The sequence below is a fragment of the Nicotiana tabacum genome, chromosome 13 (genome assembly GCF_000715075.1).
Source record: "Nicotiana tabacum cultivar K326 chromosome 13, ASM71507v2, whole genome shotgun sequence".
NCBI lineage: Eukaryota > Viridiplantae > Streptophyta > Magnoliopsida > Solanales > Solanaceae > Nicotiana > Nicotiana tabacum.
Genome location: NC_134092.1, coordinates 19,139,838 through 19,211,926, shown reverse-complemented (window position 1 = coordinate 19,211,926; position 72,089 = coordinate 19,139,838). Strand labels below are relative to the sequence as shown.

Here is a 72,089-nt window from a genome sequence, read left to right as displayed (position 1 = left end):
AAGGTTAACACATGAGAGGATCCCAAATATTTCAACATTTTTTTAAAGAAAATTCAATATAAAGTCTTAAAAATATATATAAAAATTATATATTTATATGTCGGTTTGGTTTGGGTTTTTTTTACTCAATACTAAAACAAGTCAAACCAAACCTAGTCGAATTTTTTAATCGATTTGGTTTGATTTTTCGATTTGATACGATTTTCCGGTTCGATTTGAACCCCCTATTTCTGATGGTCTACTTCTTTGAATAGCCTGTAATATGAAATAGATAGTCTACTTATCTTTTAGACTATATATACCTCTTTGTCTTCATGTTGGAAAAGGGTGAACAGTGTTAGAAACTTTTCTTCCCTTTTGTTTTGTGCTTTGTTTTCTTCTCATTAATCTTTGTTGTTTCTTTTCCTAGTTATATTATAAGAGCTTGTTGAATTCTGGGGGATACGCCTAATAATATTTATCACGGTGTGGGCGAAATATCTTTAAGGACAGTGTTCTTAACACGCCTCAAGCTAAATCCTATTCTCCATAATCCAATATTTTTCCAACAATGCTTAAATTTCTGAAGAAAATTGGAATTTCATGAGTGAAGAGCATAGTAGAATGACTTCCTTTTAGCTACAAATTGAAGCTTTGTGTTGGTTATCATGAGTTTATTATTCAAATGTCCAATCTTGCTTAAGAACAAAAAAACCTGCACAAAAGCAGCTAGGGCTATGGGTCCTAATATGACCTATCTGCACGAATACTTAAGTTATTTCATCCTCATTAAATTTTAGATATCTTAATAAGTGATATATCTTTCAATTGTTAAAAGTCTAAGCGTTAATAATTTTAACCAACACAAAACTAACTCCTGGAATTTGTTTGTTACATAAATACAAATTAGAGCTCTATATCAAAATTCTGACCGAATTTGTCACTACTATTTCCAATTATAAAGAAACAAATAAGACTCTAATTTTGTTAAAAAATACATCAGTTCTTTCAAAATAATTTTGAATATGTTTATGATTTACAATGATATAATCACAGTGTCAATCTAAAAAATGTCGACGACAAATTATTTAATCATGACAAAGCAGTCAAAGAGATAGAAGGGAACAAACACCAAAAATATTATTTATAAAGAGATGTTAAGTGAGATACAACACAACATACTTATATTTCATATAATAAAATATTAACATTTACACTATATGTAACATATTTGACGCGGTACACACTTGAAACGCAGGTACAGTAAAACTAGTTCCTTAAAATTTAGCTCTTCCTAACATTGGTTTTTCCATTTGAGCTCTCGAACTCGATATTTCTAGTTAAGAGCGGAAATATCTCATTCATCCCACTATAAAACTTAATGCTTATCTCTCCATTTTATAAAGTTAGAACTTTGAGTTTTCAATGATGCAATATAAAATAAATGTACCACCAACCATGATAGATCAGGTTTAAATTCCCTTAGTCATAAGATAAGGTTAGGCGATTTTTTTCAATTTATCAAAAAGAGTTATTTGGTATTTGGTACTTAAGCAAATAGGAGATAGTAAATATTTACTAAGATCATTAATATATGCGCAAATTGATCCAAACATCAGTCATTCGCAGTAACAAATACTACTTCAGAAGGTATACGTTCAAATGGCAGTAGCAATAATATTGAGATCCGTTGGGCGGAATAATATTTCTCAGTTGGTTACATTAATATTATTCGGACACAGTAGTTGGGAGTACGTATAACATTATAGCACCATAATATTAAAGTTTTAGTGACCGTTCGTGCATGTGGGGTCGACTCAAGCTCCAAATTTTGAATTATTATTAGGAAAGTGAAGGAGAAGTCGTTTTCTAGATTGGAAAACCATGCCAGTTAGGCACGGGTTCAATCCAAACCAAACTTTTTATACAAAATATAAATATATAAGTAAAAGATTATCAAAATTTTAAAAATATTATTTTCTTTGTCCCAATTTATTTGATATTTCTTGCTTTTCGAGAGTCAAAATAGAAAATCTTGACCACAATGTGTTCGTATGTCCTTTAAATATTTTAAATTGTTAATTATTATCACTTATAATACTTTTTATATAGTTTCTAAAGATGTAAATTATTGAAATTGTCTAAGCAATTACAAAGAAATGCAACAGACCTTGCAAAGATAGAAGAGAAAAGAAGAGATAGAGGAGGAAGGAGATGATAATCTGTTATTCATCTTGTTAAAGAAGTGTGAGAGTACAAGCCCATATATATGGACTAATACCACAATTAACAATATTTTTAATATCCTAACATTTATGTCTTTATTGGTCTTGAGTTCAATGATCATTGGTGGTTCTTCTGCTGCTAACAGAACTTCATCACTGGATCCAACTGGTTGAAGATTTCCACTTAGAACGTATAATCCACTGTTTTCATTGCCAATCGCTCTCACCTGCCTATTGAAGAGATCCTGAAAAATATAAAAATCATGAAAAAAAGCTACTGAGCACTTTAGTTCTTTGGTGACCTTAGAAATAGATAGTAAATTGTACTTGAACTGTGGAATACAGAACACATTTGTTACTGTGATTCTATAAGTGATATTACTAGAACTGGTGTGAGCTACATGTGTTATATCTCCATTAGGTAAGAACACTCTCTTTGGATATTCGGGTTGAACAATGGAAGTTTGGTTCAATAGACTTAAATCAACTACCATATGATTGGTAGCACCAGTGTCGATTATCCACTCTTGTAGACTAGTTGAGGCTAAACAAGCAATGTTAATACCTGTTGCATTAGCTGTACAAGTCTTAGAACCATTAACACCTAAAGATTTATTCAATATTTGCAGGATTTGCTCATACTGTTCCCTTGAAAAAGTACAGTTTGTTATTGGAGGCAACCCTTGTAAATTTAGTTGAGTAGTAGGCCATTGTCCCATATTGTAATTGAACTTTCCTGTGTCTATATTTATATACATCGGCACTTGATTAACTGAATTTTCTGATGCTTGGAATTGATTTGCCTGGGAGTTAACCTCAGTTGACCCATTGTAACTTGTATTCCTGACATGTGCATTGTTCTCAGTCATCACATTGTAGGCTGCATTTTCAACTCCCCTTTTCTTCATATTCTTGAATTTAGGAGGATACCCCACAATTTTATAGTAATTTTCTTTATTATGTCCTTTCATTTTGCATAAACCACATTGGATATTGTAGTTTTTCTTGAATTTCTGATTTCCTCCATGTCCAGTTCTGATATACATAGACACATCATAATAATTTGTAGACATGGCTGGATTTGCACCCAATAGTCCTGAGGTAGCATCAACAAATTTTTGGCCTTCATCACTGATGATTAAACCATAAGCTTAGTTAACAGTTGGTGTGGGACTCATCATCAAGATTTGACTCCTAACTTGACTGTATGAATCATTCAACCCCATTAAAAATTGAAACAACTTTAGTTTCTATAAATGCACTACAAATTTCTTAGACTTTGCACAGTCATACCCAGGAGTTGGAACTAAAGCTTTAAATTCTTCCCACAAATCTTTGAGTTTTGAGAAGTACACAGAGACAGAAGTTGTTCCTGACTTAGTGTAGCAATTTCTTTATGCAAATTGAATGATCTAGACCCATCTACCTTGTTAAACCGTTCATGTAAATCATTCCACACAGCTTGTGCACTAAACGCATACATAATACCACCAATAAGACCATTGGCAATAGAATTCATAATCCAAGATAGCACAATAGCATTCACCCTTTCCCAGTGATTCCAAGTACAATCTGGGAATTTATCTTTAGAACACAACCCATTAATCAACCCCAATTTGTTCCTACCCAGCAGTGCTTGATCACATCCCTAACACACCTCAGTAAGAGATATGATACAATCGTATACAATAATAATTACCCAACTATGAGTCGGGGTCGAATCTACTGGAAGTTATGATGGGAGTTAGGAGTATATATTTGAAGCAAGCAAATGAGTTATCTAGATTGCACTTTCACAACAAGGTTTTGGTTTCCTATTTCTACCGTTAATCTAATGATCGCAAGATAAAGAAAATAGACTAGAGATAAATATTTTTAAGGTTTTTCCAATTGGGTAAAAGGCCTAGGGTTGTGACCATAACCTAGGTATTTGCCTAATGGGACAAAGACGTTAATGCTTGTTTTATTGATTTGGATGTATTATAGCTCATAACGCTACACTACCCACTCAATACCTCTCGGTCAGAGAGTGACTTTGTCCAATTTGGCTTTCTCAAGACCAAAAGGGCATCAACCAAAACAGTTGATAAGAGCTCAAGTCGGGTTATTACTATCTCTAAGTTGAACCCTTTAGTTGGGTTAATCAATCTCTCAATTGACCCAATTCTTTGTTAGCTAAGTTATCCTAGACTAGGTCCCTCTTTCTCAAGTATAGACTAAGTCAAATAGGCATGAATCAATATTTGTAACCATTAATTCTAAAATTGAAGCATAAACTAAGCTAAATAATCAACCCCAATCATAAACAAGCACTAAATTAGATACCCATAAGGTTTATATACTAGGGTTGGGTCACAACTCTAGTAAGAGTTTAACTACTCATAATGGGTTTTGAAGAAAATAAAGAAGATAAGCTAATTAAACACATATCGGAACATTAAAATGATGAAATCTAATGTAAATACATCAAAATAATGTAAAACTTCCTAAAGTAGTAAAGAAAAATGGCTACAGCAACTTCAGATGTTCAAACTTGACCAAATTTTGTAAAACTCATGTATTCATACAGGGTTGAAAATCTCGGACAAAAGTACCCATCAGGAGGTTCTACGGCTGCACAAATCCATGTGCGGTCCGCATATTTTTTCAGTTGGCAGGAAGTTGAGTTCTGCGGACGCACATTTCTGAGTTGCGGCCGCGAGGCAATCTTTTGCGGCTGCACATTTCTGGACTGCAGTCGCAAGGCAATCTTCTGCGGTCGCACAATTCTTGTGTGGTCCGCAATTCACAAAGGCTCCTGAACATGGTCTTTTTGCATACTCTCTGATTTTTGACTCTTAGCCCAGATCTGCGGTTGCACAATTAACGTGCATTGCTCAAAGTTCTGCTAAATTCTTCTTCTTGGTCTGGGGCCGCAGATGGAATTCTGCGGTCTGCAATTTCTTCTGCGGACCACACATTTGTGTTTCTACGCCCTTTATTGCCTTGTGCTTCGGAACACTTCTTTCTTAGTCGGATTTTATATCGGGAGACCAAAATTCTAGCATTCTTGTAATATGCACAATTTTATTAGTTTTGGGAACATAATTCAATACTTTCGGACTAAAACAAAAGCTAAAAGGTGCTAATAAGCAGTCAAAATTTCTACTTATCGGTGCTACTCTCATAGAACGATACCAGATAGAGTAGTTTTCGATACCTGTCAATTGAAATAAGATAATCCGAATTCCACTCACATCTGCTGGTGACAAGAACAATGGATAATTGTAGTCGATTTCTGGGGCTTTATTCATATTGAAATCTTGGGTTGTACCCGCTGCATGTGAATTTTGACTCGCATCTGGGGGTGTCAAATCTTCAATCGTCATTGATGACAAAGAATTTAAAGAATACACTTGCATAAGACAACAATGAAGAATTAATTATGCGGAAGAACAGAGATCGAACACCGAGCTAAGAATTCTTGCTCGACTGCTTTGATACCATGAATTTGTTTAAGCAATTACAGAGAAATGCAATAGACTTTGCAGAGATAGAAGAGAGAAGAAGAGATAGAGGAGGAAGGAGATGATAATATGTTATTCAAAGATGAGAGTACAAGCCCATATATATAGAATCTATATGGACTAATACCAGAATTAACAATATTTTTAATATCCTAACTAACTTCTAACTAATTCATTAATACTAACAGATACATAGTTAATGACCAAACTACCCTTTCTTCCTTGTTATGTAATACCCTTTTCTATAATTATTTTTCAAAAAACTTAAAGATTATATGTCTGAATTCACAATCAAAATAATAAATTTGACTCTCGAAATCCAAAGTGTCATATTATAAAATGGGATAAAGAGAATACTTATTACTTTTGAATCCATCATTTTAAGAAGGTAATAAAAAAATTCAATACTAAATCTATCAAATTAAAATTCTCAATTTCCAATTAAATTAGGTCAGACACAATATGGCCAAGTCTACTACTGTTATTTTCAAGCTCACCACTCTTGAAGGAATCTCATTATAACGTGGTCTGCTTCAGCCAATTTGGAATGGAGAAACGCAACATCACTTTCTCAAAAGATTAGTTTTTTGTCCTCTAGAAATAGTAGACAACACTCTCAGCATACAATTAAAAATCTATCATTAAACTATCTAAAGTAAATGTTGAAACTCGAAATGTGTCAATGTCAATAATTTCATCTACTGGTATTTGCTAAAATAATGCACTCAAATCTCGAGAATCAACTTTATCTTAATTCATGATTGATGTGCGGACAAAATGCTATATTTTCAGTATATTACTCGCCTTGCATATTGTTAGTTTAGTGGTTAATTGTGATATGTTTGAGCTAAATTATGTTATTTTAAGTCTAGGAGCATCGGAAGACAAAGATGAGTGAAAGTTGCACAAAAAGAAGACAAAAATGCAAGAAAAGAGCACAAAAGCATCAAGTGCCTTACCATGCTACAGACAAAGTAACACCAGCTCTATAGTTAGCTTGATCGCGCTACAGGGCAGGCATAGCCAGGTCTTAGCCAGGCTGACCGCGCTATAAGTCTGGCCTCGCAAGGTCTATAGCCCGGTAATTAAAAGTCGTGAATTAAAAGACTCAAACCTGAATTTGAACTCTCAAGGACTTCAACCCTACCCTATAAATACTCCATGAACATGTCTAAGAAGAGGAGGACGTTTTCTTAGAGCAAATTCGACCTAAAGGAGAGATGTTTTTTAAGAGGGGATTCGACCCAAGGAGGCAAAAACGCACTAGGAGCAAGGCGGAAAATTCTTCAACGATTTTTTCACTTCCTTCTTCCTATTTTCATTATTGGTTATGAATTCTAGTATTGGAGTTTTGCATACTATTATGAATAGCTAATTTGTTATCTAGGGTTTTGATAGAACCTTTTGTAGGATAAATTCTTGTGACGGTTTTATATAATTGAGCCGTTGGATTTCTCTACTTGTTCAACTACGTGTTTATTACTGTTGATTGAATGGTCATCAATTGCCAGTGCCTATTTAGTGTGTATATTACTCGAGAGAGAGAGTACGCATCTAGGTAGTTGTTGAACAACATCACTCCTAATATATATGAGAGATCAATATGGAGGGTTTAAAAGCGGGATTAGAGATAACGAAACCTTGGTGCGATCGTAAAGAGCGGTGAATTTGTGCCAGCTAGCGTAGTTCGAGAGAATACGTCTAGTAAATTGTGGTAGTTTCTCGAGAGAGAGCTACGACAGCCAAAGTACTCACGATCGGTAGAGAATACTTAGGCGAAATTATAGAAGACGTAGCGGGAAGGATTCCGATAATTGGGAAATCATCTCTAGACTTCTTAATCTTTTCTCCAATCCCTAGTATCTCTAGTTGTTAATTCACTACCTTAATTTGTTAGTTAATTAGTTTAACATAAGAATCTTTATATTTATAACTTAGGAATTGTTCGAACTTGTCTTCTTAGTGATACTTAACAATTATAGCGAAGCCTTGGTTCTCTGTGGGATTCGACTCCGGACTTTTAGACCGAATTATATTTGCAACGACCGCTTATCTTTCTTAGGATTAGAGTTGGGCGTGATCAAATTTTGGTGTCGTTGCCGGAGAACTAATGGTGTAGTTGTAGGTGTACATATTGCTAAGTTTCAAGTTTGAACTTTTATTTTATTTTATTTTTTTGGTATTTGATTTTTTTTATTTTTGTTTTACTTGTTGATTTTAGAAACATGGCATCTTGGAATTATGAAAGTTTAAGTATTGGTAATTCTACCATTGATCCTCATACATATTGTGAAGGAAACTACCTGTGGCAAAATTATCCAAATACTTCCGAGAGCGAGTTATGTGCACCAACTCAATCTTATGTGCGGAATGTGTGTGATATGTGTGGTAGTCAAGATGGTCACTTTCATGGTTGTACTGATATTTCTTATCCTCCCCTAACTCCTTACTATGATGGTTCTACTTTTTCTTGTAATGTTAATAGGAACAAAGAACCCAGGGATAATGACCTGAAAGAGATCAAGGATATGCTACGATGCCTTGTATAACAAAATAATGAGAAATAATTGCTCATACAAAGGCAAGATGTTATGATTCACAACCTGGAGGTACAAGTGAGTCAATTGGTTGAAACATTTAATGCTCAACAAGTCAATGTTCGGGATAGTAGCCAAGAAGAGCATGAATTAGATACTGAAATTCAGGTGACAATGGAGGAGGTCAGAGTAGAACACCAACAATCTATCCAACTAGAATTTGAGGATGCCGATATTGAAGAAGTAATACTAGAGTCGACCAACTTTCATGATACAAATTTAGTTGACTCTAGTGTCATTGGTGTTGAGGATGTGAAAAGACCTGAAGTTTATGTATTTGAGTGCATTGGTCCTCATTCTAAGTATTTTTTCGCATTGTGTTTGGATGATGATATGGAAATAGAGTCAGTCGAGCTAATTGATAAGTCAAGGAATGAGGAACAAGGTGTCTACATTCTGGAATTTTTCTTGCCAAATAGTCAAGATTACACACCTCACATAAAGTCCAAGAAGTGCAGAGTATTATATTATTTTCTTGGGTTGGTTAGATTTGTTCTACCACCCCAAGAGCACAATCATAAGTTTGAATCAAAACTTGGGATCCAATTCACAAGTTCAAAGTGGAGGCAAAAAGTGATTCACGTTGTGCCGCGATGTTAAATTAGGCGCTTGTTGGGAGGCAACCCAACTTTATTGCTTTTTTTATTTTTTTATTTTTTTATTGTATTATTTTTGTAGTATCATTTTTTATATATATATTGTAGGAGCATGGAAATCAAAGTTATTGGAAGGATGCAACAGTCAGCCAGATGGTTAGAACTAAGTATGGGGTGCCCATACGAAGGACCAGGCCTGGAGAAGTCTGAGTATCCCATGAGCTGCTAAAGCTTCGGCCTTTGGCCTACCAGGGAGTTTCTTTTATCCTCTTGTTAGTTATAGTGTGCACTGAGGACAATGCACAATTTTAAGTGTGGGGTGAGAAGATTGTTTGGGTGACTTTCTATGCTATTTTAGTTGTGTCAGTTTAATTGAATAATATATTTTCTTAGAAAAATAGAAAAGATTGGACTTTTCCCAACGATGGATCTATTAGACAGTTTTCTTGAGGGTTTAAAGTCTAACCAAAAACACACAAAAAAATCCAAAAATATTTTTTTTATTTTTGTAGGTAATAATAATCCCTCGTGATTTTTCTTTGTGCCTCGATTCTTTTTTATGAGATGTAATTTGAACCGGGTCATAACTTTTTATTTTTAGAGTAGAATAGTATTTAGGGAATAAAAGAAGGAAGATGAACTTTCTAGGCGCCCTTTTGACATGTTTGATAGTAGCATATTTAGGCTCTAGCATGTTTAGTACCTTCCCTATGGTTTGAAAATGCTTATGATGCCGTGTTGAGTAAATAACATGTTATTGACGCCTATATCTCGTTTTCTTGGCTTGTGTCACATTGTGCTTGATGCTTAATATTTTATGACTCCATGAATACTTGCAATTGTTTAAGAATCGGAATGGAACCGTCCTTAGTGAGTCATGTACCATGTGTGGTGAGAAATTATATAGTCTGTGTCATTGCATTAGAGTCTAGAACTTGCTCGGCATGTGAGTTGAAGTGAAAAGGTTTTGCTCGGTTTGAAAAATGATATTATGTTTTCTTTGATTTGTTTGAGCTTAATGCTTACCACAAATAAAACTTATCCCTAGTCAACCCTTTTGAGCCTATAAACTTTTATTTGGAAACCACATTACAAGCCTATACTCTTTTGTTCTTAATTATCATTGTTTTGATCTTTTTCCCTCTTAAAGTACTTTAATTGCAAAATGAGTGCTAAAAGAAGTAAGGAGGAAACTTGGGTGGCTTTTGAGTAGAACCAATGGAAAAAAAAAGGTGTACTTATATTATAAGAAATACACCACTAGCAGGAATGGTAGAAAAGAAAAAAAAATATGTAGCAAAAGAAAATAAAAATATCTTGTTCTTGCTAGTGGGTATGAGTTAAAGTAGTGCTTAAAGAAAGAAGAAATATTTTTGGGTGTGATATTGCTTGTGAAAGTGAAGTTTTGTTGAAGAAAAATGCGCTTAAAGTTAAGTTTGTGATGTGTTAAAGTGCTTAGGAGGATTAGTCACTATTCTTAAATTTATCCTACTCGTTCTTTAGCCCACATTACAATCATGAAAAAGTCCTAATTGATTTTAGATTTAGCAAGCCTATATTAGTGGAGGTTTACATAATGGGCAAGCCTATGGTACTTTGTGCATGCATGTAACTTCTTTGTGAGAGTGAGAAATTTCTTTGATTTATCTGAGTCCTTAAAATATATTTGAGAATTTGATTCGAATGTGTGGATTCAACTTACTCTCTTGTTCTTGTTGTGAGGGTACATGATTTCGCAAGGGATATGTGACGTTATTACATTTCTATATGATGTTAATTGTTTAAGCCACGAATGCATATGATATAAAGTCAGTTTGTGAGGCTAGGATTGTTATCATCATGTTGTCTTGGTGTTGAATAAATTTTTGAAGTATGACATAAAGTAAAGGGAAGTATGTGTTGAAGGCATATGCTAAGGTTTAATTATTGCTATCAACCATAGTCATAGGTATGGTGTGCTTCGAATGTGCTAAAAGAAAATAAAGTGCTCAAGGTTAGTGTGAATTGGTGGTTGACTCGAGGACGAGCAACGTTTAAGTGTGGGGTAGTGATGTGCAGCCAAAATGCTATATTTTTAGTATATTACTCGCCTTACATATTGTTAGTTTAGTAGTTAATTATGCGACGTTTGAGCTAAATTATGTTGTTTTATGTGTAGGAGTATTGGAAGACAAAAATGAGTGAAAGTTGCACAAAAAGAGGACAAAAATACAATAAAAGAGCACAAAAGCATCAAGTACCCAAACCATACTACAGACTAAGTAAGCTCTATAGTCCGCCTTACCGTGCTACAGACCAAGTAACACCAGCTCTATAGTCAGCTTGACCGCGCTACAGGCTAGGCGTAGCCAACTCTGTAGCTAGGCTGATCGCGATATAAGCCTGGCCTCACGAGATCTATAGTCCGGTAATTAAAAGTCGTGAATTAAAAGACTCCGACCCAAATTTGGACTCAAGGACTTCAATCCTAGCCTATAAATACTCCATGAACATGTCTAAGAAGGGGAGGACCTTTTTTTAGAGCAGATTCGACCTAAAGGAGAGACGATTTTGGAGAGGGGATTCGACCCAAGGAGGCAAGAACACGCTAGGAGCAAGGTGGAGAATTCTTCTACGAGTTTTTCACTTCCTTCTTTCTATTTTCATTATTGGTTATGAATTCTAATATTGTAGTTTTGTATACTATTATGAATAGCTAATTTGTTATCTAGGGTTTTTTGATAGAACCTTTTGTAGAATAAATTCTTGTGATGTTTTTATATAATTGCGCCATTGAATTTCTCTACTTGTTCAACTACGTGTTTATTGTTGTTGATTGAATGACCATCAATTGATTGTGCCTATTTAGTGTGTGTTGCTTGAGAGAGAGAGAGAGAGAGAGAGAGAGAGAGAGAAAAAGAGAGAGAGAGAGAGAGAGAGAGAGAGAGAGAGAGAGAGAGAGAGAGAGTACGCATTTAGGTAGTTGTTGAGCAACATTACTCCTAATATATGTGAGAGATCAATATGGAGGGCTTAAAGGCGGGATTAGAGATAACGAAACCTTGGTGCGATCGTAGTGAGCAGTGAATTAGTTCCAGCTAGCATAGTTCGAGAGAATACGTCTAGTAAATTGTGGTAGTTGCTCGAGAGAGAGCTACGACAGTCAAAGTACTCACGATCAGTAGAGAATACTTAGGCGAAATTATAGAAGATGTAGCGGGAAGGATTCCGACAATTGAGAAAATCATAACTCTAGACCTGCTTAATCCTTTCTTCAACCCCTAGTATCTCTAGTTGTTAATTCACTACCTTAATTTGTTAGTCAATTAGTTTTACATAAGAATCTTTATATTTATAACTTAGGAAGTGTTCGAACTTGTCTTCTTAGTGATACTAAACAATTATAGCGAAATCTTAGTTCTTTGTGGGATTCGACTCCGAACTTTTAGACCGGATTATATTTGCAACGACCGCTTATCCTTTTTATGACTAGAGTTGGGCATGATCAATGATCACGTGTGACATTACCTCCACGTGAAATATAAGGAGTAAAAGCGAGATCTTCCACTAATAAATGCAAATGAAACTAAAGGTGTAGCGGTGGCTCTTACAAGCCTATCATTTGGTTTAAAGTTTTAAACCAGGTTATCCCACAATATAAATTTCAGAAATGATAATTAGGATAGAAATTTCACCTTCTATATGGAATAAACTATCTCATTATTTTGGTATAAAATTTATGAACGTCATTAATTTATCTCATATTGCGACTTCCCTCTAATGGGTTTCAAGCTTGATTCTGACATTTCTCACAGTAGAGCCACATAGACAAAAAAAGAATTAAGTTTACCTCTAAGCTATCAAATTATTTTGTATATGTCCTTTGCAACAATTTGAAGCATTCTCCTAAACAATTACAAAGGTGTAAATATATGTATCTTGGATAATTAAAATTGTCCAAGTATATGTTTACAAGTAGCTCATACATGCACCTATAAGTAGCTCCAGAAAAGCTTTTCAGTAGCTTCCGAAAAACGTTGCAACAACTTCTTTTCTTCTATAAATAGTTGGGTGTCAAAATAATTTATTTGTACGTTAGTTTGAAACTGAATAATATATCACTATTTCTATAAATTTCTCTGCCATTATTTACTTTATAGTTTTTATTTTATAACAAATAAATATTTTTATGAACGGCAAGATAGAGAAAAAATATAAAATAGAAAGGCTGAGGTAATATTGGAAGCTTTCTCCTTTTCAAAAACTTTGGAATATTATTGTTGCTCTATCTCGTACACCAAAGACCACGTGCCAAATTATAGGACAGGTTTGGCCATTTGTTTTGTATTGTATCAATAATGGAGTAATAATAGTAGTGACATTGACAATGACTTCAATAACAGCCATAGGAATCATAGCCAAACCTTTTCTACAGTTACTTGGATTAGCCGGCATTTGCCCATACTAAGTCAAAATAAATACCCAAATTTGTCACTCAGACGGACTCAGAAACACAGAAGAAAAAACAAAAAATGGAGAAGATAGAGCACAAGATGGTAGATGTAAATGGCCTACAAATGCATGTAGCAGAATTAGGCCAAGGTCCAATAATCCTCTTTATCCATGGTTTCCCTGAGCTCTGGTATTCATGGCGCCACCAAATTCTCTACTTAGCTGAACGTGGCTATCGTGCTGTGGCACCTGACCTAAGGGGTTATGGAGATACTACAGGTGCTGTTAAATTTTTAGCATTCGATCTTATTTAACGTGACATATTTTCCCTTTTAGTCTGTTTAAAAAAAAAAATAAGAATGATATACACTCAACTTCTAAGTAACAATATCTTCGTAACAACACTTCACTATAAAAGCTAAGTTTTTTCGAAATCAAATTTCATGTTCTGTTATAATATATGTTTTCTATAACATCAATTCGTTATAACATCCAAAAATATCTAGAACAAACGAAACTGTTGTAAAAAGGTTTGACGGTAGTTCTCTTGTAGAAACTTAATTAATCTTAGTATTTCTATTTTATCATAGTGGCCTGACTTGTTGGGATCCGCTTGATATAAATTGTCATTCTTTTATAAGAAAAGTGAAATAAGAAAGAACATATAGAACTTTTCCCACCATTTATTTTTAAAAAATATAAAAAATTGATACTTTGTCTAAATTTGGGTTATATATAAAAGATTTTCTTTTTAAATTTTTTAAATTTCGTGTCTAATAATAAAACAGGACAAAAGGCGTAATATATATGAAGTGGAATTGTTTCACATAGCAAGGCAAAGCTAAGTTTTAAGACTTTATATATAAAAAGACTTTCGTAGTTTCGATTCTATTTAGTAAGCGTTTGGACATAAAAATTATAATTTTTGAAAAAAAGTAGTATTTAGAGTTAAGTTGAAAAATAATATTCGGAATTTGAAATTATGTTTGGACATGCATTTCGCTTGAAAATGTGTTGTGAGTGAGTAAAAAAGTTTTTCTGAAATTTTGTAAAAAAATGGTTTTGAAGTTTTTAAAAAATTCCCAAAAACTTATAAAATTTCATGAACAAACACATATTTAAAAAAAAAAAAAAAAAAGGAAAAACTTTTTATGGACAAACGGGCCTTAATATTTGAATTTAACTTTTCATGAAATAAAATGATTTGTTTGTAGTTCTCTTTCAACTCTACAAAATTTAGACCTTTTATGAGAAATGACTAAGTTAATTTGAAATACAGTGACTTTGCTGTATCATAAAGGAAATTATGAGCATTTTGTCGAACAGTATACAGGCAATATCATTTCTAAGAAAGGTTGTTCTCACTCTTACAATCTTTCTTCTTCGTTTTTCTTTTTTGTAACAGGTGCACCCATTAATGATCATACAAAATTCAGTATCTTTCACCTTGTGGGTGATCTTATAGCACTTATTGAAGCCATAGCTCCAAATGAAGATAAGGTGTTTGTTGTGGGTCATGACTGGGGTGCTATAATTGCTTGGCATTTGTGCCTTTTTAGGCCAGATAAAGTTAAGGCTTTGGTTAATTTGAGTGTCCATTATTTTCCAACGAACCCACAGATGAATACTGTTGATGGACTTAGGGCTATATATGGTGATGATCATTATGTCTGGAGATTTCAGGTTCTCTCTGTTTTAGTTTGTGTATCTGTATAATTTGTGTTTGAAGGGATTTTACAAGTTTTCTGGGGACTATCGAATAATTGCATCGGAAATTTGACATTTTTAGTATGAAGTATGGACTACTAATTAGGGAAAAAAGAAAAAGACTTCATATACAAAATAAATGAGTCGTGATAAAAGGCAGCACGGTGCATTAAACTCTCCTTATGTATGTGGTTCGGGGATGGGCCGAACCACTGTAAACTATGTTGTTTGGATTCTCTGAAAATATTGTTGGGTGTGTGTCGGATTCTGCAAAAGTAGTGCATTTTTGGAGGATCCGGCACGGGTGCGACAGCATTTGGAAGAGTCCGTACAACATAGACCCTGAATCTATTGTAGATATTTTTACCTTACATTTTTGCAAAAGATTGTTTTTACAGCTTGAACTCGTAACCATGATCACACAACAATAACTCTTACTGATGCAACAATGCTCTCCTTCTCCTTTGTGAAGGAAGTATTTTTTAATTTGATAAAAAAGAGGTTGTTCTATATGCCCAAAGAAACTATCCCAGTAATTTATTTGGAACAACTCACATACCATTCAAGAGTTTTTTGAGTGGTTAATAAGGGCATAGGTTAGCAGTGGGAGTTATGTTGAGATTAAATTAGAAAGTTCATCAATAATCTTACCTGCAGGTACCAGGAGAAATTGAAGCTGAATTTGCTCCAATTGGTGTTAAGTCTGTTCTTAAGAAATTTCTCAGATTCCGCGACTCTGCACCATTTTATTTTCCTAAAGGCAAAGGCGTTGAGGCTATCCCTGATGCTCCAATTGAGCTTTCATCTTGGCTGACTGAGGAAGATTTGGATTACTATAGCAGCAAGTTTGAGCAGACTGGCTTCACTGGTGGAGTTAACTATTACCGAGCTTTTCCCATGTAAGTCTTCCTCACCTTTATGATATCGTAAATTCAGTTGCATTTGTTTTCCTCGCGTTACTTGTATACTTCACATTTGTTTCTACCTAAGTTGCACGGGCTCTTCGTTTTGGGTGCCGCACCCATTCCGTGTCCGGGATACGTCCCCGATAAGGTCAACTAACTTCATGTACTTTGACATGAGTCCATCGACAAATTTGGAGAGAAAATTGAGATTTTGATTTCTCAAAATTAAAAATAAAACAGATTTTTAAGACATGGGAAATGGCATTCCTTCAATATTGTAGTACTTTTGTCTCATATTTGCTGCTTTGTGTTTCAGAAAAACCAAGAATTCAAGGAGTCGTGTTCTGAGTTCGGACTTTTGGTAGACATTAGCCGCGATATAGATGGAGGATTTTTCACATAATATCTCTCAAAATTTATAATTTCTTTATAGCTCTATTTTTTGTAATTTTGAATTTTCTTAGCCGAATCCCCGCACCCGTATCCATACCTAGATCCGCACCCCCGGATACTAAAATTTAGATTTTGCCGAATCCGACACTCGAATCCGTGTCCGTATCGAATACCCGCACTCGAGTCCGAGCAACTTAGGTTTAACTAGTTGGGATTAAGGTTTTATTTGTTGTTTCTACAATTGCATTAGGTTTTGATCTTTGTCAAGAGACTTTTTGTTCTGATTAGCGACTTGTATACTATGTGCGTATAGAGATAAGTATGAGATTTAGAGAACTTTTACCTTTAGAAATCCCCAATTTGCCTAAATAGACAAATTACTTATTATTGAGTGAAACAGTATGTATGTTCTGTGTAGATATATGTATGAGATTTAGAGAACTTTTACCTTTAAAAAGTCTCTAATTTGCCTGAAAAGACATTACTTATTATTAGAATGAGGCAGACCTGAATAAGGCGGAATCAATACCATGGATTTGTATGGCCGACTCCAACTAGTTTGAAATCGAGGTGTAATCAATTGATTGATATAAGTTGTCATGTTTTCTAGGAAGTCAAGAAAATTGTGAAAATTCATGAGACTATCCAATTAGTTGCTTACAGATTGTTTTGATCAATTTTTTCATACATGGAAGCTATTAAGTCTCAGTTCTTTATCAATTACTTGACTCTAATTCCTCCTCTTTAGTCAAGAAAATGTCATTTGTGGTATATAAAAGGGTAGCCCAGTGCACAACGCATCCGCATTCACTCAGGGTCCCGGGATGGGCAGCACCCCAAAGGAGTGTGACGTAGACAGTCTATACTAATGCAAGCATTAGTGGCTGCTTCCACGCATCGAACCACACAAAGACAACTTTACTGTCTGTGTTATATATTTGGAATTTGAAATTGAATGGACACAATTTACATCCTAAAGTTCTCTGTCCTATGATGAAATGCAGAAACTGGGAACTCACAGCACCCTGGACAGGAGCTCAAGTTAAAGTTCCGGCCAAGTTTATGGTCGGAGAATTAGACTTGGTTTATCACATACCAGGTGCTAAAGATTACATACACAATGGTGAGTTTAAGAAAGATGTTCCATTGTTGGAGGAAGTGGTGGTTTTAGAAGGTGCAGCTCACTTTGTTAACCAAGAAAGGCCAGATGAGATTAACAAGCATATATTTGACTTCATTCAAAAGTTTTAAACTTACTCCTTCCCTTTGTATTTTCTGTTGTAATAAAATCTCTTTAATGTTGCTCTTATTGCTTGTAAAATGTGAAACCTTATTTCAGAGAAGTGACATTTGGACTCCTTTTAAATGGAAAATAAAGGAGGAATAATTTAGACTTGAGAGGGAAAAGCCAAAGTAATTTGAAATTCAGTGTCTTTTTTATTTTTTTTCTGTTAGCAGATAAAACATGAAAGAAAGACTATTAAAGATACAAGATAGGCATAATTTTGACTGACTTCTGGATGTGAAAATTCAAATAAGGATGAAAGATACTAGTAAATGGTAACAAAATGAAAAAGAAGGGTTTTTAATATATTTGGCCAGCCGGACAAAAATAATTATAGTTACTGGGCAAATATACATAAAGTATATACTGTTTATGTATAAAATATGTATAGCATAATATATACTACAAATTAATATACAATATTTATTTATTTATTTTGCTATTATTTTTGGAACGGTTATAATGCGTAGATTTTTTATACCCTAGGAAATTTCACATTGCATAGACAAGAATGACATTTTGACCTGGTCTTTTACCTAAGAAATCAAAAGAAAAGATACCACTAAAAAACTAAAATCAAGAATCATGCTTCTGAAATTTAACATTACATGCTTCTTAGGAATCATTTATTTACGGGATACTTATCCCATTGGAGTTGTACTGTCAGTTGCACCCTTGTATTTTGGAGAGTCCTATGACCCACTATATGTATTCAAAGCATGAAAAGAGTGGAAAGACAAAAAACACAGGTTAAAAATTTAATTTCGCCACCTTTTTTTAAAATGTATTCCCCTACTTTTCTTATTATATTTTTTCTTCAAGTTTTCCTTTTCTTTTTCCTTCTTCTCTCTTCTTCTTCACTTACTCCTCACCTGAAACAATGGAGATTAATATAACCCCATTTCCTGTCATCCTCCTTAAATGTGACCAGATTTCTTAGAGTTTACAAACCTTTTCTTAAAATCCATAAAGCTTGCATAAAGTTTTACAATTTTTTTTCCCCATAGATTGTTGACAGAAGGAGAAGGAGTGCGGGGAAGTAGGGGTGGGTGGATGGGTCTCTGATGGGCTTGTTTTGGGAAGAAGAGAAGACATGGGGAAGTGGGGTGGGTTTAATATAGAAAATAATCTTTTTTTTTAATTCTTTTTAGCATGTTGACACGTGGCAGCGCGTGTCTATCACCCATTTATCTTGAGGAGAGGTAAAGAATATATCCAAGACAAGGATAGGGGTGTACGACCCACCCAATATAAGGGTGTAACTGGCAATTAGCTACCACCCCACCACGACTTGTAAGATTAAAATATTACATGCCTTTTGCATTAGGGATGGTAAACGGGCGCGCCGAGTTGGAAATAGATCGGTCGAAACTGATAAAATATCCTACCAACTCATATTTAATACGGATAAAAAATGGGTTAATTGGTGGATAATATGAATACTTATATTATCCGTGGCTTTTTGATACGATCACTTTGAAAGAATTTTTAGTCTCCCCAGTTTGAGAACTCCAAATTTGAGTCTTTGCAAATATAGAAGTTAAAAATTAAAATCATTTGGTTGTCCATAAAATATCAATTTTTAAGTAGATAATATAAATCTTATACATAGTTGGTTCATTATTTAAAAAATTATTATTTAATTTATTTTTTAATAGATAATATAGATGAATAATTATTTTTTAATCAATTTGTCTCCGCTACTTGCCGCATTGGTAAGCCAAACTACATTGTCGAAATATTCCCGAGAACAATGACTTAACACCCTCAAGCTTCGCGAGTTATTTGTGAAGCTTGAGACGTGTTAATTAAGGACACTATTGGTAAGTATATTTTGCCAGAAAAATTATGCCAACAATAATAACATCTCACTACTAAATAAGCTGGAGTCGAGCGTATGAATCATCAGGGACCACTTTACTAAATTATTTAAAACAAGGACAAAAGTTAAAGATCAGGCTTTAAGAGGATATCGATAAAAATATTTCTTAGTAGTTGTTTTAAAAGGAATGATACTTTTTTTATGTTTGAAAAAATTTTAACTTTAAACTTTTTATTTTATATATATTTTTATAACCATAAAAATCTCATGTCATATCAAAATTACAAGTTTCAAAAGTTTTTATATTTTATTTATTCGATCAAACTCCGTCACATAAATTAAACCGAAAAAATTAGTTCTTATTCCTACTAACTTGAAAAAATGACTAGCTTTAACGTAGTATTAGTACACGCGCGATGCGTGGACAAATCATGTCAAATTGCGATGTAGGTTGTTTGATCATGTGCAAATAACCTTAAAATATAAACCTCTCAGATAAAAATTATATAACATGAGAATTTAATTATGAAGCATGATATGAAATTATTTTTCAAATCTCGTAGTAGACAACCAATTTTTTTATTTCTTTATTTTTATATTTGTAGCAACCTAACCCCTTGATTTTAGTACTTGCATTTCGTTTTGCTGTCAATATTAAAGAATACTAAACATGTCATATTGTGATTCGTCTTGTTCGAGCACATTAGTCATATTATTTTAACAAAATTCTTACTATCACTTTATTTTTATCTGAAAGTCAAATATGTCTCATTCATCACATCATTTTAACGTAAATTCTGTTTTCTTTTTGTTCTTTTCTTATAGTTATTGAATTATTTACTATTTAATATTATTACTATCATAGAATTTTTTATTAGCTTATAATTAAATTAACATCTTGCTTATTATCCTTTTTATAGTATATAATAAATATAAATGTTTTATTCTTGAAATTTGGTATATTTTTATGCTTGTATCCTCTTATTCAGAATATTTTAATCATTTAAATTTATTAATAATATTTTTAAATATAATTTAATTATTTTATTTTATTTATTTTTAAGTTAATTTAAAGTATAAGTATCCTCACACTACCTCAATTATTTTTTATACATTCTCTTCCCTACTATAAATTTTAATTAGTTTTTATATTAATGTTTTACCTATAACCAAAATAATGTCATATTTTATTTTAAATTGTAACTTTTAATTAGTCTAAAATATTAATACATAAGTTATTTGATTATCATGTTCCAAATATATTGAGTTCTCTTATAATTAATTTTGTATTAGATGCAGTTAAATTTTTGTTCTTTTTTAGCTACAAGATACAGTTTAATTTTTACTTTTCATTAGTAAACTTACCAATAGTAGAAATTTATTTTGTATTTTTAAAATTTTATTTAATCATAGAAAAATATTTACTTAATTGTTTGAACACGTTATTTCTTAATATTTATCACGGCCCCAGTTTCCCCTCTGTGGGAGCCGTGATGGCACCTAATCTCTAAGACTAGGTAAGCCTAACAATTTGCAGAATAACTGAATATAAAACTGAACTCAAATCTCAACATATGAAATATAAACAAGAACTGCGATTTTTAATAATTATAACTTCCAAAACCCGGTAGAAATAAGTCACAAGTTTATAAGAGAAAATACTAAGTATCTCTATACATCAGAGTCTAAAGAGAATAGGGAAAACAATATAACAAGGATAGAGGGGGACTCTGAGGTCTGCGGACACTGGCAGATATACCTCGAAGTCTCCACGTAGGGTCCAGCTCACTGGTATCTGGTCTGGTAGGAAGAATCTGGATCTGCATAAAATAATATGCAGAAGTATAGTATAAGTACACCACAACGGTACCTAGTAAGTGCCAAGCCTAACCTTGGTAGAGTAGTGACGAGGTCATGTCAAGGCCTACTGGAAAAAAAGAAAATGAAGCAGAAAATATAATAACACAATGAAATGACTGAGAAATGAACAACAAGAAATTTTAGAAGAGTAACAGCACGACAAATAGAGGTAAATAACAAGGGCACTCCCGAGGTACCGCCTCGTAGTCCTAAATATAAATACACAAAAAGGGGATCTCCTAAAGTACCGTCTCGTAGTCCCAAAACTAAATATGCACGACAGGGGGATCTCCTGAGGTACCGCCTCGTAGTCCCAAAAGTAAATATGCAACAGGGGGATCTCTCGAGGTACCGCCTCGTAGTTCCAAAAGTAAATATGCAGCTCATAAATTATGGAACAACGAATTTACAGCAAGGAATCCTACAGTCAAAGGCCGAATACAATAACCAAGGAAACAGGTAATTCAACTAAGCATGTTGCATGAATTTCAAGTAAAGATTAAGACACGTAGACATGTGATATTAGGCTAAACATGACAACTACACATGCTAAGGTAACTCGGTTAAAGAATTTAAAAGAAGTCTACTCAGCAAAACTAAAATTTTTCATAATTAGCCCGTGTACGCACTCGTCACCTCACGTACATGACTCACACATATCACAAATTGTTATAACAGTACCAAATCCTAAGAGAATTTCCCCCACACAAGGTTAGACAAGTCACTTACCTCAAATCTCGCTCAATCAATCGATAAGGATGCCTTTCCTTCGAATTTCTGACTCTGATGGCCCAAATATAGACAAAATCAATTACATACCAAGAATACAACTACATGAAACTAATTTAAATCATAAATCTACGACTTTAGCAAAGAATCAAAAAATTACCCCAAAAAGTCGACCCGAACCCACGTCTCAGAATCGGGCAAAGGTCACAAAATACGAATACCCATTCGACCATGAGTCCAACCATAACAATTTTACCAAAATTCAACACCAAGTCGCCACTTAAATCCCCAAATTAAACTCTCCAAATCCCTAGCCTCAAACTCTCAAATTTCACCTTAAATACACACAAACTAGGTAGAAAAATCAACGGAGAAATAAGGTTATTGATCAAAAATGAATACAAGAGACTTACCTCAAAAAATTCTTCAAAAATGCTCTCACAAATCGCCAAGACCCGAGCTCAAAATGTTTAAAATGAAGCAAAATCGTGAACCCTTGTATTTAAGTATTCTGCTAAAACTTTCGCTTCTGCGGAAACTTAACCGCATCTGCGGTCTCGCATATGCGAGGTCCTTCCCGCTTCTGTGACTTCTAACGCTTCTGCGGACAAGAGGTCCGCTTCTGCGGCCTCTCTTTTGTGGTAATCAATACATATTCGCATAGAACCATCCTTCTTCTTTACAAACAAGACAAGAGCACCCCAAGGCGATACACTAGGCCGAATGAAGCCCTTATCGAGCAACTCTTGCAATTGTTCCTTTAATTCTTTCAACTCTGTTGGGGCCATACGATAAGGTGAAATAGAAATAGGTTGAGTACCCGGAAACAAATCAATGCCAAAGTCAATATGCCTGTCGGACGGCATGCCCGGAAGATCCACGGGGAATACATCTGAATAGCCCCTCACTACTGGAACAGACTCGACGATATGAGTATCAATACTAACATCTCTCACATAGGCCAAATACGCATCACACCACTTCTCAACCATTCGTTGAGTCTTAAAAATTAAGACAACTCTACTAGGAACATAATCTAAGATACCTCTCCACTCTAGCCGCGGTAGGCCTGGCATAGCCAACGTCACCATCTTGGAATGACAAAGGATAGCGTGATAGGGTGACAACCAGTCCATGCCCAAAATAACATCAAAATCCACCATATTGAGCAATAATAAATTGGCTCTTGTCTCAAAACCACTAAGAACAATCAAACACGACCGATACACACGGTCAACAATAATAGAATCACCTACGGGTGTAGATACATAGACAGGTGAACTCAGAGAATCACGGGGTACACCTAAATACAAAGCAAAATAAGATGACACATAGGAATAAGTGGAGCCTGGATCAAATAAGACTGATGCATCTCTGTGACAGACCGGAACAACCTGTGATAACAGAATCTGATGCAACTGCCTCCGTCCTATAAGGAAGGGCATAATATCTGGCATAGCCTCCTCCTCTAGGGCAACCTCTACCTGTCCGACCTCTACCTCTAGCTGGCTGTGCAGGTGGAGTGGTAGTTGGTGCTGTAACCATAGCCTGAGGACTTGGTGGAGCACGCGGTGCCTGAGAAATCTGTGGAGTTGTACCCCTCCTAAATCAAGGGTAATCCCTCACTATATGGCGAGTGTCACCACACTCAAAACAAGCTCTCGGATGATGTGGTTGTTGCGACTAGCTCGGGCCTAATCGACTAGACTAACAACTGAAAGCACCCCGCACATGAGGTACGCTAGACACTGGCTGTGCATAATAGAGATCCTGGGGCCTAGGAGTGGCCGGAGCGTCGCTGGCGGTTGGAAGTGCTGAATGAACAGGGTGTCCCATATAACCCCTGCCCTGGCGAGCTGCCGTTGGGGCACCAGTACCACTATAAGTGCCAGACTCTCGAGACCTCTTGGCCTATCTCTCCTCTCTATCTCGAGTTAGCATACCCTCCAATCTCCTAGCAATCCCCACTACTTGCTGGTATGCAATATCCATCTCCAACTCTCAGGCCATGCTCAATCTGATACTAGGGTTGAGCCCCTCACTAAACCGACGAACCCGCTCTCGTACAGTAGCAACCAAGGTAGGTGCATGCCTAGCCAAATCACTAAATCAGACCGCATACTATTACACGGTCATAAAACCTTGGTACAACTGCTCAAACTCTGCGCGCCATGCATCTCTGAGACTCTGGGGAACATACTCCAGTAAGAACATATCTAAGCACTGAGTCCAAGTGAGTGAAGCTGCCTCTGCCGAGCTACCCAACTCATATGCTCGCCATCACTGGTAAGCCACTCCTCTAAGTTGGAACGTAATGAAAGAAACCCCACTAGTCTCCGCAACACCCATAGTATAGAGGATACGGTGGCACTCCTCAAGAAAACCTTGGGCATCCTCTGATGCCAAGCCACTGAAGGTAGGAGGGTGGTACTTATTGTACCTCTCGAGCCTGAGCTACTCTGCCTCAGAAACTGCTGCCCTAACCTCGGGCTGAACTAGAGCTACCGGCTGCATTGGAATGATCTGTGGAACCTAATCAACCTGAACCCGCTGCTTTGGGGTACCGGCGACGGGAGTTTTTGCTCCTCCCCCGGCCTGAGATGTGGCAGGAGCAAGTAGTATCAATCTTGCCTGAGCCAAGGTGCTGAAGATGCTCAGAAACTGGGCTAGAGTCTCCTAGAGGGCTGGTGCAGTAACATGCGTTCAGGTGTCTGCCCTCCAACTGGAGCTACTGGTGGCTCCTCTGTAGCAACTCGTGTGGGTGTTATGGTTGCACTACGTGGACGTCCTCGGCCTCTACCCCTGCCCCGACCTCGGCCTCTCGCGGCTCTAGCAGGGGGTGTGGGTGTCTGGTCATCCGATCTAGCTGTACATGTCCTCACCATCTGTGAGAGAATAGAAAAACAGAAGTTTGGAGTCCGAAGTCAAAATCTCGCACGATAAGGAATCAAAGAAGTGAAGCTTTTCCTAACAGTTCCACAACCTCTCAAAGATAAGTACATACGTCTCTGTATCGATCCGCGAGACTCTACTAAACCTGCTTGTGATTCATAACACCTATGAACCTAGAGCTCTGATACCAACTTGTCACGACCCTAGTTTCCCCTCCGTGGGATGTCGTGATGGAACCTAGTCCCTAAGACTAGGTAAGCCTAACAATTTACGGAATAACTGAATATAAAACTGAACTCAAATCTCAACATATGAAATATAAACACGAACTGCGATTTTTAATAATTACAACTTCCAAAACCCGATAGAAATAAGTCACAATCTCTTAAGAGAAAATACTAAGTATCTCTATACATCATAGTCTAAAGAGAATGGGGAAAACAATATAACAAGGATAGAGGGGGACTCCGAGGTCTGCGGGCGCTGGCTGATATACCTTGAAGTCTCCACGTACGGTCCAGCTCACTGGTATCTGGTCTGGTAGGAAGAACCTAGATCTGCACAAAAAGATGTGCAGAAGTATAGTATAAGTATACCACAGCGATACCCAGTAAGTGTCAAGCCTAACCTTGGTAGAGTAGTGGCGAGGTCAGGTCAGGGCCCTACTAGAACAAAAGGAAATGAGGCAGAAAATATAATAACACAATGAAATGACTGAGAAATGAACAACAAAAAATTTCAAAAGGGTAACAGCACAACAAATAGAGGTAAACAACAGGGGCGCTCCTGAGGTACCGCCTCATAGTTCCAAATGTAAATACACAACATGGGGATCTCCCGAAGTACCACCCCATAGTCCCAAAAGTAAATATGTACGATACGGAGATCTCCCTAGGTACCGCCTCGTAGTCCCAAAAGTAAATATGCAACAGGGGGATCTCCCGAGGTACCGCCTCGTAGTCCCAAAAGTAAATATGCACGACGGGGGGATCTCCCGAGGTAATGCCTCGTAATCCCAAAAGTAAATATGCATCTCATAAATTATGGAACAACGAATTTACAGCAAGGAATCCTAAAGTTAAAGACCGAATACAATAATCAAGGAAACAGGTAATTCAACTAAGCATGTTGCATGAATTTCAAGTAAAGGTTAAGACACGTAGACATGTGATACTAGGCTAAACATGACAGCTATATATGCTAAGGCAACTCGGTTAAGGAATTTAAAAGAAGTCTACTCAGCAAGAACCAAAATTTTCTACAATTAGCCCGTGTACGCACTCGTCACCTCGCCTACACGGCTCACACATATCACAAATTGTTACAACAGTACTGAATCCTAAGAAGATTCCCCCCACACAAGGTTAGACAAGTTACTTACCTCAAATCTCGCTCAATCAATCGATAAGGATGCCTTTCCCTCGATTTTTCGACTCCAAATGGCCCAAATCTAGCCAAAAACAATTGCATACCATGAATACAACTAGAAGAAACTAATTTAAATCATAAATGTACGACTTTAGTAAAGAATCAAAAAATCGCCCCAAAAAGTCAACCCGGGACCACATCGCAGAATCGGGCAAAGGTCACAAAATACGAACACTCATTCGACCACGAGTCAAACCATACCAATTTTATCAAAATCCAACACCAAGTCGCCACTCAAATCCCCAAATTAAACTCTCCAAATCTCTAGCCTCAAACTCTCAAATTCCACCTTAAATACCCAAAAACTAGGTGGGAAAATTAATAGGGAAACAAGGTTATTGATAAAAAAAAATGAGTACAAGAGACTTACCTCAAGAAATCCTTCAAAAATGCTCTCACAAATCGCCAAGACCCGAGCTCAAAATGTTTAAAATGAAGCAAAATCACGAACCCTTGTATTTAAGTGTTTTTCTAGAACTTCCGCTTCTGCGAAAACTTAACCGCATCTGCGGTCTCGCATATGCGAGGTCCTTCCCACTTCTGCGGCTTCTAACGCTTCTGCAGACAAGAGGTCCCCTTCTGCGGCCTCGCTTTTGCGGTCGCTTCTGCGACTCTGGCTGCCCTTCCTTCACTCCGCATCTACGGAGCTTCGCTCGCACCTGCGGAAACCTTCATGCACCTGCGACACAGCCCCAGGTCAAGCCCCAATTCTGCTTTTGCGCCTTGCCAACTGCACCTGCGAGAATAGTTCCGCATGTGCGATTGCACCAGAAGGCAGAAAAAATCTCAGCTTTGCTCTAAGTCCGATTTCGATCCGTTAACCATCCGAAACTCACCCGAGGCCCCCGGGACCTCGACCAAATACACCAACCAGTCCGACAACATCATACGAACTTAGTCGAGCCTATAAATTACATCAAACAACGCTAAAAATACGAATTGCACATCGATTCAAGCCTAATGAATTTTAAAACTTCAAACTTCTACATCTGACGTCGAAACCTATCAAATCAAGTTTGATTGATCTCAAATTTTGCACACAAGTAATAATTGACATTACAGAACTACTCCAACTTTTGGAATCGAAATCCGACCCCAATATCAAAAAGTCCACTCCCGGTCAACCTTCCCAAAAATGATCCAATTTTCAACTTTCGCAAATTGACGCTAAAATTATCTACGGACCTCCAATTCAATATCTGAACATGCTTCTAAGACCAAAATCACCCTACGGAGCTATTGGAACCGTCGAAACTCCATTCCGGAGCTGTCTTCGCACAATTCGAACTACGATCAATTTCTTGAACTTAAACTCCCAAATTTAGGGACTATATGTCCCATTTCACTCTAAAACCAAAAATGAATCCTCCCGGCAAGTTACGTAACCACAAAATAAAATAGAGGGGACAATAAATAGAGGTTCGGGGCTAATACACTCAAAATGACCGGCCGGATCGTTACAATATTGTAGTAATATTTTTACTATCATTTTATTTCTTTACGTAATATTTTTAAAAACAAAAAAAATCTTATCTCAAATTCAAATAATTCTTATCATTCTAATTTCTAAATTGGACCGCATTTTCAAAACATTATGCTATACTTTCAAACTTAAACTAACTGCACTCAATCCAGATATTAATCACAGAAAAATATTTTCTTAATTGTTTGAACATATTATATCTAAATGTTGTACTAATATTTTCACTATCATTTTATTTATTTACCTGAATTTTCTTTCTTTTTTAGTTTTAAGATACAAATTAAATTTTTGATTTTCATTAGTAAAATTACCTATATTAGAAATTTATTTTGTATTTTTAAAATTTTATTTTTTATTTTTTTTTATTTTTCATAAATAAGACTTCAATTTCGTGGTATTATCCATAATTTGAGCATTCTCATTATAGTTTTAAAACAATTCTAATCTTAAATTCAAATAGTCTTTTCCTTTCATTTCTAATAGTAAATTTCTAATAATTTAACATAATTTTGCTGTTTTTTTTAAATCTAATATATAGTCTTATTACGTTTTATATAGCTTTTCATTAACTTGTAATTTTATTTAATATCTTTATCAACTACTTTTATTTAATAATATAAGATAAATATATAATTTTTTAATTATAAAATAAATATTTATTTTATTTTAAAAATATTGCTCGAAAATTTTAAATTATTTAAAATTTAATAATATTTTTAAGTATTGTATATTGACTTTATTTTATTTTCTAAACTTATGATTTATAAATGTCCTTACATGATAAAAAATCTGAATTTTTATTTTTTCTCTATTTATTCTTTAATATTTGATTTTATATTATTCAATACCTAATATTATTACATTGTCATGTGAATTTTTATTAGCTTGTTTGAATTTAATATCTATTTTTACCACACTCATTCTAATATAATATATATATAAATTAAAAAACTTTCTCATCTCAAATTCAAATAATTTTTATCATTCTATTTTCTTAATTGGACCATATTTTTAAATAATTATGTTATGCTTTCATACTTAAACTAACTGAACTCAATTCCAATATTAATCATAGTAAAAAAATTTCTTAATTGTTTGAATGCATTATATCTAAATGTTGTAGTAATATTTACGTATAAAATATTCGTTTGCACGATTTATCAATATTAATATGACTTTATTGTTCTTGTTATTAAAATATCTCTTACCTTATAAATAATTTGTATACTTTATGTAAGATCTTATTTTGCTGCTTGAATTTATTTAATTTTAAACTCAATAAATCTTTAATATCTTAAGTAAATTTTAGTTTTATTTTATATTTTAACTTACTCCAAAGTATAAATAGTCACACGTTATCTCAATTTACGTCTTTTTATTTTTTTCTATTATAGTTTTTAATTAATTTTTCACCTCCATATTTCTAGCTAATATAGAAGAAAATCTATGAGTGGATCAATATATAGATATAAATATAGATATAGATATAAATATACTTATAAATATAAATGTAGATATATAGATTAGATTTGTCTAAGATCTATTTAGATTATATATAAGATTCATTAAACTATTTACATTAATTATGTTTCTATTTATAATTTTTAATTATTAATGTTGTCCTAAAATTGCCAAGTGGTTCATTTTAGCTTGTCACTTGGTTTAACCACAATGCATACTACCCTCCTTTTAATATAATATAGATAGATACATTTTCTCAAGTGCGACAACGGTGCTTATCCCGTTAAAAACTGCAAATAAAATTCATTAACTGATGGTGAACGTATATCTACTAATTAATGAAAGATGTTGATAGTAAACACCTGCTCATATTAAGCTAATCATCAACTAAACTTGTTTTTGACATGATCTTATCCTCTGGTTTTCTTAGACGGATTAAGATAGCTGTCATTTCTTACATTAATTTGATTAACCTAACATTTTTTTCATCATTAATTAACCTACCTAATATAGGAAAATCATGTTTCGGATAATGCTTATCGATTCCCTTTAGTATCTATTTTCCTAAGGGGTAATTTTAGAAGGAACATTTATTTTTTGTTTATCATGACTGTTGTCACGATCCAAAACCTAACCCGTCATGATAGCGCCTATCGTGATACTAGGCAAGCCGACACCTCCAAAACACTTTCAACATTTAACATAAATGAATTAATATTTTTAAAATAACCGGAGTCTTTCATAAAAATGAGGTAAAACCAAAAGCATAAGTGCGAAAAAAATAGCTCGACATCGGGGTGTCACTGAGTCATGAGCATCTAGATATCCAGTCTTTTGCATCAAAAGTCGAATAATTCGATGGATTGGAATGAATTTTTAAAGGATCCAGTTCTTTCAGTCAGTATAGCTTGTTTCGGAATATTTATAGCATAATACAAACAGTGTCTAAGTATCAATACAGAAAGAAAGAAAAACATAGAAGGAGAGACAAGGTTTGCGGACGCCGGCAGCTATCTCGTAGTCTCCGGTACTCGATCGCGCATGAACTCAACGACCTCCGTGATCAAACACACTTGGATCTGCACATGAAGTGCAGGGTATAGCATGAGTACAACCAACTCAGCAAGTAACAGAAATAAATAAGGAACTGAGAAGGTAGTGACGAGCTATACAAATACAGTTCATTTTCAGTAATTCCAGCAAAGAATAGACATGCTTTCAAATTCGACAGTTCAAGTCAAATCAGTTTATATAGTTACAGTGCATGTAATCCGGATATAGAATCTTTCAGAAATTCCACAACAATGACAGATAACAACTAAGTGTATCAACAAATGAAAATAAGTACAGCCTCTCAGGGCAACAGACACTCAACTCGTCACAACAGCTCAATCACTCGGCTCTCATCCCTCAGTACTCACACTCAATAGGTACATGCGCTCACTGGGGTGTGCAGACTCCGGAGGGGCTCCTACAGCCCAAGCGCTATAATCTGCACGGACAACTCACGTGCTGCACAGACAACTCACATGTTATCATAACATATCAAGATCCGCACGGACAACTCACGTGCTACAGTATCATATCAGAATCCGCACGGACAACTCACGTGCTAAGTATAAACATCATGATTCGCATGGACAACTCGCGTGCTACAGTATCTATACCTCACAACCAGGACCTCGGCCTCACTCAGTCATGTACCTCTCTAGTGTCACAGCCCTCGGAAATCATAAAGATCATCCCAAACAAATAACATAGTGTCTTAACAAGAATCAAGAAGAGACTGAGATATGATGTACAAGTAAAACTATAATTGAGTACAAGACAACAATTAGCAAATAATTTGCAGGTACGCGACCTCTGCGGGTCCCAACCTTACAATCACATAGCCTAAGCATAATTTCTAACATGATATGCAGTCAAATCTCTATAACACAGAGAGAACAAGTAACTAGCAATAGTCTATTCGACTTTACAGTCTCACGGGACAGACCAAGTCACAATCTCCCACGGTGCACGCCCACACGCCCGTCACCTAGCATGTGTGTCACCTCCAAAATAGTCACATCATACCAAAATTCGGGGTTTCATACCCTCAGGACCAGATTCAAAACTGTTACTTACCTCAAATCGCGTAAAATCCTACTCCGCAATGCTTTTTCCCCTCGAATCAATCTCCAAACGCCCCGAATCTAGCCACAAGCAGTACGATATAATTAATGTAGGCTGAAGGACTCAATTCCACAAGCAAAATACGAAATTATAAGTCAAAATCCGAAATAGGCTCAACCTACTCCCGGCCCACATCTCGAAACCCGATAAAGTTATAAAACCCGAAAGCCCATTCACTCACGAGTCGAACCATACTAAATTTATCAAAATCCGGCATCATTTGCCTCTCCAAAACCCCAAAATTCACTCTCCAATTCCCAAGCCCTAATCTCCCAAATCTCACCTAAAAACCTCACCAACTAGGTATAAAATCAGTGGGTAAACACCATTATTGAAGATAATTAAGCACAAGAAACTTACCTCAGCAAACACTTCAAAATACTCCTCAAAATCCTCCAAAATCCGAGTTCCAAAATGTGAAAATAGTGAAAAATCTCGAAGTCTTCTATTTATAGGTTCTGCCCAGCAAAACCGCACCTGCAGACCTTCTGTCGCATCTGCGATGCCGCATCTGCGAAAATTCCATCGCAGGTGCGGATCCCACTTAAGCTCCCAGATTCTGCATCTGCGGGCCCTGCCCGCTTCTGCGATCCTTCCTACTCAGGCCTTTTTCCGCATCTGCGCCTCCCCTTCCGCATCTGCGGTTTCGCAGATGTGCTCCTAACCTCGCACTTGCGCTTCCAGTCCAACCTAGCCTTGCCCGCATCTGCCTCCTCCTCTTCGCTTCTGCGGGGCCGCACCTGCGGGCTCCCACCGCAGGTGCGAAACACCAGAACACCAGAAGAAACCAGCAATGCCTAAGTCCAAATTTGCTTCTGATGGGCATACGAAACACCCCCGAGGCCCCCCGAGACCTCAACCAAACATACCAACAAGTCATATAATCCCATGGGAACTTATTCGAACCTTCGAATCACTCAAAATAATATCAAACACCAATTATACCCGGATTCAAGCCTAAAGAACTTCTAAACTTTTAAATTCCACAAACGACGTCGAAACCTACCAAACCACGTCCAATTAACCTCAAATTTTGCATACAAGTCATATTTAATATTACGGACCTACTCCAACTTCTGGAATCAGAATCCGACCCCGATATCAAAAAGTCAACCCCCGGTCAAACTTCCCAAAAATTTGACTTTCGACATTTCAAGCCTAAATTAGCTAGAGACCTCAAATTCACAGTAGGGATACGCTTCTAAGTCCAAAATAACCCAACGGAGCTAACGGAACCGACAGAACTCCATTCCGGAGTCGTCTTCACACACTTCCGACTATGGTCAAAATCTTGAGACTTAAGCTTATGTTTTAGGGACTAAGTGTCCTGAAACACTCTGAAACCAAAAATAAGACCTCCCGGCAAGTCACATAAGCAGAAACAGATACGGAAAAAATAGTAAATAGGGGATCGGGGCTAATACACTCAAAATGACCAGCCAGGTTATTACAATTGTAGGGATGTTCAAACTGAATCCAAAAACCACACCAAATCGAAAAGTCAAACTAAATCGATTAAAAAACCCGATTAGGTTTGGTATTGAGTAAAAAAACTCGAACCAACCCAACATATAAATATATAAAAAAAATTAGAAAAGATCTAAATATATTTGGGATTCTCCCTCATGGGATGTAATATTTAATAGGCTATGAAGTGCATCCATATTTATTTACGTTAAATAATGAGTTGTACCATCACTTTCTTATTAAGTGTTATTGAAGTGCGCCAATCTCTTAATTTGTTCTTTCATATTCATATGTCAAAATCTGTTAAATTCTTATACCTTTTTCGAATTTCAAATGGTAGTTCGATAATTTTAAAAAATAAATAGAACATATCATTATTTAGTTAAATTAGATTAACCTTGAAAGCGTACATCAACGAAAAATTATTGTTAGACGACTAAGAAAATAACTATCATGTATTACTAAAAAGATTCTCCCATAAGAATATTTTATTAGATCATATGTTTGTCAGTTTTTTTAACTTTTACTAAACATATATTCACTTATCAAAATTTTATCTATAGCTTTAACGAAGTAAGATTGAAATAATATTCATATAATAAAAAATTAAAACTGAAAAATCCGAAAAAATCGAACCAATCCAAACCGATATAGTTGGTTTGGTTTTGATAAAAATCGAACCAACTCGGTCCATGTACACCCCTAATCACGAGAACTTAACTTTTTTCTTTTCAAAATTTTAAAAAGCTAGTATTGAAATTCTAAATTTACAAATGTTATATGTTTGGATTTGTATCAAAACTGGTAATTCAAAATTGAAAAATGGTGATGAAAAAATAAATCTTACGTACTTTCTTATTAGAGTTGCTTGCATGCTAGTGTCTAGAAAAAGGTGAAAGTTCGTTAGGCTTTAAATGCAGATGGTTTTAATTAATAGAATCATTTATAGAAATTAAATGGACAATTTACTCACTATTTATAGATTTTAGGTCATTCATTCTTTCGACTAGGATTGGATAAATATTCTAATAATATAAGATTATCTTTGTCGACTTATTTCATATAATAATAGAATGCGTTTTTGGGGGGTCTATAATTATTTCTGATCGCAACTAAGCATGTTATAGGGGGGAAATGGATAATTATTGATTTTACTGTACCAGCTGAGAGTTAAAAAAAAATGGTGTAACGTGGCAACTCCAAGTTAGAACCTATAACACTCTAAATTCTGTGTTGCTAGGCTCCCAATCAGGGGTGGGCATAATACCGACCGAACCGTGAATTTCAATTTTTTATTTTCGGTTTAAACGGTTATTCGATTGGTGTGCGATTTTTAAATTATTAAATTTCTACGATTTTGATGTTTCAATTTTCGATTAAACCGAAAAATCTAAATTTTGGACTCATACCCAAAATTTCCGGAAAAACAGATTGCTTTCTGAGACGTGAGTAGAAATTAGAGCCACTACCTGGCTTAAGAACTTTTAAGGCATAGAATAAAAAACTATGTGGGGATTTAACTCTTTTGGATCTAATAAAGCCAATAATTTCAGCTGCATAACCAACTGATATAGTGCATGCTCCAGAACACATCCCTGAGAATATTCCTGCACCTGAAGCACAATAGAAGATACATTTAAGATAAAAATTTTGAACCGTTAATAACCGAAAAACTAAATCGGAAATAACCGAACCAAACCTTGAAAAAACCGCACCGAACCGTAAATACTTTGGTTTGATTTGGTTATTAATATTACAAAACTGATAAACCGAACCGTACTTTCATAATAACTGACCGAACCGACCGACGCCCACCCCTACTCCCAACGGATATTTACGCCAAATCATACTAAGTTGTCATAGTTAAATATTTTTTTCGTTTCAATTTAGATAACACATTTTATTTATCGAGAGTCAAATTATGTGAAGTTTGACCAATATTTTAAAAAATATATATATATATATATTGATATGAGAAAAATTATAATTTATAGTACTTTTTATATAATTATAGAATATTAAAATTTTAATTTTAAAATATTGAGTTGAACTAATCAAATTTAGATTCAAAATTTAGTCAAATTGACTTTCGATAAGCGAAATGTATCATCTAATTTGAAACAGAGGGAGTAATAAACTAATGTGAAAATATATAATAGTTAACTTTATAATTTAGTGATAATCATGTTCAAAAAAACATATATTGGATTGATGTAAACTTCCGATGCGGATAAGTTGTTACCCCACCCTCACTCTTCCCTTTCACTACTAGTCATATTTAGGAGCTTTTTCCCATCAATCAGTCACCACACCACATCTTCCTTCTTCAAGCATATATAGGGCTATTAAAAAAGGCCATAATGATATGGTAGGACTAAGTGTAGTACTCGAAGGCAATGAAAATATTGGGACAAAAACAAATGTGGCTATTAATGCAACTGCAACTTGTGCTACATCTTCTTTTTCAAATATAGTTAACAAAGCCAGTATTGTGACGATCAAACCCTTTTCTCCTACCATTACAATATCCTCACCTTTCTCCACTCAAAACTCTATTGCAGCCATAGCCATGGCCACTACTAATTGTGGGTTTCTTGATTCTTGTTTTCTTTGTAAGCAGAAGCTCTTACCTGGCCAAGACATCTACATGTACAAGTAAGCAGCTTTATATTTCATTTTTTTTTTATACTTCGTTAGTTAAAAAAGATTCCCTTTTGGTGATTTGATTGGAGAAGATTGCAAGATTTGTTTTTACACTATTAACGTGATTTTAACTATTTATAATACATTGATAGAATCCCTCCGGTCTCATTTTATGTGAACTTGTACGAGAGGCATGAAATTTAAAAAGAAAAGAATGATTTTTTAATATGTTGGTGTAAAGCATGTAGTCATTTTTGTGGGTACAAAATTATATCATTAAAAGTAAATATGAAATTTAAAGTTAAAATATTTTTAAATATTAAACAATTAATGCGGTTCTTTAGGATAAACTAAAAAAAAATATATATCACAATGAAATGAGACAAAAGGATTAGCATTTTTTTTATAGATATACTTAACTTATATACATTGATAATGAAAAAATATTACACTATAAATTTATTTTAATTGATTATAACATGTCATTTAATTTATTATATTTTTGAGTTACTAAATTAGGATAACTCTAGATGGTTACAACTTACATGTAAAACTTGGACATCTTAATTTGATAGTATGAAAAATTATATGCTGCTACAAAAGTAAACTCTTTAATTATTGTCAAACCATGTTTAAACGAATTCTCAAATTTGACTGTGTAAATATTTTTTACTTAGATTAATATATGCATTTAGTTAAAGTTTAACGTGGAATGGTCTCTTGTTCTGAATTTACTTGCATCGCATGAACAGGGGTGACAGGGCATTTTGTAGCGTGGAGTGCAGGTGCTGTTGAGGTTTTTAAATTTTTAAGATGAAATAGTCTTAAAATGAGGGTGAATGGGAAATGGAGGGAAAATGAAATTTTTGAGTTAAATTTTAAGTTTTTCCCTCTTGACAATGAGACATTATCCCATATTGGAAGAGGAAGAGATTTTTGGTGGGTATATATATAATTGCTCTTCTTGTAGCTCTTAAAGAGTTAAGAAGAAAGCAAGCCTCGCGCCGTCGTCGTCGCTCGCTCGGCTTCGGCTACGGCTTCGGTTTCGGCTTCAGATCGATTGATTAATTAATTTTTTGGACCAAATTTATTTGTTAATAGTAAATATTAACGTAAGATTATCCGCATTTGTAACAGATATTTTCCAATCCGTGTATTGAGGGTGGACGTTTGGTCTTCTTCAACACTGGCTGCTATATATATGTGCAGCAGCTGTCAACAGATTTGGCTATACAATGCACTCCTTCCTCTCAGCATTTCCATACGATTTTCTGAGTTTCTACTCCTTCGTTCTGCATTGTTTTAACTTCAAACAAAGCAACAGTAAGTGTGATTTGCTACCGAACTTGGTAGATAGCAAGTCTGTTATTACCCAAGTCCAGAAATTGCAAGTGATTATTCATGATCTACTTGCCGAAGGTCTTGTCATCAACGAAGCATTCCAAGTAGCAGCAATGATTGAGAAGTTGCCTCCGTTGTGGAAGAACTTCAAAAATTATTTGAAACACAAACGAAAGGAAATGTCCCTTGAAGATCTCATTGTTCGGTTGAGAATCGAAGAGGACAATAAAGCTGCTGAAAGGAGAGGCCGTGAAAATTCAACAATAATGGGAGCAAATATTGTTGAAGATAACAAAAAGAAGAAGAAGGCTTTTGGTCCGAAATACAACCCAAGCAAGAAGCGGTTCAGTAGAAACTGCTACAACTGTAAAAAAATCGGACACAAATCTACGGAGTGTCGTGCTCCGAAGAAAGACAAGAAAAGGGGTCAAGCAAACATGGTAGTAAACCATGATGATGTTGATAACTTGTGTGCCATGCTTTCTGAATGTAACTTGGTGGAAAATCCTAAACTGTGGTGGTTTGATTCAGGAGCCACTCGCCATGTTTGTACAGTTAGAGAAGTTTTTGCTACTTATGCTCCTGCTGGACCCGGAGAGACAGTTTATATGGGAAATGCTTCAACAGCAAAAGTTGAAGGATATGGGAAGATATTTCTGAAAATGACTTCTGGCAAGGTCATGACTTTGAACAATGTCCTTCATGTTCCCGAAATGAGAAAGAATTTAGTCTCTACTGGACTTCTTGTTAAGCATGGTTTTAAGTGCGTTTTTGTGTCCAACAAGGTTGTCATAAGTAAGAATGAAATATTTGTAGGAAAAGGTTATCTCACCGAGGGCCTTTTCAATCTAAATGTAATGGTTGTGAAAAATAATAATAATATTTCAGCTTCTTCTTACTTACTTGAGTCAAATGATTTATGGCATGTACGCTTGGGTCATGTCAATTATAAAACCTTGCGAAAAATGATTAACTTGGAAGTACTGCCTAAGTTTGAATGCGAAAAATCAAAATGTGAAACATGTGTGGAATCTAAGTATGTTAAACATCCTTATAAGTCAGCTGAAAGGAATTCAAATCCTTTAGACTTAATTCACACAGATATTTGTGACATGAAGTCAATACCATCTCGCGGTGGAAAGAAATATTTCATAACTTTTATTGACGATGGTACTCGATATTACTATGTTTACTTACTGAATAGTAAAGATGAAGCAATAGACGCATTCAGGCAATACAAAAATGAAGTTGAAACGCAACTTAACAAGAAAGTAAAAATGATAAGAAGTGATATAGGTGGTGAATATGAATCTCCTTTTGAAGAAATATGTTTAGAATATGGAATTATTTATCAAACAACAGCCCCTTACACGCCCCAATCTAATGGGATTGCGGAAAAAAAGAATCGCACATTAAAGGAGATGATGAATGCGTTGTTGATAAGTTCTGTATTGCCACAGAACTTGTGGGGGGAAGCCATTCTTACGGCTAATCGAATATTAAATCGAGTGCCCCATAGCAAAACACAATCCATTCCATATGAAAAATGGAAAGGAAGGAAGCCCAACTTGAATTATTTTAAAGTGTGGGGGTGTTTGGCAAAAGTGCAAGTTCCTAAACCCAAAAGGGTAAAGATAGGACCGAAAACCATTGATTGTGTTTTCATAGGATATGCGACAAATAGTAAAGCATCTCGATTTCTGGTTCATAAATCAGAAAATCCCGATATTCATAATAATACAGTTATAGAATCAGATAATGCTGAGTTTTTTGAAAATATATATCCGTATAAAAAGGAATGTGAGTCGTTTGGTGAAGAATCTAAACGACCTCGGGAAGAAACAAAAGAAATTACATGTAATCAGGAGGATCCAAGACATAGTAAACGTCAAAGAACGTCTACTTTATTTGGACCAGATTTTGTGACTTTCTTATTGGAGAATGAGCCTCAAACATTTAAAGAAGCTATGACTTCTTCGGAATCATTATTTTGGAAAGAGGCAGTCAATAGTGAAATAGAATCCATATTGAACAACCATACATGGGAATTGGTTGATCTTCCTCCTGGAAATAAACCTTTGGGTTCTAAATGAATTTTTAAGAGAAAAATCAAAGATGATGACACTATTAATAAATTCAAGGCAAGACTCGTAGTCAAAGGGTATAGACAACGAGAAGGTCTAGACTACTTTGATACATACTCTCCAGTTACAAGAATTACATCCATACGGATGTTAGTAGCATTAGCTGCAGTGTATGGTCTTGAAATTCATCAAATGGATGTTAAGACGGCCTTATTAAATGGAGAGTTGGAGGAAAAAATTTACATGGAACAACCTGAAGGATTTGTAGTTCCTGGTAAAGAAAAGAAGGTATGTAGACTTGTTAAGTCTCTTGACGGACTAAAACAAGCACCCAAATAATGGCATGCGAAATTTGATCAAACAATGTTGTCAAATGGTTTTAAGATAAATGAATGTGATAAATGTGTGTACATTAAAAATGTTCCAAATCACATAGTCATTGTTTGCCTATATGTGGATGATATGTTGATAATGAGTAATGACATTGCCAACATAAATGCTACTAAGTGTATGCTCAATAGCAAGTTTGATATGAAAGACTTGGGAGTTGCTGATTTAATTCTGGGAATTAAGATCCATAAGACTCCTCAAGGTCTGGCATTGTCACAATCTCATTATATTAAGACAGTACTTGAAAAATTCAAGCACTTGGGCTTTAAAGTTGCAAAGACTCCAATTGATGTGAATCTTGCATTAGCAAAGAATAAAAGGCCAAAGCATATCACAATTAGATTATGCTCGTGTGTTGGGATGCTTAATGTATATCATGAATTGTACACAACCAGATATAGCTTGTGCTATAAGTAAACTGAGTCGATATACGAGCAATCCAGGCCAATCTCATTGGATGGAAATGAAACGAGTTTGGGATATTTAAAACATACCCAGAACTTTGAATTGCACTACAATAATTTCCCTGCGGTGATTGAGGGATACTGTGATGCAAATTGGATCACCGGTTCAATTGATTCTAAGTCCACGAGTGGATATGTATTCACTATTGGTGGAGGAGCGGTATCTTGAAAGTCGTCCAAACAAACATGTATTGCCCGCTCTACAATGGAGGCTGAATTCATAGCCTTAGATAAAGCCGGTGAAGAAGCTGAATGGCTCCGGAATTTCTTGGAAGACATTTTATTTTGGCCCAAACCGTTGGCACCAATATGCATACATTGTGATAGTCAAGCGGCAATTGGAAGGGCTGGGAGCGTTATGTATAACGGTAAATCTCGTCATATACGACGAAGACATAAAACCGTTAGGCAATTACTCTCTAGAGGAATTATCACGATTGACTATGTAAAGTCAAGTGATAATGTGTCAGATCCACTTACAAAAGGCCTAACTAGAGAGGTAGTTGAGAAATCATCAAGGAGAATGGGGCTATGGCCGAGAACAAGTCATTGTGGCGGTAACTCTACCTAGAAGACTGGAGATCCCAAGATCTAGGTTCAAGGAGATCAAACAAAGTCATTAATGACGGTTCAACATTGTCAAATAAAATTTCAGTCCGTTCTCGTGATGAGACAATGTTCAGTACCAAGGATAAAGCATTAAGGCTTTTTAATGATTTCTAAATTTGATACGGGGTATATCAAATAGTGTATCTACAGGATGACACGTTTAGGAATCACCTATGTAAGTGTGAAGTGTTAGCCGCTTCAAGGAGAACTTTGTAAGGCCAGTTCTCTACACACTTATGAAACCAGGCGGTGTTCATGGCTGAAACGAACACAACAATGAGAACCAAAGACGGTTAAGGGTTGATTGTGTGACTTATGGTTGTCTAGGTATACACCAAAAATCGACGGTTCAAAGATATCAAATCTACCGATTGACCGAGTATATCCAACATAAGTTTACTACGAAAAGTTCAAAGGGAAACCTACTTATCCAGATGCGATTAATCCTTGCTTGTAAATCACACAGTTTTTTCATGCATACTTCCGTGATATAGCCATTCCCCATTCATGTGGGGGATTGTTGAGTTTTTTATTTTTAAGATGAAATATTCTTAAAATGAGGGTGAATGGGAAGTGGAGGGAAAATAAAATTTTTGAGTAAAATTTTAAGTTTCCCCCTCTTGACAATGAGACATTGTCCCATATTGGAAGAAGAAGAGATTTTTGGTGGGTATATATATAATTGCTCTTCTTGTAGCTCTTAAAGAGTTAAGAAGAAAGCAAGCCTCGCGCCGTCGTCGTCGTCGCTCGCTCGGCTCGGGTCGGCTTCGGCTACGGCTTCAGCTTCGGCTTCAGATTTGGATTCGGCTTCGACTTCGGCTTCAGATTCGGATTTAGATTTGGATTTGGTCAAATAATCGATTGATTGATTAATTTTTTGGACCAAATTTATTTGTTAATAGTAAATATTAACGTAAGATTATCCGCATTTGTAACAGATATTTTCCAATCCGTGTATTGAGGGTGGACGTTTGGTCTTCTTCAACACTGGCTGCTATATATATGTTCAGCAGCTGTCAACAGATTTGGCTATACATTGCACTCCTTCCTCTCAGCATTTCCATACGATTTTCTGAGTTTCTACTCCTTCGTTCTGCATTGTTTTAACTTCAAACAAAGCAACAGTAAGTGTGATTTGCTACCGAACTTGGTAGATAGTAAGTCTGTTATTACCCAAGTCCAGGAATTTCAAGTGATTATTCATGATCTACTTGCTGAAGGTCTTGTCATCAACGAAGCATTCCAAGTAGCAGCAATGATTGAGAAGTTGCCTCCATTGTGGAAGGACTTCAAAAATTATTTGAAACACAAACGAAAGGAAATGTCCCTTGAAGATCTCATTGTTCGGTTGAGAATCGAAGAGGACAATAAAGCTGCTGAAAGGAGAGGCCGTGGAAATTCAACAATAATGGGAGCAAATATTGTTGAAGATAACAAAAAGAGGAAGAAGGCTTCTGGTCCGAAATACAACCCAAGCAAGAAGCGGTTCAGTAGAAACTGCTACAACTGTGGGAAAATCGAACACAAATCTACGGAGTGTCGTGCTCCGAAGAAAGACAAGAAAAGGGGTCAAGCAAACATGGTAGTAAACTATGATGATGTTGATAACTTGTGTGCCATGCTTTCTGAATGTAACTTGGTGGAAAATCCTAAACTGTGGTGGTTTGATTCAGGAGCCACTCGCCATGTTTGTGCAGTTAGAGAAGCTTTTGCTACTTATGCTCCTGCTGGACCCGGAGAGACAGTTTATATGGGAAATGCTTCAACAGCAAAAGTTGAAGGATATGGGAAGATATTTCTAAAAATGACTTCTGGCAAGGTCATGACTTTGAACAATGTCCTTCATGTTCCCGAAATGAGAAAGAATTTAGTCTCTACTGGACTTCTTGTTAAGCACGGTTCTAAATTTGATACGGGGTATATCAAATAGTGTATCTACAGGATGACACGTTTAGGAATCACCTATGTAAGTGTGAAGTGTTAGCCGCTTCAAGGAGAACTTTGTAAGGCCAGTTCTCTACGCACTTATGAAACCAGGCGGTGTTCATGGCTGAAACGAACACAACAATGAGAACCAAAGACGATTAAGGGTTGATTGTGTGACTTATGGTTGTCTAGGTATACACCAAAGATCGACGGTTCAAAGATATCAAATCTACCGATTGACCGAGTATATCCGACATAAGTTTACTACGGAAAGTTCAAAGGAAAACCTACTTATCCAAATACGATTAATCCTTGCTTGTAAATCACACAGTTTTTTCATGCATACTTCCGTGATATAGCCATTCCCCATTCATGTGGGGGATTGTTGAGGTTTTAATTTTTAAGATGAAATAGTCTTAAAATGAGGGTGAATGGGAAATGGAGGGAAAATAAAATTTTTGAGTAAAATTTTAAGTTTCCCCCTCTTGACAATGAGACATTGTCCCATATTGGAAGAGGAAGAGATTTTTGGTGGGTATATATATAATTGCTCTTCTTGTAGCTCTTAAAGAGTTAGGAAGAAAGCAAGTCTCGCGTCGTCGTCGTCGTCGCTCGCTCGGCTCGGCTTCGGCTACGGCTTCAACTTCGGATTCGGATTTGGATTTGGATTTGGATTTGGATTTGGATTTGGTCAAATGATCGATTGATTGATTGATTAATTAATTTTTTGGACCAAATTTATTTGTTAATAGTAAATATTAACGTAAGATTATCCGCATTTGTAACGGATATTTTTCAATCCGTGTATTGACCATTTGGCAGTCGCCTAATGCTCTTCCCACCATGAATGTGCTTGCTCCACAAGCATGAATGTGCTTGCTCCACAAACATGAATGTGCTTGCTCCACCATGGAGGGTGGACGTTTGGTCTTCTTCAACACTGGCTGCTATATATATGTGCAACAGATGTTGAAGAAAGACACTCAACAACACAACACACAATACACAAGACTGAAATCGCTCAACAGATTTGGCTATATATTGCACTCCTTCCTCTCAGCATTTCCATATGATTTTCTGAGTTTCTACTCCTTCGTTCTGCATTGTTTTAACTTCAAACAAAGCAACTGTAAGTGTGATTTGCTACCGAACTTTGTGTTCGCTGAAACACTGGGGTTTGAAGTACCGCTACACCAGTGTGTAATTCGTTCTATCCTGGGAGGAAATAATCCATTACCTTGGGTACTAGGAGGGGATTAAATTCCTTAAGGAAACACTGTGAATTCAGTGGGCTCGAATTAATTACTGTTTCATTACGTTAACTTATATTTTGCAGAATTATTATTTATAAATACAGCAATATTGGCGGGACTAACAGTTGCAACCAGATTTTTAAGGATGAAGAAGAAACTACAAAGGTAAAACCAAAAGATAACCATTCATTAGCCTTCATTAAACCTCAAGCTTCTTCTTCGACATCTATGTGCTGAGATTTTCTTTTCAACAATACCAAAATTTATTCTTGGCACATTTTGTTTTAACTATAGGTCACGGGTTCAAGCCGCAGAAGCACTGTCTACATCATACCTTTTGGTAAAGGTATGCCGTCTTTCTCCGTACTCTACGTGAATACGGGATATTTTGTGCACCGGGCTACCATTTACAATTTATTTTGACTATTGTATCCTGTTCTTTTCCCCCTTGGATTTCTAGTAGTATGAAAATTGAATGCTTAACAAATAGTTTCCATTATCAGCCCATGGTTTTGGTTTTCCTTTGCTATAAACTGATGGCGTTAAATGGCAATCAATGAGCATCTTTAATATTATGCCTGGATTGGAAAAGGATTCGAACATAAAGAAATTCAGTATTTAGTAAATTCAAAATGAGAGTGTGATCTTGTAATGTATACATTTTATATATCTTTTGTTTATGTATACAGTTAAAGCAATGAGTTCAATTGGACATACAGCTCGTCGTAAATCTGCCTTTGACTCGAACCTCCATGCGTCAGACCTTCACATATTTGTACGGGCAAACCCGTATATATGGATTGTAAAGATATGGGAAAAAATTCTAAAAATTAGTACATTTTCTATTAAATTCTGAATTTTACAATGATATTCGAAATCTGCTCTCCTTTTCTATTTTTTTTTCTAGGAAAGGAGGCATTTTAAAACATTTTTTACTATATCAAAGAGTGGTAAAATAACTAACCTTATTTACTTTCCTGGCCTCTAAGTGATAGGAGAGTCAATGTTGCTAGTGGCGGATTTACAGGGTAAATTATGGGGCATGTGAACCCATGGTGTTTCCGCCAAAATAGGTATTTTATGTATGTATATTTTTAGAATTAATCTAATTATCTGACACTCATGCTTCACAAGGCTGAATGATGTACTTGGTTAAATAATGAGTTATTTACCCAAAAAGAACATGAATTAATTTACTTAATGAGTACTTTTTTTGTCCTTTCTTTAATGATACACCCATGTTTTAAAAATCCTAAATCAGCCTCTGATTATTTATGTTTGCTATCTGTTTTGGTAAATATATTTTGCAGTGTCATTGGTCTTGTATTTATTCCAGTTCACAGATCACAATCAGTCTTTGAGCTTTAAATGAAGTAACATTCAAGTAAGCATGAGCCAATTAGCTAGTTCATTTTATACAGTTACTATATGAAATTGGAGTTAATTAATAAGTCCATGTATTTTGCTCAAATATTTGATCTTGCTTCGAGTTAGTATTCCTTGAATTTAACATATAAAATCAAATTTAATAACAAGTTTTTTCAACAAATTTTAGATAACTACAATGATTCTCAAAAAAATATGCTACCCAAATTGAGAAACGTAGAAATCTTCCGGGCTTAATTTCAACCCAACACCTCTCATAGCACTTTTTTTGTTTTCTTTTTTGTGATAAGGACGTCTTTCATATCACTCGTTAAAGTCATATATTCACTCAAGTTAGCCAGAAATGTCTGAGAAAGTAAGCAGATTATACAGGTACATGAATTTCCCCCTAGATCTTTGTAGCTGGGAATTTTCAAATGATACATACATGGGCAGACTATAACATGATTGTCGTCGTCGTCACCCATTTCTCTATCAACGTCACCAGTGAGTTCAACCAGATTTGAATAGAAGTACTGCTTTTGAATCCAAATAGAAGTATACAAAGTGGTTCGTCTCATGAGTCACATAAGAACCTACGTGGGAAAAGGAAAAACACAAAAATATCATGATTTGTTGATGCATAATAAGTCTGCAGATCAATTCATCAAAGCAGTCAATCTTTCGTTTAAAATGAACAAATTATTCAAAAAAACATCATAATGCAGACAAAACCATTCCCATCCTCACCAAACTCTACAATATGTCTGGTATACGGAGAAAGAAAAAAGGAATAAAACAAATAACCAACACAGCAGAATTGGTTCTCATCCGAATTGAAGTGACTTTAGCAGCCTTCATCACAGTTAAATTGTGCGACCATTTTCTTTGCTACAAGTACCATCTATAATCCTCAACCAAAGCAAACGACCAACAAAACTGAAACTGATAATGGGGCAAACGACCAACAAAACTGAAATTGATAATGGGGCAAACAAAATCTTGGCTATGCATAAGTTCAGCAGAGCACAAATTAGCAACCAAGATATTGTGGAAAACTAATTCCATCAACATCAAACTCAGGCAAAGGACAGCTACTACACTCTCCTAATATTCATCGCACGAGGACAAATTGTCTACCAAAGCCGAAGACTCCAAAATTATATTCGCAAACCTCTTAGACCTAAAGTAGAACGACAAATGTATTGCCTCATGGTTGTCCTGAAAGCATGATATATTGGAGGCATCAAATAATATCTTTTGATGTATCTTCGGGCACTTCAGACAAAATTCATGGTCAAACCAATTAATCTCTAATAAACGAGTATGATTTACCAAAGCACAGGAATAAAATATAATACTCTGGCACTGCGATTGAATATTCCACCTCTTGTTTTATGGTGCTAGAGAAAGGAAAAAGAAAAAGATACCAGGAGATCAACAAAAGAATTTAGTAAAATATAACCATATTAAATTATACTACATAACTTGGGCAAAAACATCTGAAAAGGTTTAAACAATTTCCTTTCTGAACAAGAGAAAGTAAAAGTCCTAGGTGGTTTCAAGAAGCACCGGATGAGATACGTCCACCACACATCTACAGATGTTAACAGAGCTTCAGCTGTGAAAAGCCCATTCAGGCCAAGTAATTGACAAATCTATAGGTCTGCATGAATCAATTTAATAAGTATCGACAGTGGAGATCAAGTTCTCTGCCACCTTTCTACACACTATTAGTTACTCAAGTCCTCTGTTACCTTTCTACACATATTACTTTGGTATTTTGTACTTATTTTTATTGTGGGTCGGGGTGGGGAAAAAGCCCACTTATCATGGCGCCTCTAGGTTAATTTTGTCTTTTGAGTTCAAATGTATAGTCCAGGGGTGGGGATAAAACCCACTTTATCATGGTGCCTCTAGGATAATTTTGTCTTTAAGTTCAAACCTGTACTCCAAAATTCTTCAAATTATCAAATGTAATACATGAGGTTGGCCTCCTCCAGCTTTTGGCTAAATGTCAGTCGCTACTTTCGAAGTCCTGTTGAACCGAAACTGGCTATTGCAACTAGCATCAGCCTTCAAATTATTTGTAACCAAGGGTAAGTGGCCAGTATGGTTGTATTAAATAACAGTATGATTTCCATTGCGAACTAACAAGGAAAACCTTTCTTTCTATAGGTACCCAAAAAATGTGATAATTCTATTACACTGCTCTGAACAAGGACCACAAGTTACACAATGGAGAAGTGCAGATGCTTCACTAAAGTGACGGAAAGAAGCTTAAGTATAGTTTGACAACTGAAGCCTTAGCACTTACAAAGAATGAATAACCTGTCAAACTATTATAGGATTCGTCCTACGTAAAGATAAGTAAAGGACTATTGTTAGTTGCAGACTGCTGATTCTCTGATAAATGTGCCTCAAAGGGAAGGGAAACACAAAAGTTGGTAGATTTGATGTATTACACTTCTACTCTCAAATGGATCACTAAAACAGAGCGTTCTCGTTTAGTCATGATCAACCTCTAACCTATTTCATTTTAATCTAGACATGATCAACTTCTAACCCACTTCATCACTCATTGATTTTCTTCACAAGCACAGGAAAGTCATGTATGACCACTTGCGCATACAAATAATACTCTATGCATAATCCATTTATTAGCATCTCACAGGACCAGTGTTAATCACAATAACCATTTATGACCTAAAAGAGATTAGACTAACACAAGTACAATTTCATAGCAAGAAACTTAAGTTTCATCTTAATAAATGACAATTCGGGAATTAGCATATAGGAATTTTACCTACCAGATTTAGGAGAAAGAGTTATAAAACAGACAAAAGAAAAATAAGTAAATTAACGTGGGACATGTGAAGAATTAAGTTTGCGATAAAACCAAAAATTTAAAACTGCGTGCATGCATAAGCACAATATCTCTCAGCGATTGTGTATTAATAGAGAAAACATTGCCTTATTTACTACCACAATTTCTAATCTCACACAAACATGGCGAATGGGTAAACATGCCACCAAGCTGAGAGTTTGGTCGCTCATGTGGGCGCATGACAACAATCTTAGCAATGAAACTTTCACCATCCTACATGTGTTCACAAGAGGAATCTCTGATGTCATCAATTGCGGTTTAATAACTGGGTGTATGTGTTTGTCAAGAAAACAAGCACATAACAGGGTAGACGTACGATGTAGTAGAAACCCTAGCAAGATTGAAGGACATGCTGTCGATACCTTTAAGATCCCAAAGGATACCAAAGGTTCTTTTACCATAATGGAGCCGGCTAAGCCAGATGCTGGCCAACCAATAAATTATCTTTTGAGACCTGTTAGAAATGATGATATCCATTACCATTTGACCCGTTGTTAGAAAAAAGGGTCATCACCAAGTTTTGTGTTTACTGATATTTTGTTGCAGGAAAAAAACCAAAAGTTTAACGAAAATGTGTTAGCACACGATATGCCAATTTATGTTACAAGTAGTTGCATAATTCTAATTAAGTAGTTACCGAACCACCTAATACTATTGAACCTAGATATATTCTACCAAGAGTGGTGAAAACCTCAACACAGAAATTTTAACCAAACCCCCTTCCCAGGTAAGCTTTTCCTTTGACCTTCAAAGATCAAAAAGTTAGACGAAAATAAGATCCTTTGACAAGTCATTTAAATTGCACAAATACTAATCCACCCTGACATTCAAGACAAAGCCTGAAGGAAGGCCAGATCCGCACATTTCCAACATATATTGCATGTCATTGCAATAGGCCGCAAGAAGAAAACAATTAAACAGTAGCTTTGTTACCATGTTACCTTCTAAAGCATCAACTTCTAATTAGACAAACAGAAATTTGATTTCTTGTAGAAATGTTTATCAATATAACCAATGCAGCACCTATGAACTTGAAAAAGAAAAAAACAAGCTGGAAGATCAGAAGAGCCAAGCATGTTTACCGAAGTTTTTTCCGACAATGCAATGCCAAGTAGGGCCATACTTCTTGTCGAACTCCTTCTTAATCTGTTCTGCTACATCCTTCTCTACATTACACTTCTCAAATGCCTAGAATATACACACAGACAAAATGTATAAACATTCAGAAGTTGTATAGTCATGTCATATTCTGATCAGTGTAGACACTTAAAATTCTGGACTCTTCCTGACAATCAAGCAAAGAGTCCGGAACCAAAGTGATACATAAATTGGTCATAGGTTGTTTTTTCCACCTATTTTTGTGCTTTGAGTCCAAAAAAACGACACTTTGGTTCCGGACTCTCAAGCAAAGATCCATCTCACTTTTTTGTCTGAGAAATACACTTTTTGTCTCTTGAATCAAAGATAATAACTTAGAAAATAAATAGAGAAACATTCAATATTGTACTCAACAACAACAACAACAACAACAACTCAGTATAATACCACTAGTGGGATTTGGGGAGGGAAGTGTGTACGCAGACCTTACCCCTACCTTGGGGTAGAGAGGTTGTTTCCGATAGACCCTCGGCTCCCTACCTCCAAGAACTCCCACCTTGCTTTTAGGGTGACTCGAATTCACAACCTCTTGGTTGGGGTGACTCGAACGAACTAGAACTCACTACTAGAGCAACTCACTCTTGTCAATATTGTACTCACAAATTTATTAATTAAAGAGTTTAAATTCTTCGCATTGCCGGCGTAAAAGATACTGTATTTACACAATAAGGTCATTTATTAGGTAATTAGAGATGAATCTCTTGGTAAGTATTATAATATGTAATCTGGTAAAAATGATAACTGACCAATGTCACGGGTTAAAATACTTTTTACAATATCAGTATATATAACTTTATATATAACTTAAATCCTTAATTAAATTGTTTTACTCAAACAAAAGATCCTTTGTTCAGGAAATACACTGCTTTGGCCTCTAATTAAAGAAAATAGCTTAGACGCTACAATCACGAGATGTTCAAAGTCAACTCACACTTTATAAATTAAATAAATTAAACGATTTAAGTCATATGCACAGACATTTTAACATGTGAAAGCTGGTCAGTTGCCATATTTATCAGTACCAATTAATTCGTATCAAGAGATTCCCCTAGTATTTGCCAAATGACCTAATTGTGTACAAATTTTAATTACCTGATTGTGTAAATATTTTTTGCACCGGCAGTGAGTAGAACTTAAATTTATTCACGACTTCAGTTACTAGTAATTATTTTCTCACTCCGAAAATTGTTCATGAATAATTAACAAATTCGTGTGTGTGTGCGCGCGCGCGCGAGAGAGAGAGAGAGAGAGAGTATATACAGCAATAGCAATGTCGACAGCCTCATTTTGGAGGTCAGGTTTCATATCGGCACTTTTTATGATGACTGTCTTCTTCCCAACAGTAGTAGAAGTAGCTGAATTCGAAGAGGATTTTCGATCATCGGAGGAGGCTGATAACGACTTGCGATCGTCCGACGAAGACTTCACCACCACAGCTCCGGCCCCGATACCGTTTCTCTTCGTGTCTTCGCTCATTTCTTCATCTTTTCTTCTTCTCTTTCTGTTTTGAAGTTGAAGGCTGACACGCCGGGGCCGATGGTGCAAAAAAGTGCAAGAAAGAGAGTTTGCGTGTGTGTGTGTGTGAGAGAGAGAGAGAGAGGTTGTCTTTCTGATTTCCAAGGGCTAATCCTTATTGGGGGCAGTTTGCCACTTTTTGCTTTACGCTAAAGAAATTAGAAAATATTTTTCAAAATCAGCATATTTTGAAACATAATTTTCTTTAAAATATTTTTTAAAAATTATTTTTAGTGAGAAGTAATTTATATTTAACTAATTAATTTAAAGCATACTTTTAGGTAGTAATTAGTAGGAAAATTATCAATTATATTAGTCCATAAATAAGTTAGTATAAAAATTAGTCAATTCATAAATATTACCATTATTAGCCATGTAGCTATTTGTAACAAATAAAAAATGTCAATTTTTTGAATTTTGCTTTCTTTTGAGTGGGTGTTATTGGAATAGATTAGATATATCTTAAGGGATTTAAATCTCAGTTTTGGGATCATTAGATAGAGTTTTGAAATTATTTGAATTGAAAATTCGAAGTAGAAGATGAACATGAAAAAAGTGATATGTGTATCACATATGTATCATATTTGTATTAAATATATATCACATGTATATCTATGTGAGATACATACGTGATATATATTTGATACATGTGCCGCAGAAGAATTTTTGAACTCGATTTTAACTATGAATTTTGATACCAAATCACTTCTAATCTTCCTCAAATTTTGTATATTGACTCATTCATATGTTTTCAATGAATTTTAACCATACCCATCGAAAATGCCATTTTGCTTAGATTTTTGGAATTATATATATGAAATTTTCTTTTCGTTTTGCATTTAATGCTGTTGATCACGTTTAAAAATATGGAAGGAGATCTTTGCGTGTGATTCTTGGAGAGAATTTGGAATCCTTATTTATTTTGGCTAATTTTGGTAAGTTTATGATTAACGGCTAAAGGTTGGTAAGTTATGACTTATTTGAGACATTTTTGTAAGATTTTCGATCTTAGTATTTGGTGAAATTTTTAAAAAATATTTCTGAGTAGGGTTGTTAATAGGGTGAAGTGCGGGAATAGTCACCTTTAAACCCGCTATTTAAAATATATTCACAATTTACAATATTTTTAAAGATTAGTTAATTCACCCAAACTTCAGGACTAAGTATCATGAATTTGAAAATTCATGACTTAGTGTCCTGATTTTTTGAGCTGCTAATTTGAAATTCAAGACATAAGATTCGAACTTAAGGACATAATTTTCCAACTTTAGGACACGATATCCTGAACTCTAGGACGCAGTGTCCTGAAATTTGTGCGGAATTGACTAATCGTTAAATACATTATAAACTGTGGATATATTTTAAACAACATGCTTAAAAGTGACTACCTGATGTTATTTTCACCTGTTAATATGGGCTTGGCCCGCTAGGCTGGCCCAACTCAGTCCGGGATTTAATAAGTTGTGCTAAGATTTTTGAAACCTATTTAAAAACAAGATTTTTAAGCTCGACCCATGTAAATCTGTAGCCCCTGAGGCTTGATCAAGGATGGGTTGGGTCAGCCCGTAGAATTAATAAACGTACTTAATTATGAATTATTGTTCAAAAATACTTTTTAAATTAATTAATCAAACATAAATTATTTTTTATTAAATATATTTTAAAAAAATACTTTAAAAAATTATAATAAACTAATTTTAGAAGTTCAGCTAAACAAGCTTCCGGTCAAAGACTCTCAACAAAGAAGTGAAAGGTGTAGGTACATATAATAGGCCTAAAAGATCAAAGTTGTGCAGAATACTTGCTTACAAACATCCACTGCTATATCAGAAGCTTTTCTCACTTTCTTATGAAAAGAAAAACACCATACAGCAAACCCATATCTCCGTTGTCTTCTTCCCTTTGCTGCAGCTGTGTCACCTTGGACTTCGGACAAATCCTTTGCAAATACAGAGATTCCATTCTTTTCTTTCTGTAAAGGCTGGCTGTTTCACGGATAAATAGGTCTGCATTGAAAATTGTACTTATATTGACATTTACGGGTTAATTATGCTAACTCCTCTTTAATTTGTCTAAATTATGCAAATACCCCTTATGTATACTCCATAATTTCAATTCAGTACTCCCTCCTAATTTATGTGACAATGTTTGACATATAGTATAAGAGGTAGTTTGATTAAGATGGATTAGAGAAAATAATGCATGCATTAACTTTTGGTATTACTAATCTCTTATTTTGTACACTTTTTCAACTTTATGTATTATTAATGCAAGTACTAGTTATACAACCTATTTGGTTTTACCAAGGTTATTAATACATGCATTAGCATGATTAATGATAAAATTATCCTTAAAGTCCCTTAAAGCTAAAGAATATGGAGGACATTTTTATAAATAATTATTTTTTATAAAAATTATGCAATGTATTTTAATTTTTAATACACTACACCAAATAATAGATAAGAAATAATTTATACATAACTAATACTTGCATTACAAACCCATGCATTACAAAATCTTGCATTACTAATACGTTTTATTCAGCATTATTCTTATACACTTTACCAAATGATTCCTTATGGTATAGTATGAATCTTAAATATTTGTAGGACTCAAAATCATCTCATTAAGAGTATAATAGAGATTCTAAAGTTAAATTGCTTCTAAACATTAAAAAAAAAAAAAAACAAAACATTCTTTTGGGACAGCCGAAAATAAAGTACGACACAAATTGAGACGAAGAAATACTTCTCTTTAGTTCATTTTAAGAAGAATGATAGTTTTTAAAAATAATTTAACTTAATGTTTTGTTTACCACACAAATATATACATATCTACGATTATAAGTTTTACATATTTCTTCCCCCTCCCCCCCTAAATTTCACACGTAGTTAAATTATATCACATAAAGTGAATAATACTACATGAGGGGTTGTTTGGTATGATGGAGGTGTAAAAATAATTTTAGTATCAACATTTAGTTTTGCCTTATTCTTGATTGGTTACTAATACTGGGATAAGTTAACATAGGACTAAAAATAGTATCAAGATAACTTATATCTTTTAGAGAGTGAAATAGTAATCTCAGGATAAGTTATCAAAGTAGTAAAGTTAACAAATCCAGAATTAATACAACATACCAATCAATCAATAAAAAATAATACCAGAATAACTAATTCCAGCATAACTAATCTTAATATTACTAATTTTAGTAAAATAAAGTAAGCTAATAATAAATAACACTCACATTACATTTATATTACTAATTCTTATATAACTATCGCATAACTAATCCATGTATAACTAATCCTAACATAACTCAACCTTGCATAACTTATCTCTGCATAACTAATATATGCATAACTAATCCATGCATTATTTATTTCTGCATAACTAATACATTTATAACTAATACATATATAACTAATATCTGCATAACTCTAACCGGCAACCAAACGATCCATAAGTATATTGGTAACTCCTAGGGTTTTTTTGCCTTGTTCATCAAAATGCGAAAAAATCAATCTTCTTATATTAAATAAGGATAACTTAATAAAACGTATTTTTTAATAAACAAAAAAAGCGCTAAAAGGACAGTTAAAATGAGACGGAATATGCACATTAGTAGCTCCTTAGGGTTTTTTGTCCTGTTTATCAGCTTTAATTACTACTCCATAGTCAGGTTTCCACATGCTCCTCGGGACTACCATCTCTCCTACTTCAACGCCATAATATTTTTCCTTTATTTCCATTCCTTCATTTATACTCCCCATTCTGACCACTTTCCCATCTTTCCATTTCATAACCAACTTAATCCTTTCTTTCTCACCAGCTCTTTAAGTTAAGCTCTAGTTAGCTGTTCTCAAGAAGAAGAGAAGCTATAACTAGTTGGAGTACTATATAATAGTAAAAAATATGGAAATGGAAGGGATTCAAGAAGACAGAGGTGAAGGTATTTTCCAATGTACAAATCATCCTTACAAGAATAATACCCCAGGTGGGATTTGTCCTTTTTGCCTTCAAGAAAAACTTGGAAACCTTGTTTCTTCCTCTGCTGTTTTTCCTTCTAATTCTTCCTCTTCAACTTCTTCTTTTAAATCTGATTTTGGATTCACTTCCACTACTTCTTCAACTCTTTCACTCCAAACCAACATCAAGAATACCTCTAACTTTACAAAATCAAGAAAATCTGAAGGTGAAGATTATGTCCATCAGAGAAAAGGGTTATGGTCATTTCTTTACAACTCATCTTCTAAACATTTTTCCACTGCTAAGAAATCTGAAAAACCTACAAAAGACATTAACTTTCCTTCATCTTCAGCTTTGAGTGGTTCTATAGAGGTAGAGGAGAATGAGGTCTGTCCTATTCAGGTTTATTCAAGATCCAGATCTATTGGCTGTGGAAGCAGAAACGTTTCAGGTGATTGTATTTTGCGAAGAGTCGAGTCTCAAAGAGAAGGTAAACATAGAGTTTCCTCAAGAAAAGAATGCATTAAAGAAAGAGTAAGATGTAGAGGGATTTTTAGTGGTTTTATGATTACTAGTTCCTCTTCATCTTATTGGGGATGGGTATTAGCAAGTCCAATGCGAGCTTTTACTAAACCATTATCAAGTAAGAAAGGAGAAGCCTCAAACAAGAATGCTACTCCAAATTTGGCTGCCATTCCTTCTTTATTGACAAATTAAAGGCTAGGAAGGGTTTTCTAGTTTACAAAGTAAATGACACTATACAAATTTACAATTTTCTTGTTTAGACTATGTTCATTTATGAGGTTTTGTTCATCTTTGTTTATGTATCATCACTGTTTAGGGGAAGGGGAAGGGCCTTGGAGCAATAATTGTGTACTATTGTGTTTTTATGATCCACGGGTTTTGAGCGTCGGACGGCCTTTTTACTGCTTTTTCCCTCTTGACTGTCGAGGTTATAGTGTCACAGACGCACAGTTTTGGCTGGTAAAAGATCTTTTATTGGAATCCGATTTGTGATTAAACACATAGTTACATTACTATCTTACTCAGTCTTTGACAATTTAAATGTACTCTTTATTTCTCCGCTAATTTTGAGTATTTCACACAATATCTCGTCCAGCATTTGAAATGTACATAATATCACATCATCTTTTTATTGCACTGGTAACTTATACTAATTACAACTCTTGAATGAAGAAATTAGGATGAGTACTAAATGGGTGATAATCAGGCGCAGAAGCCCGGTTATAGGTTCTGTTTTTGCTCAACCAATATATTTGTATTAAACTTAGAATTTAAAATTCATATCGTTGAACTTCTGGTTCTACCTCGGGTGCTAATCAACGAAGAGATTGACATAATTGATTGCAATGAGGACCCCAAGTCATAATATAACACTTAAGTCAAAGATCTTAATGAGTGAAATCTGATGAACTTTACTATTAAAGGACATACTATTTTAGCACCTACCAGAAATACATTCAAAGATAATCAATCACTTGGTTAGGTATTCTAGGGGTTGGCAGGGTAGGGAAACTTCTTAAAAAGCATTCAAAGGAAAGATCTTTCTACCTTCTTTTTCCCCTAGTAGTAGTGCAAATGGTATAAACTTTTTAAATCCTAGCCCCAGTAGGCAGTAACTATACTTTAGATTTTTTCTTGATTTATTTAGTATGATCCATTCTATACCCTAAGGTCTTGACTTGTAAAATCACGCACATTTTTTGGAATTTTGACTACAAGCATTAGTTTAGGTTTTTGCAACTTCAGTAGAAAGCATACAAAATTGAGTAGATAATATTACATCAATGGTTGGTTTGGAATCTGCCGCAAGATGAATGGAACTCAATCTAGTAACCACCTAAACTGATGAAATACAAGGTGCAACCACTTGGACAAAGAAACAAGTGGAAAAGTAAATGTAAGACTATAGAATATCTGGTATTTCAAATAATCTTTTCTACTCTACCTGGAAAAAATAGTTACCCGCAACTACTCGCCTTCCTACATCTAACTCCAAACTTCTGCGTTGTTTTGACAGTTTTTTCAGCTGTTCAGTAGTTAGTCGTGTAAAATTTACTCAGATGGGGCAGGGTGGAATATCAATAGTAATACCAGCTTGGATTTGGCCCCAACCAATAAGCCGCCAGTGCTTCTCAATTCTCCGGCTAAGAGCAATTTTCTCACCTTTACTGGTACACACAGGGGACGTTAATTGCAGTTTCGCGAAAACATTCTTGACAGCAACAACACGAGCCCCTGTTGACATAGACCCTATATTTAACATGAGGATTTCTCCCTTTGCCAACTTTGAGACTTTACCCTGCCTCTCCGAGTCCTTTGTCCTCACACCCAAAAGACGTCGGAGCAAAAAGAAATTCACCTGCATTACAAAGTATAGAAATAAAGGAAAGATACATAAGAGCACTGTATAGGAACTCAGTTGGAAGGAGGATAACACAGTCAATCGAAAACAGTAGACTTATTGAAAAAGAACCAGTAGTTCCTTTACGACAGACTTAACTATTTCATTACTCAGAAAGAAAAGGGATATCACTGATCTAAAAAACAGTTCTCTAAGAAGAGACATACAAAATTCTAGTTTTAGCAATTCATCAAGTTTCTGAAGTATTTCAAGGAAGTCATACCTCTAGTTCGACGAAAACTTCAGGGAGTGACCCAACCTCCCCAAGAACCTGTCCCACCAATCGATCAGCACGTGTTAATGTTGGATCCATAGTTGTTCCAACTCCAATGAGGCCTCCGGGCACAGCAAATTGTAGTTCATTTTGCTCGGCAAACAATGATACTATTCTTGAATATATTGGAGTACATTTGATGTTTCCACTCTCATCTTTGACAACAATTCCTGGACGAACTTCAATAAGTTGATTTACCTTCAATACACCCTGCACAAAGAATCTAATTAACCATTATGAAGGTCTTCCTTTTGTTATAAAGGTGGCATTCATGTCGTTTTTGTATAAATTCAATAATACATGGATAATTTTGTGAGGTGCTATTTCTTCCTTAGCTGAGTTAGTTAAATATCATTAACCTTCATCATTTTCAGGGCATGATTTTTTTTCTTTAGTTTTTATTCTCCTATTCAAATACATTATTTAATAAAATTTATGTGATTCAAAAGAAATAAATAATTATACCCACCGTCAATGACTAGTATCATTAATTGCAGGAAAAGAGAAAGATACCTTCAAAATACTGCCACCAGCAACACCACCTCTGATATCATCAACTTCAAAACCAGGTTTGTTGACATCAAATGACCGGATAACAATCATATTTGGTGGTGAAATGAAATTCCTCTCAGGAATGGGAATTTTTTTCACAATATATTCAGCAACTACATCAATATTGTACTTCAATTGTGCAGATATTGGTACAACTGGGGCACCATCTGCAACAGTTCCCTGAATAAGGTTTTGAAATATGGTATTATAACAACTATCCTCACAAATTAAGCACAGAATGTGAGTGGAGAAAGAAAAGCAGTATTCCACTAACCTGAATAAATTTCTGAATTGCCTCGTGCTGGTTGATGGCAACATTTTCCTGGACTAGATCAACCTTATTTTGAAGAATTATGATATGTTGGAGGCGCATAATTTCAACAGCTGCTAAATGTTCAGAAGTTTGAGGTTGGGGACAGCTCTCATTGGCAGCAATCAGAAGTAAGGCTCCATCCATAATTGCAGCTCCATTAAGCATCGTAGCCATGAGAATATCATGACCCTGCAGAAAACGATGTTATAGGCAGCATTGGTATAATAGAAAGTTATACGGCAGAGATGAGAATTAAATATCACAAGGATGCAAAGTACATCATGAGTTAGTTTTTCAGTATTATGACTGCAATTTATTAAACAAAATAATCTCCCCCAGTAAGGAGAAGTATCTACTGACAGAGAAACATAAACATACGTTAATGACAACATAACCAAAGAGAAAATTCTCTTCAAATTATGTATTCCAAAGTGCATGCTGCAGTTTCAAATATCCAATATCCAAAAACCATTAAAAGGAGCAGTAATTTTCAGAAAAAGGGACAATTACATAGTAGTTTATTAGAATAAACCGTTCAAAGATGCAAAGCTGAGGGTCACCAGCGATTGTTTAGATAACGATACTGAAGCTGAATATCTCTTTCTAAAATAGGCCTACAATTCTGAAACAAAATAAAAAAATAAAAAAGGAACACACATAAAACACGGGGAAAAAAATACTTATCTTCCAAGAGTTCCTTCAATCTTAGAGAAAGCTAATAGGTACTGCAAGTTAAATGCGAATACTAATATAATGTTGAGCATTCAGTACAAAGAAAGCAGTAACGATTTATTGAAAACTTTTTTTTAAGTACTTTCCTGCTTTAATACCAAAGCTACAATCCTCAATATTTTCTCTGGTATGGTCATATCTAAGCACAGTCAAACTAAAGGCTAATCATCTCATATAGAAACAGAATGCACAACTAAAATGGCAGTAATACATACTGTACAGAGTGGCACGTGAGGAACTTACGGGGCAATCAACAAAGGATACATGCCTCAGTAATTTCATCCTGCAGTTCTCAAAACCAGGGACATCACACATGGGACTGTCTTCTTTTCCACTACCATATGCCCTGGAAATGATTGTTGTTACAGCACAGGCTACCAATGAAGCACATTTCTGTTTCAAGTCAAGGACTCACTTGTAGCACATGGGTCTAGGACAGCGCTCTTCTTCACATTTGTATATCTTAGCATTTGCATATCCAAGCTTAATTGTAATATTACGTTCTAGCTCATTTTTAAAACGAACGGTCTGCACAAATAAGGGTGTTTAATTATTTTCTGTCTGACTACTTTCAGCAAACACACAGTGTGAATAAACTAAGTAAGACAAAACAAAGATCAGACCAAAATAAGGACTTACTAACCAACATATACGAAATATCAATTGAGCTAGCCCATAATAGATAAAAATCATTAATTTTCGTAAAAGCTGATTATTCCACCATAATTTTCCCAAACTGCTAATACAGGCTCTGTGTCTTGTTGCAATATAGAGTAATATAATAATAGCTTTGATTCATTATCAGCATACTGAATAGGAGCACAGGGAATTACTTTATTTTTCATCATAACAGAAGGAAAAGGACAAAACCCAGAAATGCTTTCTAGTTGATAAACTAAATAGTTACTTAGCGTTAGATACCTATAATTAACAGAAAGAATATTTGTTCCCAGAAATACAAAGGTAAATAAGAACCTGTATTTACAGTTTACAAAGGTCAACATATCATTCAATTGTAACTCAAGAGAAGCAGTTAAATAGAGGACTCTCACATCTGACAAGAATTTTATGATCTAGCAGGACAAACCTTCTAAACTCAGAAGTTTAACTCCATTGATAAAAGGTCCAGAATTTAAACACGACATACCTGCACACCAGATATAGCTTTTACGACTGTTGACTTTCCATGAGCCACATGGCCAATAGTACCTAGATTTTGAAATCATATTTCAGTAATTCAGTGTGACTAGTAAAGTGTAAAAGGGATATATACCATACACAAATTGATGTAAGCACATATCGTTTCAAGTATTCAATTATTACTAGTTTACCAATATTTATTGTAGCCTGACGAGAAATAACTTCAGGCGAAAGCGGATGTAGCTTTGTCACATCCAATTTGCTTAGGTCCTGCTCCATCAATCCTTTCCGAGACATTTTCGACTGCTGTTAAATACTTCAGTAGCAATCTTCAACTCTGAAAGTTGGAACAAAGACAAAGAAAGTCATCTTTAAAACTACAATGACTTATCATAGAACGTCGAGCAACAAATCAACAAACTCAAGGAATAGGGTTACACAGCTTAATCACCAAAGTGTTTGCTTAAGCAACGAAAAATTCAGACACCTCATTATTAACTTTCTTTTATTGTCCTTCCCATACCAAAGAAATGGAACCTAGCTGATCAAAGACCAATCTCCACCCGATACACTGCCAACGACCAACGGATTCATCAAGTACGTTCAAGCATCCTAGCATCTCAAATTGACCTCATCTTTTTTTCTTTCCATAAATGCATAATCAATTGACATTATTAGGTTGATTTTTCTATATAATATAATGGTAGTATCTGGATAAACTTGCAGGCACCTCGACTACTCTACTGTATACCTGCTTCGTCCCACCAACACAGATAATGAGTAACTCTATCCACCGAAATTTATATAGATAGAAAAATTCACTTAGTACTGAGTTTAAGTTTTATGCACTGAGAATGTAATATTCACACTATTACGTCAGTTGAAAGACAATTGCATGTTACTTCATTTAATATGAAATGCAATACTATTAGTAATATGTCACACAGGAATTCGAAGCTTTATTTGAGAAATGGAAACAAACACATCGTTTTAATCCAATTCATTAAGCATTTGCATTATAGCACTAAAAATCATTACAGAAAAGGTTAAAGAGTTTGGTCTAATTGAAGATAGACAGAAAGGAATTATTTAAGAGAAACATACAAAGTCAGCCGTCGGAGAAGGAGAACGACGAGGAGTTGGCTGCTGAGAGGAGGGTTCGGCCGCTGAAAACTGTTACAATTTGGGCTCCATTTGTTTGCTTTTAATCCACAGCCCACTTGAATGAATTTGGGCTTCAGATCAAGTAGGCCTTAAGTACTACAAATTTGGGTTTTATGACTGGCCCAATAAAGGCCCATTACGATTGGTGGATTAAGTGGGTCAACCCGGTCCACTTGCCTGGTCAGTGACTAAAACATATGTATATGACTGGTGAGACATCTCTATAGCAGCATCCCTAAAAAATAAATTTTTCTTAAAACCAATTTTTAAGTTATATTTTACTTCTCTATAACAGCTTTTTACCTATAACAATAACATGTAGTAGCACGCTCTTTGTAAAATTACCTCTCTAAAGCAGCCATATAAAATATTTAAGATTACTAATAATAATTCTAAAAATATGCACACAATCTTTTCTATTAACAAAGTTTCTATCTTGCATAACGTATAAGATTTGAAGATTTGCACAAGATATTTTTTCTACTGGACAAATTCCAAAAAATATTGGGATTTTTTCATTCCTATACACTAATTGAAACCTTATTATGAAAAATATTCATGTTTTGGTATTTACCCGACCTAAACACATTTTAGTTACAAAATATATACAATCCACCTTAAAGGGCTCTCAAATCCATTATTTGTGTCTTCAATCAAGGGATTTAGTTACACCATTTTCCTTTTTTTTTCCTCTTCTCTTTCCTTATTTTTCTTCCGCCTTAATATACGGTAATCATGAAAGCTATTTTTCTCCACCCTGTCATTTTGCCATGGATTGTTTTCCTAGTTTGTAAATTTGGAAGAAAGGCGCAAGCTTTTAGAAGAGCAGAAAAAGTGAATTTGGAGGTGTTGAGAGGAAAATGAGGTTCTTTAGAGTAGGCTAAGAGAGCTTCAAAATGGTTTCCTTGTTGGATAAAAGTTTTGATTTTTGAATTAAGCCAAACAAAAGAATGGATTGGATTCGTAGTGGAAAATTCACGGGATTTGAAGCAAAGGAAACGCATAGCATCTCATCCTCCTAAGTTCAGCAAATGTCACTGACAAACTGGAGAAGGTGGACTTACTCCTCTGCACTTCAAGCGAAAAATATATTTTATTTTGTTTCTTGTGTTATAAAGATTGGTCTAAGTGAAAAATATAAAAATAGATATGCGTGTCTGAAATATATTCAGTCAAGTATGTGTCAATCATTAAAGGAAGGTGGGTCAAGTAAAAATGTATTCAGTATACAACTTATCTACAACTTTCATATATTATTTCTACCGAGTTATATACAACTTAAATACAATTTTTATATAAATTTTATATAATATGTCCTTTGTATATTTTGTATCTGATTTATACATACAACAACAACAACAACAATAACAACCCAGTATAATCCCACTAGTGGGGTCTGGGGAGGGTAGTGTGTACGCAGACCTTACCCTTACCCTAGGGTAGAGAGGTTGTTTCCGATAAACCCTCGACTCCCTCCCTCCAAGAACTCCCCACCTTACTCTTGGGGTGACTCGAACTCACAACCTCTTAGTTGAAAGTGGAGGGTGCTTACCACTAGAGCAACTCACTCTTGTCAGTCTGATTTATACATAGTAAAAATAAATTTCATACAACTAATTATATAATATACAACTTATCTACAATTTTCATATATTATTTTTACCCAGTTATATATAACTACAATATCATACCACTTAAATATAATTTTTATATAAATTTTATACAATATGTCTTTTGTATATTTTGTATCTAATTTATACATAGTAAAAATAAATTTTATACAACTAATTATATATTATACAACTTATCTATAACTTATCTACAACTTTCATATATTATTTCTACCAAGTTATATACAACTACAATATCATATAACTTAAATACAATTTTTATACAATATTATTCAACTTTCATACAATATTTAAATAAAAAATATATATAAACAACATAATAAAATTTTTCTATAATTTTACTATAATTTCGTAAGTATAATGTATGCCATGTCTTCTTCTTCTTCTTCTTCTTCTTCTTCTTCTTCTTCTTCTTCTTCTTCTTCTTCTTCTTCTTCTTCTTCTTCTTCTTCTTCTTCTTCTTCTTCTTCTTCGAGTTTCAATCTGAAATTCAGCTAAAATCAAGTTTAATCTTCACCAAAACAACCTCAAAATTGAGATATAAACTCCAAACAATATTTCCAATTGTTTGCAATAACATCCAATCCAAACAAATAATGGTTTTTGAAAATTCAAATTCGAATCAAAAGCTTCAAAGCTTTTTAATGGCTGTCAATGGTGGAATTGCCGCTCTCTTTTTCTTTGCTCTACATTACTGGAATTAGGGATTGAGAGATAGAGAGAGACGTAGAGAGAATTCCCAATTATTTGCAACAACACCCAATTCAAACAAATAATGGTTTTTAAAAACCCAAATTCGAATTCAAAGCTTCAAAGTTTTTTAATGGATGTCAATGGTGGAATTGCTGCTCTCTTTTCCTTTGCTTTACATTACTGGAATTAGGGATTGAGAGATAGAGAGAGACGTAGAGAGAGAGAGAGAGAGAGAGAGAGAGAGAGAGAGAGAGAGAGAGAGAGAGAGAGAGAGAGAGACGAAGAGAGAGAGAGCGTAGGAGGGAGAGAGAATAAGGATGAGAAATAATTAATTTCTAATATAAAGGGATACTCATTTAATTCCTAAAGTGTATATAATTGGTAAATTTATATATAGGGTGTAATTAAATTAAAACTTGAGTAGGGAGGGTAATAAAGTTTCAAATAGTGTATAGGAATGTAAAAGCTCCAAAAATATTTAGATAGAAAATTCCACTTTGATGAATTTGGGCTTCAGTTCTAATGGGCCTTAAGTACTACGAATTTGGGCTTTAAGACTGGCCCAATAAAGGCCCATCCAGATTGGTGGATTAAGTGGGTGAATCCGGTCCACTTGCCCGGTCAGTGACTAAAACATATGTATCTTACTATGTTTAACGGAATAAATTAGACATAATTGTCAAAATAAGACTTTTTGATTTTGCTATCCAATTATATTGTATATGAATCTTAATATCCAGGAATACAGTTCTTTGTATGTTCATTCGAATACTAGATTTGTCCCTCAAGGAAATGAATACTTCTAGGCAAATTATCCTTCTCCGATATTTTCTTTCTCTCTTTTTTTATAACGTAGCATTTATATATTTAAAAATGGAAAGTACTAGTACTTAGAGGGAACTAAACGTGAGGTTACAGTTTCCGTTGAGTCAAACATTAAGCGAGACAAAATAAAAGGAGGTAGGGGTGGGGTAGGGGGTGTTTCAAAAATCATAGTATCATGGTGTAGTGTAGTAGTCCTTTGCTTGCCAAAACGTGCCATTTGATCCGCCACTCCATTTCCCTTCCGAAATGTGTGTTGGATCCCAGGTAATTGTAGATTACCGAGCATCAAAGTCTTCGTAGAGCAGTTAACTAGAATTAGAAGATTGCTGACGCGAGAGAGTACGACCTCTCTCAGGATAGATGGTTGTCCTCCTTTTCACAAAAAATAGAGAGATAAATTGATATATTTGTTGGATCCATTAGGATTGAGAAGACCTGAATCTACACTCCTATCTCCCCAGAGTCATGTCCTACCCTGCCTTGAACTAGAGCGCGAACACCATGACACATAACTATAAGAGAGTATTTGCCCGTCGAAGTTAACTTGGTCAATAATTGATGAAAGGACCACTTGGAAATCAAGTAAAATTTGGAAATCTAAATTCAGAATTATTTCTCCAGAGATCATATAGATACAATTTTAGCATTGCCATGACTTAATGTCATAGTCTGGTTGTGCCCAAAGCATTGTCTAACCCCGATCAATATTGTAACAATATTTTGTATATATTTTTTAAGTCACTGTAATATTTGTTAGGATCGAAATAATCAGGTGTCATGCGTAAACTAGTAAAGCAAAACTTGAATAACGATAAATCAGACAACAAAGGAGAAATATACAAATAGAGACACAAACATTTGACGTGGTTCGGTCAATTGACCCACGTCCACGAATGGAGATGAACAATCCACTATATAAAAGAGAGTACAAATTATCGAGAGAACAACCTCACGAAGAGGCAAACACAAGTGACACACTAACACTTGTCCTATAAAATTCTCCCCCTAAACATGACTCTCAAACCCCTTATGACTATATTGTGGATGCTACTGAATGAGAAGGAACGATCCCCAATTTATAGAAGTCCAAATATTTTTTTACAAGAAAAGGGACTAGCCAAATATGAAAGATTTGTAATTTCCATCTATAAGAAGGAAAATTCAATTATGGTAAATATGTTGTACTTTCCTTCAAGAAATAGAAAAATCAAATATGGTAAAAAAATCAAGACAACCCCTAACAATATTCAGGTTAACTTATTCGTACCTTAACTAATGAATTAGGTACTTGTTGGTTTCTATCAGTACAGATATCAAGTAATTCCACTCGATAAGGTTTACACAAATGTAAAGAATTTACCTAATACAACACTGCTTGAAAATAATGCTAAGTAATTTGTGATGGAAGTACAACTATATTAGAACCACACAACCTCAAATCCAAGCTCGTATATGAGCTCAGTCGTGACATTAACCAACGATGCTTGCGTAAAAATTCTGCATATGTCACAGTAATGATGTTGTTGCCATCAAGCGAATAGACATCTGTGCCCTCATTAAGATGGTTGTTCATATTTGTGGAACTGATGGTTTATTTCAAGCCTCGTCTACCTTGCCAAGCCACTTGCCTTTGGAACTATATATATTGAAAAATGCTCAATTATATAACCCGAAAGCCCCATATTTAGGGTGTGTTTGGTAGGTCGAAAAATATTTGGCTTAAATATTTTGAAAAATATTTTTCTCACAAACTCATTTTCCTTCAATTGGAGGAAAACATTTTCCGTCAAGAGAAGAGAAAACATTTTTCAAAACTTTTTTTCAACAAAATGATGTAATAAAAAGTATTTTTTTTCATGATATAGTTCAACAAAATGTATATTTTCTTTTCATGATATATAAAAAGTATTTTCTTTCATTTCAACAAAATAAGTACTTTATTTTCATGTTATAGAAATAGTACCTTATTTTCAGCCAAAAAAGAGTATTTTCTTTTTAGTTATAGAGCACAAATTTTAATGTTGTTTTTGCGTAAAAAAGTAAAGCAACACATTAGTTCCTTTGTGTTTGTATGAATTTTTAGAAGAATAATTAAATTCTTGAAGAAAATAAAGTCCTATTAAGTATTTGGGGGGAGGGGGGGAGGGCACAAGAAATATGGGAACTTGGGGGTGGGGGGGGGGGAGGGATGAGGAGAGTAGCATAAGAAAATATTTTTCTAAACAATATTTTCTACGCTCTAACCAAACACCAAAAAATATTTTCTGAATTTTTTTTACTCACCAACTATACAAGAAAAAATAAGTGATAAAACTATCATGTCTCAAACTACCCCCTAGACGTGACTGACACTCGGTTAATATCACATGCCGGACGAACCAATTCCTGTACTCTTAACCTTTTATATAAGCATTGAGAAAAATACGTACAAGTCAAAATGCATTAAAAATTATTAAATACGAAATAATTATCCAACTAAAACCATAACTTATTTATAAAATCTAATGACCACTTAAGTAATAATTCTCTAACCCAAATTTCATACTAAGACCATGGAGCATCTAAGAGAATTACAAAAGACATTATATGAATAAATGATAAAGACTCTTTTGGCAGCCTCCACAAACAATGCGGCAGTTCATCTCACTAACTGAATCAACTCTAGCGAACTTACCAGCTACTAGACACGTCTTTATCAATAGTAGACATACAGGTAAGGAGTGAGTTATACGTACATATAACTTAGTAAGATCCTCGACTCGACACTCTGAATACCTCTGGAACAAGTGTTAGAAAAAATAAACACACAACGAGCACATAAATAATATGCACATAAATCCTTTCACCATATAATTACTCTATAAGGCCCAAACAGTTATCAGCAATAACGCTATGTATATCAGCATAATCTACACTAAGGACTTGTCATACACGGCACTGAAGAAAATAAACCAAACACTCCACGTATAACGACCCGACCGGTCATTTTGCTTTCTAGAATCCCGTTCCCTTAAATAAGACTCACCGTATGTATTTTTACTATTTTATGACTTGCGGGGATGGTTAGTTCGGGTTTGGAAGGGTTCAGGTTGAAATTGGAACACTTAGTTTTTTATTATTGGTTTAAAAGAGTTAAGTTTGACTTGGGTCTATATTTACAGTAAACGACCTCGGAATCAGGATTTGACGGTCCCAATAGGTTCGTGTGATGATTTTGGACTTGGGCGTGTGTTCGGATCGGATTGTGGATGACCCAGGAGCGTTTCGGCGCCTAAAGTTGAAAGTTGGTACATTGAAGGTTGTAAAGTTCTTAAAATTTGGTTGAAGTAGGTTTTGGTGTTATCAAGGCCCGTTAGGGATTTTGAGCCTGGAAATAGCTTCGTACGGTGATTTAAGACTTGCGTGCAAAATTTGGTGTCATTCCGAGTAGTTTAAGTATGGTTTGGCGCGTTCGGAGTGAGTTGGAAGAACTTGAAGTTCATAAGTTGATTTGATTTGATTTGGAGGGTAATCCTTAGTTTTGATGTTATTTCACGTGTTCCTAGGGTTTGAGAGATTCCATTTTATGATTTCAAACTTGTTGGTACGTTTGGAAAAGACCTCGAGGGCCTCGGATGCCATTCGGGCGATGTGCGAAACTCGTTTGAACTTAGAAGAGAGGCTGAAGCAGCAGGGTTCTGGTGCAATCGCACCTGCGAAGAATCTGCCACAGGCGCGAGCACGCAGAAGTGAGCTAATTTCCGCAGAATCAGAATAGGAGCCGCACCTGCGAACGCGCAGGTGCGAAAGAGTTGATCGCAGAAGCGGGGAAGGCCGCATGTGCGAGGGGCGATCCGCAGAAGCGGGATCGCAAGTGTGGTGCCCTTTCTGCAGGTGCGCCCAAAGCTGGGCTGGATGTCTTCCGCAGAAGCGGACCTTTGTCCGTAGAAGCGGCATCACAGGTGCATCCTAAGGTCCGCAAAAGCGGAATCGCTGGAGGCAGTGAGGTCTTTTTATGTCGGGACTTAAGGTAATTTTAACTCATTTCTTTCATACCTTAGGCGATTTTGGAGCTCTTTGAAGAGGGGTTTTCACCTATCACTTTGAGGTAAGTAATTTCTATATGAGATGAGTTTAATACATATATTTTTGGGTAGATTCTTAGCATATAAAATTTGACAATTGTGGGTTTAGTTGAAAAACCTAGATTTTGATAAAAATAGAATTTAACCACGAAAATGATTATGGAATTGGGTGAAATTATTTTTTTTGTTTTGGACTGCACAAGAATTTGTTGATATTTCCCGCGCGCGGTTAGGAAGATTAGCCGCAATCTATATATTTGAGTTCGTTAGGTTATGGGTAACAATTATCTTCGAAAATTTCTGGAATCTAGGCACGTGGACCCGGTGGTGAATTTAGGAATCTTTCAATTTGGGTTGGGTAATTATTCTAATAGCTAAATTATTAACTTTTATGCATATATTGATTATTTTACATAACATTTGGCTAGTTTCGGATTTTTCGGTACCAAGTTGGGTCCTTAGAGTGAATTTGTGACTGGAAAATGAGCTTTGAGGCGAGGTAAGTTTCTTACCTAATCTTGTAAGAGGGAATTTACCCCATAGGTAATTTAAATTGCTATTTAATTTTAATTGTGGGGTCTACGTACGCACGAGGGGACGAGAGTCCGTGCGTAACTATTAATTATGTTTAAGTATGGGTAGTTTAGGACCCAAATCATGAAATACTTGTGATGTTTGCACCCTACTTGTTAATTAAAGTGCTTAAATTATATTGAAACTTGTTAAAAGATTGTAAAGACCGAATTTCACTTGCTTGAATTTTGGTGGGTCACGTAACCGTTAGTAGAGATTGTGCTTCTTTGTGCATTAGCCTTATAATAGCTTTTAAATCGGATGTTCATAAATTAATCTCTCTTCTTGCGGAGTGGGCCGAACGCCTTGGAAGTATAATAAATACATCTATGATTCGTGCCGCTCGACCCTCAGCAGTGTACATATTATTCTGGATCAGGCCGTACGACCTTGGCATAAATCGTGCGTGTTAGTGCGTGTGGAGCCCGAATACACTTGATATTATTTTGATGAATTGAGAGGTTATAATTTAGTTATTGGCCCGAAATTTATTTGGAATTAGTATGTGTTAGTTGAAGATTTTTGGAATTTATTATTTGTCAAAGAATCATTTAATCAGTGCTTGTTATTCAGTTATTACTATTATTTACATATTCCATGCCTATTTAGCATTCCTGTAATTTATTGTTAGCATATAGTAAGTGTCGACGTCGACCCCTCGTCACTCATCTTTGAGGTTAGACTGGATACTTACTAGGTACATGTTGTTTATGTACTCACGCTATACTTCTGCAATAGTCGTGCAGGATCTGAGGCAGGTGCATCTGGCAGTCATACCGGCACGCGCCCCCGATACCCCGAGGCTTAGTGGTGAGCTGCTTTCCGTATCCGTTCTGTAGTACCCCGAGTCTCTTTTTTGCATTACTTTCTGTCTACTTTATCTCAGACAGTAGTTTAGTGTTTTGTATATTCTACTAGTAGCTCATACACTTGTGATACCAGGTCTGGGGATTACGCTAGTAGACATTTGATGGCTTTTGAGTATTTATTTTACCACACTTGTTCTTATATTAGTTTACATTTTATTTTATTAAAATTTTCAGATCCTACTTACTTAATAAATAGAATGATAAAACGAATTTAGAATGATAAAAAACCCCTAGGTGAACATCCCTTTAATTTTTAGAGCAAGTTCAACTCTTGGTCAAAGGTTGACCCCAAAAAGTCAAATCTGATTAATGGGTTAGAATTCCCGTACCATGACCACCAACGGATTCTCCTCGAGGAGAGAATTCCAGAACACTTATCAAAATCAATTTTTGATAATGTTTGCCCTTTCAAATTAATGAATTAAGTTGAAGAACCTTAGGGCTTGACTTTCGCAATTTCTGAAAATTTCTCCATGTTTCTACCCTAAAAATCTTCTCATAATTAAGTAATAAACTCAAATAAAAGTTAAGGATGATTACCTAATTTGGTAATTTGTGTTGAGAATCCCTATTTTTCTTTTCTCCTTTCCTCTTCTCCCCCCCCCCTCCTTTTTTTTTTCTTCTTCTGTTTTTGCTTTCGGCTTGTCTTTTCTTTATTAAGCTTCTGTTGCGTTTCCTTTGGCTCATTACTCTTTATCCTTACTTCTCTTTTTTTCTTCTTCTTATTATTATCTTTTTTTATTTATAAAATTACAAATTAACCCCTAATTAAATTAGAGTTATTACATTCTCCTCCACTTAAAATATCGTTCTTCCCCGAACGATCAGAAAAGTCATATTCGGGACAAAATGTACTTTACAACTTCGTACTCATTTCATGGGCTAATTTACACAAACCAAACCTTCGTCCTTGGCACGATATATGTCTCAAGCATAATACCCATAACCCTCTCTTTAACTTTAGCTTAGTATAAGCGCTAGCAATCTTTTCAACTGAGAATTCTATTGGTCGCTTATAAAGACCGTACTCATCTTATAAAGTCTTCCAAATCTATAAAAATTTCGGCAACATCTCCCCTATAACTAGGACTAATTTCATTTTACACCTGTCTCAAATCAAGCAACAACAATAATCTACAACAGAATATATACTCCAATATAGAGTCATATGTAAATGGAGCACCGAGCGATCCTGTATTATCATGCAATAATTACTAACGAAGACCACGTGATTACCATACTTTGGGTGGATTTATCCAATCGGGATAAAAAGGAAGGCATAAGTATATCTATAGTAACATTTCAATCTTTGAGAACCTACTCTATATCCAAAGTTAGCCCATGCTTAATTTGTTATTGATCTTATATTTACACCTTAGTTTCTAGATTTACCAATATCTAAATGGAGGTATAATAGTGATATTATCCCCTAAAGTATTACTTGGTGTTGTCCATCACTAGTCAACTTGTCTAAGTGAGAAAACTTAAAATTTGCTTCTTGCAATTGTCACAAAATATTTCCAATTATTCCTTTTGCTAATTCTCCTTTATTAAATAAAGGGTGTACCGTTTCTATGTCCAGTTAAATGAAACATAGCACTTGATTAATTCCATCCTTTTTTCTTCTTGCAGGTATCCTTCTTAGATACTCAATCCGCCTCGATCTCAAATGAACATACTTCTCTAGCTTTTATAATTTACTTATCCATCTCTTAGCATTTACTCGTTAGCTCGAAGGTGTTAACATACATAGAACCTCCCATACAAGGAATATTCTTACCCGTAGACAACCATGAATCCCTTTTCGTGCAATGTTAAGTGCATTAGGAATATTGAATATGACAAAACCAGTCAATCTAGGCCCAAGTTCACTTAAATGCCAATATTAGAAACCATAATAAATTCCCAACTATCCCTCTGTCCTAACTGTGATTCCACATGCCCATTAGACACAATCAATAATAGTAGACTCCCCCCACTTGGTAAATTATACTTTTTCAATTATCGCATTATTTCGTCAATATTCAAACTTTCTTAACTCATGCAGTACAAGATACAATACATATCATGAAAATTGTCACAAAGGAATACTAAATTCAATAACATTTGTGTTAATTCTTTTCAAGTATTCAAACTCTTCAAATTATATATATCTCTTTAAAACGGCGTACGACAATCTTCATACTGTACGTCTTACCCTTACTTTAATAGCTAACCATACCACTATTCGCTGAGTTTCATACTCAACATTTTACTATATTGGTACATTAAACGTTATACTTAAGTCTT

General features: G+C 35.1%; 4 protein-coding genes and 1 long non-coding RNA gene across 5 annotated transcripts; 2 read left to right on the top strand and 3 right to left on the bottom strand.

Annotated features, from left to right (window-relative positions):
- Positions 1 to 4,619: 4,619 nt before the first annotated feature.
- LOC107804909 (uncharacterized) lies at positions 4,620 to 5,768 on the bottom strand. Its single transcript, XR_001652320.2, has 2 exons — positions 5,404 to 5,768; positions 4,620 to 5,252 (listed from the first exon to the last, which is right to left on the bottom strand). It is a non-coding gene; the product is annotated as an uncharacterized LOC107804909 (long non-coding RNA).
- Positions 5,769 to 13,335: 7,567 nt separating this feature from the next.
- Positions 13,336 to 17,737, top strand: LOC107804911 (epoxide hydrolase 2). The gene is made up of 4 exons (XM_016628861.2): positions 13,336 to 13,613; positions 14,740 to 15,017; positions 15,699 to 15,940; positions 17,344 to 17,737. The coding sequence occupies exons 1-4, from the start codon at positions 13,415 to 13,417 to the stop codon at positions 17,588 to 17,590; spliced, it is 966 nt and encodes a 321-aa protein (XP_016484347.1). The 5' UTR covers positions 13,336 to 13,414; the 3' UTR covers positions 17,591 to 17,737.
- A 27,419-nt stretch (positions 17,738 to 45,156) lies between these two features.
- Positions 45,157 to 50,678, bottom strand: LOC107771111 (uncharacterized). The gene is made up of 3 exons (XM_016590434.2): positions 50,322 to 50,678; positions 48,986 to 49,091; positions 45,157 to 45,612 (listed from the first exon to the last, which is right to left on the bottom strand). Exons 1-3 carry the CDS (start codon positions 50,535 to 50,537, stop codon positions 45,530 to 45,532), a joined length of 405 nt encoding a protein of 134 aa, XP_016445920.1. The 5' UTR covers positions 50,538 to 50,678; the 3' UTR covers positions 45,157 to 45,529.
- A 3,572-nt stretch (positions 50,679 to 54,250) lies between these two features.
- Positions 54,251 to 55,653, top strand: LOC107771113 (uncharacterized). The gene has a single exon (XM_016590438.2). The coding sequence runs from the start codon at positions 54,492 to 54,494 to the stop codon at positions 55,260 to 55,262; it is 771 nt and encodes a 256-aa protein (XP_016445924.2). The 5' UTR covers positions 54,251 to 54,491; the 3' UTR covers positions 55,263 to 55,653.
- A 657-nt stretch (positions 55,654 to 56,310) lies between these two features.
- On the bottom strand, positions 56,311 to 61,195 carry LOC107771112 (eukaryotic translation initiation factor 2 subunit gamma-like). The gene is made up of 9 exons (XM_016590436.2): positions 61,086 to 61,195; positions 60,173 to 60,318; positions 59,989 to 60,050; positions 59,257 to 59,369; positions 59,085 to 59,187; positions 58,071 to 58,298; positions 57,758 to 57,976; positions 57,194 to 57,454; positions 56,311 to 56,928 (listed from the first exon to the last, which is right to left on the bottom strand). The coding sequence occupies exons 2-9, from the start codon at positions 60,276 to 60,278 to the stop codon at positions 56,626 to 56,628; spliced, it is 1,395 nt and encodes a 464-aa protein (XP_016445922.1). The 5' UTR covers positions 60,279 to 60,318; positions 61,086 to 61,195; the 3' UTR covers positions 56,311 to 56,625.
- Positions 61,196 to 72,089: the final 10,894 nt, after the last annotated feature.

Bases quoted from the DNA above. Each gene is read 5' to 3' on its own strand.
- LOC107771111 (XM_016590434.2), bottom strand. From the start codon at position 50,537: ATGAGCGAAGACACGAAGAGAAACGGTATCGGGGCCGGAGCTGTGGTG. The intron at 49,092-50,321 runs GTATATACTCTC...TGTATATTCTAG, and splicing joins CTGTCGACATTGCTATTGCT to GCATTTGAGAAGTGTAATGT. The intron at 45,613-48,985 runs GTAAACATGCTT...TTTCCCACGTAG, and splicing joins CATTGTCGGAAAAAACTTCG to GTTCTTATGTGACTCATGAG.
- LOC107804911 (XM_016628861.2), top strand. From the start codon at position 13,415: ATGGAGAAGATAGAGCACAAGATGGTAGATGTAAATGGCCTACAAATG. The intron at 15,018-15,698 runs GTTCTCTCTGTT...TCTTACCTGCAG, and splicing joins ATTATGTCTGGAGATTTCAG to GTACCAGGAGAAATTGAAGC. The intron at 15,941-17,343 runs GTAAGTCTTCCT...GATGAAATGCAG, and splicing joins TATTACCGAGCTTTTCCCAT to AAACTGGGAACTCACAGCAC.
- LOC107771112 (XM_016590436.2), bottom strand. From the start codon at position 60,278: ATGTCTCGGAAAGGATTGATGGAGCAGGACCTAAGCAAATTGGATGTG. The intron at 60,051-60,172 runs GTAAACTAGTAA...TTCAAAATCTAG, and splicing joins TCAGGCTACAATAAATATTG to GTACTATTGGCCATGTGGCT. The intron at 59,370-59,988 runs GTATGTCGTGTT...TTATTTGTGCAG, and splicing joins AAGCTATATCTGGTGTGCAG to ACCGTTCGTTTTAAAAATGA.
- LOC107771113 (XM_016590438.2), top strand. From the start codon at position 54,492: ATGGAAATGGAAGGGATTCAAGAAGACAGAGGTGAAGGTATTTTCCAA.